Source organism: Triticum urartu, chromosome 4A (assembly GCF_056163025.1).
Source record: "Triticum urartu cultivar PI428250 chromosome 4A, HENAU_Tu73, whole genome shotgun sequence".
Lineage (NCBI taxonomy): Eukaryota > Viridiplantae > Streptophyta > Magnoliopsida > Poales > Poaceae > Triticum > Triticum urartu.
Genome location: NC_141876.1, coordinates 548,669,705 through 548,740,250, shown reverse-complemented (window position 1 = coordinate 548,740,250; position 70,546 = coordinate 548,669,705). Strand labels below are relative to the sequence as shown.

Below are 70,546 nucleotides of genomic sequence, written 5' to 3'. Positions count from 1 at the left end.
TGATCGTAGGAATTTTTTTGAAATACTGCGTTCCCCAACAATTCCTGACAACTTGGATCGACCTGATGGGATCAATATCCTCGATGGTAAGTTCTACCTAGGATATGTTGGATATGCATGCCGACCTGGTGTTCTTTCACCCTTCAATAAAACTAGGTACAATCTCAACAAGTACTAAACTAGGAACTATCCTTGGATTGCTGCCAAAATTTTCAATCTCAGACAATCTAGCCTTAAAGTTACGGTTGAGAGGGCATTTGGTGATTTGAAGAATATATTTGAGATCTTGTATCGGAAGGCATTTTACCATCTCCTCACACAAGCTAAGCTTGTTCTTGCATGTTGCATTCTCCATAACTGGATCTTAGAATGAGGTTATGATGAGTTTGTATTGGAGGAGGAGGATGTGATGACAGATGATGTTGATGACTCTGGCCATGATGTGGAGGCACAAAACAGTGAAGCTTGGAGTAACAAAATGTGGGAGTCGGCTGACGCAATGTGGTCTAACAGAGATAACACAAGGATCCAAAGAAGAAGAAGATGATGATGAAAAAGAAGCTGAAGAAGATCACGATGGTGAACTCCCCCTAGTTCAACATTGATGATTTTCCCCTGTTGAGCCATATGAAAGTTAATTCATACTACCATGTGTTAGGCAGGACGAACTGCCATTTGTTTAGGACTAAAACGATGTTAATCTGGTATTGCCTATGTACTCTATTGTGCGGTAAGGTCACCACTATGAGAAGGGGTAACCACAACATTAGTTTATGCAACAACCAAACATTATGTTTTGCACCTTCACAACCATGACCCCTAACTGCTGTCAACCAAACGACATGCATCAAACGACCTGGTAATGCAATACAAGCAACCAAACCATGTGCAAAACATGGTTTATAATCTCTATTTACTCAGCCGGACCGAGCTGAGCCACTTATGCAAATAGGCCAATATTGATGCATGTAAAATTTTGAGTCTTACTAACTTTGCTAGTTATAAGGATTAAATGCAACTTTGGTGTGGAAGTGATAATAGCAACAAAAAAAATCAGATTGTAAACGGAACTGAAAAAACGTTGACCCGGTTGAAAACAATAAGGCTAAATAGTTTGGGATCCATAGTTTCACTGGTGACATCTCTCCATAAAAGATAAAATGGTATGGCGAACAAATTACAATTGCATATCAATTAAATTACATTTTTTATGATTATGATCATACATGGCATGATTGCATATAAGCATCACGTATGGACATCTATAGATTGTTAATCCAACAACACATATGACTAATACTCCATCCCATGACCGCTACCCAATATGCAATTCAATTTCAAAGTATTAAGTAAAACATAGTATTTCATTATGTATGATGATGTGATGTAGATAGTATATTGTCTTCACCCTACGATTAAAGAACAACTACCCAACTGATCATAAAGTGACAAATTCATCACACTACAACAAACACCATAAATATTACACCATATGAAAAACAATCATGTAGGGCAGCTCATGTGATCATTGTATTGAAGAACATGTCATAGATTGTCATCCAACTCACGGACGAAGATGGTGGCAACAAGGTTGATGTAGATGGCCATCGTGATGAATTCCTTCTCCATCAGAGTACCATAAAAAGGACTCCAGATTGGATCGCGGCAGAACAGAGAGGTTCAACGAAGAAAATTTCATAAACTATTTTCAGGGTTTCCAGGTCAATACAAAAGCATAGGTGCTAAGAGACAGTGTAGGGAAAGCCTATGGGGCTCATGTGACTACCCCATGTCCGTGTGTTGTGGGAACGTGGGGTCCATGGGGGGCACTCTCATGGCTTTGGTGCTGCCTGAAAGCTTTTGGACTTGAAACTTTTATTTCTATTTTTCTTGATTTTTTGGGCTCCATAAAATTGATTATGCTGAAAAGTCTAAACAACAACTGACACTAGGCACCAGATTAATAAATTAGTCTAAAAATAATATAAATTGGTGCCCAAACTATGTCAATATGGTATACTTGTAGCATGCAGCGAGCAAAAATTATGTGTACGTCTAGGACGTGTATCATCACTACACACGAAGAAGACAGAGCATGAGAATGTTGTGGAATGGCCGAAGCATCCCGAATTGTGATTTAGGGAGTGTCAGTGACCTTCTTCCCTTGTCAATCTCCGTCGCATGTGTGATGGCGATCTTCGTTGTTCAAAGCTTTGGAGGGCAACCGGTTCTTTTCGTGACTCGACTGCCTGCTTGTGCATGCACGATCTTTACTTGCGTGGCATCTCACATCAAGACCATGCAACATATGTAGTTGCTGGAATCAAGAAAAGTGGCGTCGAGAACACAAAGATGACTTTGATTTGGTGGTGTTTCTCGAGTACCCAGTTCCAAGCTCCATGATGAAGCCCCTAGGTCTAACCATAATTGGTTATACCTAAAAATTGCTATGTTTTTGCACCATTACCTTGCTGAAGGCATCGGTTAGATTTGCTTGGACTTGAAAACCTAAGATCTTGCCTTCGGTGGTTGGATCCAATAACGACGGTGTTTGAGCGTCGTTCCTTTCCTGAAAACGTTGTTGTTGGAGAACCTTCCTCATTGTTGTTGTGATGTAAAAGGTGGTAGGTGCGGATATGATTGTTGCTGTAGTTTATTGATCGTTATTTTGATGGCTTCGGATTCCCCCCCCCCCCCTCCTCCCCCCCTCTCTTCATCTATGCATAACTTTGGTCTTGCATGACTTTGCTCTTTATCAACGTGTTTTATGTGTATCAATGTTCACTCTGTGTATCCCAGAAGTTTTACAGAGACTGGATGTATACTCATTGTCATGCTTCATTTTATCTCAATTAATTATAAAAAAATATGATTTTTTTAATTACTGCGTGGGATACGTTAGTGGATGGATCACCAGGAGGAAATCCAGAGGAGAGCTCGATTCTGGCATTGGCACCGGTGCATTGCGGGAAGCAAGGCATCCCTCCAGGCTCGAGGACTGCCACGTGGTGCGCGACCATATCGTGGGAAGAGGGGCGGCGATCGACGTCCCATGGATGCCGTGTGCCGCGGCCGGTGGCCGACGACGGACGCGCGCGAAGAGAGGAAAACCGCGACGGAGAAGAGCCCGCTTGTCAAGGCAAGGAAAGGTATCAGTATCGCCGACCGACCGAGCGTCCGCAACGTACCAGTCCCGATCGATCCATCGATCGCTTGCTTCTCCTGCGCAGGCGTGCCCGGCCCTTCCCGCCAAGCAATTCCTCCCCCCTCGCCGCACTCCACCCCACCCACGCGCACCCCAGCACGCATATATATTGCACGCACAGCCCATCGATTTACATCATCAGCTTCAGCCATCGACCCTCCTCATCCGCACTCGCCTTACGAGACTCCTTCAGAGCAGCTCGCGCCACCTTTCGTCAGCCAGCTAGCCATGGCCGCCGCACGGACCTACGCCGACTTCGTGCCGTCCCACGACCTCGTCGAGGACGCCGCCAAGCAGACCCTCGTCGTCAACCTCCCCGGTACGCCCGCACGCATGCACGCATCCCTCTGCTTCCGTTCTTACCCCCATGGTGTATTTCCACTGACCGACGCGTGTGTGATCGATTCCTACGTGCAGGGTTCAAGAAGGAGCACCTGAGGGTCCAGATCGACAACTACGGCCGGCTGAGGGTCAGCGGCGAGCGGCAGCTCGAGGGCGGCCAGTGGAGCCGGTTCCGCAAGGAGTTCCAGGTCCCCGAGGGCTGCGACGCCGGCGGCATCCGCGCCAGGTTCGAGAAGGACGGCGTCCTCCACGTCATCATGCCCAGGCTCACGCCCCTCCAGGACGACCCAACGGCCGCGGCAGACCACGAGGCGGAAGCTGCGCGGCACGCCGCTGCCGCAGAAGAGAAGAAGCGCCACGAGGAGATGGAGGAGGAGGACGCGAGGAGGCGTCGTGCGGGTGACGAGGACGACTACGCCAGCGACGAAGGCGAGGGCGCACACCACCAGGCGGCGTCTGCCGGTGGGCAGGCGTACGGCTTCGCCCGGGACCGCAGCAGGAGCGGGATGGTGAGGGCGCTCCTCCTCGCCGTGGCGGTGGCCTTGGTCGGCGCTGCTGGCCTGTATGCTCGCTACAGGTGGATGGACCCGTCGGCTGAGACTGCGCCGGCAGATGGTGCCCTCTCTGACTATTGATCACCAACACCATAAGCATTCGTTCACACCGCTGAAGATAAGATCATTCGGGGGAAAAACAAGTGGCCAAGATACGGGACTACAAGAGCTGCCTGAAATACTACGTGTAAATACGATCTCACTACTGTAATTAACTTATACACATTCAATTGGTGGTTCTACTTGTACATATATTGTCAAAACATGAAAAGACTGGCCTTGAAGTACATGCTGAAAATGTGTTTCTCCGAGTGTACTTTGTACAACGCATCCGGTTCAAAAATATATTTTTTATAACTAGCTTGACGCGAGATGCAAGGTTTTTTTTAGGGGACGCGAGATGCAAGATTTGTTTTTTTAAGTGGCAGATGCATATTTTCTTTAAATGCTTTAAATGCACATATTTCAAGAACTTAATTTTCTTGATTTTCTTTTAAATCTTCACTGTGAATTTGAAAAAGGAACTAAAGTAGTGCAATTTTTTGTTAGCGTTACTTAAAAAAACCTTGATAGTGTTCAAATGTAATGTACGTGACATTTAAACAAAATGTTCATTTGCTTAAAAAATATGTTTGACATTTAAAGAAAATATAATATAAAAAAATCCGCATAATTTTAAAAAGGTTCAGTACAATTAAAAAAATATATGTGACATTTTAAAAGAATGTTCACACTTTTCAAAAATATGTTGCTGATATTTCTGAAAAATGTTTATACATGTAAAAATATGTTTCTGAGTTTAAAAAAAATTCATGCCATTCAGAAAAATGTTCAACATGTATTTGCAAAATATTTAACATGTATTAAAAAATGTTTAAAACATTGATTTAAATGTAAATCTTACGTTTCAAAAATGTTCAACATGTATCAAAAAGATGTTCCACAAGTATAAGAGAAATGTACAATGTGTATTAAGAAATAGACGTGTGTTGAAAAAAATTGTAAAATGAGGTATGGTTGGACCCTGTTGGTCCGTTGATGGGGAGCAAGGAGTTTGTCAACCCAATGTGCTTAGAGGCTACAATTTTGTTATCTCGCTCTAGTGGCTCCTTTCAAACCAACGATGTGCTTTCTACTACACATACGATTCTCAATGCAGGGAGCTGATTGATTTCAACACGGAACACATGATGGGAGCCTTTGGCATGCCTACCGTTGATGTTGTATCTTAGATTGAGGTGAGCAGTGTTGCTGAAGTGACACGTGTTGATGCTCCTCCGTTATCTACGGAGGAATTTCTTAGCAAGGTTACTAGGACTGTCCCCTGCCCTCTGCTTAGGACCCCCAATGTCTTTGCACGGGGAGAAGGACAGTGCCTCTTGCTCTAGGCGACATAGCAGGAGTCTGAAAAAGAAGAATTCGTGTGCAACATCCCGCCGGCCAGACGCGCGGAGCATAGGTTGTTGGAGGCTTTTGGTGAGTTGTCAGAGGTGAGCAAAGTGAAGAGCGTAGAGCAAAAGATGAAAGCCTATCTAGACATGTACAAAAACCGCTTTCGCCGCAAGTGATCGCTGCGTTGAATACTTTGGCAGGCATCACCGGGAAGTTGTCTGGACCTTACAAGAAATTTCATGCATGATAATGTCAGCTAATGATGCTTCTGGTCAAAGGCGGAGGCAAACCTTGATCTGGATGAGATCCGTTGAGTGAGTGATGGTCTATTCGGTTGCACTTGAGCCACACCTACTTTTGGGCCTTGGCGCTCTTGTGTCCGGCTTAGACGATGTCTCTTTGAACTTGTGTAGTTGTGTCCTGTCCTTATCTCAAGCTCTAGTGTTTTTTTCTTCATTTTCCGGGTTTTCACTTAATTTTCTCTAATTAATGTTAGGTTTTCGGATTTGGTTTCATTGTAAACTGGAACATCTCTCTTCTTGGTAATGAATTGCAGAAACCCCTTGCCCTTGCACAAGGCTCTTAAAAATAAAAAATAAAGAAAACTGGTGAAGAAATGCAGAAAAACCAAAGAAAAAAACCGACAAAACAAACAAAAGAAACAAACTGAAAACCGAAAATAAAGAACCAAATGGAAAACAGAAAAAAAATAGAGGAAAACACAAACTCAAGATGCTGAACAAAAAAAAATGGCATACTTGCGAAAGAAAAGGTTTGCCAGCATAGTCATGATTCAGAACTAATTATGTCGATGCTATGGACATAAAAGTTCTAGCTCCAAATGCGGATACATATAATCTTGACCAGCTGAGCACAACTTGTGGTTGAATGATTAGGAGACAGTGATATCCCCAACTTCATCAGGGTTTAAATCCTAAACTTCACGTTGGTGATCGTATTATTCCTGCCTTTATTTCAGGATTTCGGCGATATTCGTTTAATGGGAGAAGACCTTCTCGTTGACTGCGAGACGTCTTTGGTGATTTCGTAAAATCTCAAAATGATATGCCGACTCAGTCTTTTGGAGGTGTTTATACGGATAGGGTGTGTGTGCGCGCGTGCGTTCAGAGGGATGACTGTATGCTCGTGTATGTGAACGACTTCAATTGTATTGTGTTAAAAAAACTACAAATTCCATGAATGCACCTGTGGCAGAAAACCCAGGCGAAGATACAACGCCGGAAGTCCACGACACAAGGTAAACCGACTATCTCGATCGATTGCTTGCTTCTCTGACGCATGCAAGCGTGCCCCTTTCCGCGAAGCAATGCCTCCCCCCTCGCTTGACTCCACCCACCCACGCACGATTAATCCCCAGCTCGTATATATTGCACGCAGAACACATCGATTTACTCCATCAGCTTCATCAAATCCATCCTCACGAGCAGCTCGCACCACCTTTGTGATCACCTTCTTCGCCCGTTCACCGTCCGAGCTCTGCAAGCGGCGCCGTCAGCTAGCCATGGCCGCCGCACGGACGTACGTCGACTTCGTGCCGTCGCACGACCTCGTCGAGGACAGAGGGAAGCATACCCTCGTCGTCAACCTCCCAGGTGCGAATGCGTTCAGCTGCTTCTGTTCTTTGAGCCACATGGGCTGAATTTCCACTGACCGACGCGACGCCTGTTCTGATGCGGGTGTGCAACGCAGGGTTCAAGAAGGAGCACCTGAGGGTGCAGATCGACAACTACGGCCGGCTGAGGGTCAGCGGCGAGCGGCAGCTCGAGGGCGGCCAGTGGAGCCGGTTCCGCAAGGAGTTCCAGGTCCCCGAGGGCTGCGACGCCGGCGGCATCCGCGCCAGGTTCGAGAAGGACGGCGTCCTCAACGTCACCATGCCCAGGCTCACGCCCCTCGAGGACGACCCAAAGGCCGCGGCGGACGCTGCCGCCGACGCAGAAGCTGCGCGGCTCGCCGCCGCCGACGCAGAAGAGAAGAAGCGCCGGGATGAGATGGAGGAGGACGCGAGAAAGCGTCATGCGGGTGACGAGGAAGAACACGCCAGCGGCGAAGGCGAAGACGCACACCACCAGGCCGTCCAGGCGGCGTCTGCCGGCCGGCAGGCGTACGGCTTCGCCAGGGACCGGAGCAGGAGCGGGATGGTGCGGGCACTCCTCCTCGCCGTGGCGGTGGCCTTGGTCGGCGCTGCTGGCCTGTATGCTCGCTACAGGTGGATGGATCCGTCGGCTGAGAGTGAGACGGCGCCGGCAGATGGTGCTATCGTCAGCCTCTTTGACTACTGATCACAAACACCATCCAGAATCCAGATAAGATCATTCGAGAAAAACAGTGGCGAAGATACGAGACTACAAGAGCCGTCGTCTGAAATACTTGTGAATATAGTGTATATGATCTCAGTACTGTAACTTACACAATCAATCGGTGCTTGTACATATGGGCATAGTACTATCTTGTCAAAACAAGAAAAGGATCAGATCTGCCTGGAATTACGTGCTGAAAATGTGTTTGTTCTGTGCACGGAAGAATTTGAAAACAATCTACGAATAACGATTAGTAACTGATCTGTGCACGGAAGAATTTGAAAACAATCTACGAATAAGGATTCAATCCGGTAGTGGTAGGGTTAGGATAATTTAGGGTTTGTCTCCATTTATGCTTCTTCGTAACATTGGGAGGCGTGTGAAAGATGGTGTGTCCCAAGATTTGATTCTTCGGGTCTTGCATTTTCTTTTTCGTGTTTGTTTCATTCGTGTTGTTGTACGGAACATATAGGTTGTACGTCTTGGTCTTTCGGCTACAGTTCTGATTGGACAATCTTGCACTCGTAGGGGGGCTGGATATGAAAAAATTTAGAAGTCCTCTCAGACATCTTTTTCTTTGTGGCGACAATTTGCTACCCAGATTGCAGTTATTGTAAAATGACACTCGATTGATAAAATTGTAGATGCTTCAATTTGAATTTGTATTGAGAGAAAAATTACACCTACGGAATAGGTTATTGGGTTAGTGGGTTGCATGCATAGATTAAAATCATGGGAGAATGAGTTTAGAGGGAGAAACACTGGCAACGAAATTATAGGAAATCGGCGTGATCTCGCTCGATTTTAGGAGGGAGGCAAATCGCACGGCAGATTCTAAACCATGATAGCGCCGCTATAGCTGCCATTTCGACAACGATTTTAATCTATAGTTACATGCCAATCCTACTTGCGGAGAAAAGGTCCATACCCTAGAGAAAGGAATCAATGAGAGGACATATACAAATGTGTGTAAAAACCCACGGAGCGCAGATCCCATAGAAATAAAATATTTGAAAAACATCACCGGTAGGAAAAGGGCCTATAGTCCCGGTTCAAGGATCGGTACTAATGCCCTGACCCTTTAGTCCCGGTTCAATCCAGAACCGGGACTAAAGGCCCTCCATGTGGCCGGTCCACCTTTAGTACCGGTTGGTAACCGGTATTAAAGGAAATTTCTGAATTATTTTAACCTCTAATCTCTAATCACCCCTCATCACTGATCAATTTAATCTCTAATCACCCCTCATCATTCCAAATCATCTAACTTCCCGGACGGTCACCCATCCTCCCACTCCCCCAGCCTGAGCACGCTTAACTTCCGGGTTCTATTCTCCCTCGTTTCCAAGTCCGCACTCGTTGTTTTCCTGACAATAGTAAGATGTCAATCCTATTAACCCTCAGGAGTTTAGCTTGAGCATGAAGTCACACATTTCACTGTTTGAGTTTGAAACTATTGTTCTAAAAAACAATAATTTTTTAGTAACACTAATATTTCTTGAATAAGTAGTTTGACCATTGTTTGACCAGATTTGACCAAAATTCAAAAAAGCTGAAATAATTATTTAATAACACTAATATTCTTGAATAATTATTTAGTAACACTAATACTTCTTGAATAAGTAGTTTGACCATAGTTTGACCAGATTTAATGAAAATTTAAAAAAACTGAAATTTGAGCATAACTTTTTTTCCTTTTGGAATTTGAGGATTCTACAAATTTGCAAACAGGCCGTAGGCGGTCTCCATCGGATGTAACTTTTCGAGTAGATGATTTTTCATATAAAAAAACTTTTTAATCCGAGTTCGTATGCAAAAGTTATGCCCATTTTACAAATTCCAGAGAGATTTTGTAAATAAAGTCGAAATTCATATTTGTAAATTTTCCCAACAACTAGACCACATATCAAATGGGAAACTTATTTTATTTTATTTTTTTGACATTTCCATCATTTTCTTTTGTTTTTTCTAAAATTGAAAAGGCAGTCCACGGGGGGGGGGGTTTGAGAATGGGATCTTTAGTACCAGTTCGTGCCATGAACCGGTACTAATGTCTGAAAGCCCATTAGTCCCGGTTGGTGGCACCAACCGGGACTAGAGGTCTAACCTTTAGTACCGGTTGGTGCCACCAACCGGGACTAATGGGCATCGCACCCTTTAGTCCCGGTTCGTGGCACGAACCGGGACTAAAGGGCCCAGGTGAACCGGGACTAATGCATTAGTCTCGGTTGGTGGCACCAACCGGGACTAGAGGTCTAACCTTTAGTGCCGGTTGGTGCCACCAACCGGGACTAATGGGCATCGCACCCTTTAGTCCCGGTTCGTGGCACGAACCGGGACTAAAGGGCCCAGGTGAACCGGGACTAATGCCTTAGTCGCACGAACCGGAATAAATGCACCCATTGGTCCCGGTTTTGGACTGAACCGGGACTAATGGGCTTACCCGGCCTGGACCAAAGCCCCCTTTTCTACTAGTGCATACTGTTATGACATAAAAAAAACATGTGTTCTAGGCTCACGATTTCGGTAAAAACCAAGAAGTAATCTCTCGGCAGGAATACATCTCAACAATTAAAACACATACATGCATAGATCAAATAAGCATGCATGGTTTTGTGGAATTATACAAAAACCGTGTTATAAGCATTTGCATGTATGTCATGATTGGCTCGTGGACACTTAACAAAGTATGGCTAACGGAAATTAGTGTCGGAAAATGGGAGTTTGAGGGGTATGAGGCATATGTATCTTTATTAAAAACTCACTTCTAATGCAGCATCCTCGTTAAGCTACATCACTCTAGTAAGAACAACCATTGGACTATATTGAGGATCAATCAAGGCCCCTACATACTTGCAATTGTGGCCCATGATATTGCACGCCCTTTGATTAGAAGACACATCCCTTACTAAAAGTATGCATTTTCATGAAAACCACGTCACATGGTGAAAATATGTCTCTTCGTGGAAAGACACACACTTAGTCAAATGATATCTACTTTTTTAGTTGAAATATGGATCTCTTCTTGGGAAGACGTAATTGAAAAGAATGAAAATAGTACAATAATTATGAAAATACATGTAAAAAAATCCCTATTTTTCCGAAAGTCGTGACCTTTGAATTTGCCTTAACCGCGCTAGAAGGATGTATCAAAATTTCACTTTTGAATTTATTTATGCACCTCGACAGTATTTGAACTTTCCAACTCCATTCTTAAAATTAATGCAAATTTTACGATAAACACACCAAAAACATCCAAAATATTCACAGGAAAGCACAGACTATATACTGGTAATCCATTATTTTGTTAGGGGTGAGGTAGTTGAGGAGGAAGAGGAAATGGCTTAAGGAGGGTTAATGACTTAGCCAATTACCGACAGGTCCACCCACCAGTAGGTCACTTCACAAAACACGGTGCATTGATCAAGTCAAAATGGTGGACCAAATCTCAAATTGAAGCCCCGAGTAAGCTTAGTGAATTAAAGGACGATTTCTGAAAATCTGGTTGACAAACTCATAGTCTCATACATGCATCTTACAAATGTATGTAAATTTTCAGGAAATGTGACACGCTGGATCCAGAAATAAATTAAATTACGTGTAGCCCTGCCGGTAGCGGCGGAAGAGCTCGTCCGTCCTGGCGGTGCGGAACGCGTAGCAGCCCATGGCGTAGACCGCAAGGAGGGCGACGACGGTCACGGCGAGGACGACGTCCGCGCGGCGCCACTCCCGGCGGAGGTTCTGCAGCAGCCCGGCCTTGCATGAGTCGCAGGAGTAGCAGAGCCGGTCCTGGTCGTTGCTCCAGGCGGCGCAGTCGGGGTCGGCGGCGCCGTCGATCGGGCTGATCCAGTTGGTCGCGCTGACGAAGGTGTAGCCGCACCTCGTCGGCGGCTTGCAGCAGCCGGACTGCATCGGGGTGAGCCAGGCGGCGAAGAAGTCCTGCGGCGCGGCGTACGTCTGGTTGAGCTCGGAGCAGACGGGCGCGGTGGCGGCCAGGCACGTCTTGATCTCGTCCCACCTCCCCGGCTCGTCGGCGACGCGGCGGCGCAGCCAGCCGGAGTAGTCGGCGAGGTCGTACTCGAGGAAGGCGCGGCTGGGCACGGGGCGGCCGGAGGTGCCGGTGGTGGCGACGAAGACGAAGACGGCGAGGCAGGCGAGCGCGGCGACGAGGAGCAGCATGAGGACCATGTAGGCGAGGAGGAGCCAGGGCAGGCGCCAGAAGGCGCCGACGAAGCCCGCAAGGCCGACGGCGAGGACGGCGACGCCGAGGCCGATGAGCGGCCACTGGAGGATCTGGACGCAGGCGTTGTCGGCCTGCGTGGAGAGCCAGATGCCGGCCGCGATCACCGGGATGGACAGCAGGGCCGCCACCGCGTTGATGGCCGCGGCGCCCATGTAGTTGAGCGCCATTTCGCCGGGGCAGACGACGACCTAGCTAGCCGGCCTCTCGCCTGATCTCGCTATATGGGGCTTAGCTCTTGCACCGCCGGCCGGCCAAAGCTGTGATGCGATACGTGCCGGTGCCGGTGGTAGCAAGTCCTTCCTTCCTTCCAACGACTATGGCTTAGATTAAATTTCTTTCTGCTGCTTTTTTTCGCTTTAAGTAAAAGTAACAAAAAAAAGGAGGATGGCAGCGCACCATGCATCAGATAGCTTGTACTCCTAGATGGAATGTATGCGCGTGCATGGAGCATATATGCACGCTGCACTTCATAGCTGGGTATTCTTTGCTTCATTGGCAGTTCATTCCCTCCCGTACGTCCATCCTGCTGGGGCCTGGAGGGAGGGGTGTCTCTTCGCAGCGCCAGCGCTGGCGCTCGAGTGGATGCCTGCGCGCCGCGGCCTATTAAGGATTCCTCGCCCTCACAGTTATCTCGCCCCGTTTGCTCGTTTCCAGGGGGGCAAAATTGATTCAGTGGTTTATAAATTAAAAGTTAAAACATGTAAAAAAATCATAAACTCGAAAATAAATATAGTTTTAAGAGATTCATGAATTTCAAAAAAGTTCATGAATTTGGAAAAATGTGTTCATGGGTTTGAAAAGGTTCATGAATTTGATTTTTTTTAAATCAGGAATTTGAAAATTTGGGGAATTTTAAAAAAGTTCCTATATTTGAAAAAGTTTATGAATTTCTAAAAAGCATGAATTTGAAAAGGTCCATGAATTTGAAAAGTGTTCATGGATTGAAAAATATTCACGGTTAGAAAAAGAAGAACAATAAAGCAAAAAATGAAATGGCCGAAAAAATACCTAGACCCCCCAAAAATAGAAACAAAAAAGGAAAAATGACAGGGAGCTTCCCAAAACTAGTTGGGAGCTTCACAGGAAATGTGCTCTCAATGTGCCGGCCCATAGAAACTAACAAATGAAAGAGGGTGTGCTATGTCTGATTTGCACCGATTTGCTAGAATTTGGCGCCTTAAGAGCCAAATAGCAAATTCCCCTATTTGCCTTAAAAAAAGCAAATTCCCCTTTCATGTGTTGGGATATAAGAATCAATTCATTCTTTATTGGCTAAAACCAGCATCGCAACGAAAAAATAATTTGAGTCGGGCTGGCTAACCTGACAACCCGACAAGGTTCAGGAACAAGTAAAAAAACGATCATATCTACCAAATGGGTCACTCCATTGCCCTATGCCACCTGGCCCTATATTCTTTGCACCGTAAGTGGAATATAGGGTTCACCGATGAAAAGCAGGGGATGACACATTAAATACTAAGGTCTAATTCTCATTTGCGTTGGTCGCGCATCGATACGAGATTTCAATTAACAGTTAAGGTCTTGCTGGGTTACATGGAACGGTACTTTTTTAAGTCTCGGCTTATTCATGGAAGTGGAACTTTAATTGACTTGAAAGTGCAACTTGTACTTTGAAAAATACAGCTTATACTTGTAACTGAACTAGAATCATTCTTTTTAAAATTGACGAGGACATAATACAATCCTAGTTGATATTGCTATGTTGGGTAGCGTTGGCACAAGAAGTACCTATCCTATGAGAATTCATATCCAAATTCGTTTCCATATCTCAACGCATCGAAGCTAACTTTGTTGCAAATAGTAACATGGACAAACATACATGTGAAACGACTATTCACCATAGAATATACGTTTTTTGTGTGTCCCTTGACATGCTTAATGCTCGGAGTTAAGAATGTGTATGTAGCATTCTAGATTATATTCCAATGTTTATGCATAGTGTTTTTAGAATGTTTGTTGCGCATTAGCAGCACTAGAACTTCAGTTCCCATGACTTGTCTCCCGTTTTACTACTGACAAAGGTAGTAAATTCTCTTGCAATTGTTCTATCATCATATCATAAATATAAAATATGTAAAAGCGTTCAAGTTAACACATAAATAGGAAAAAGATGGTTGTAAGTAATCTAGACGGTCTCCAAACTGAACAAAGTACTTACTTTTAGCTATATAGCGAGGCCAACCATGGCCTTCCTTGTACTTATAGTGTTGTTTCCATTTGTGGAAGGCTGAGTCCTCATTGTCGAGCAACTTCTCATTTGTTAAAAAAATACCCCAAGCTATTATGGTAATTTTGATGGATGAAAAGTATTTCTAGTTTTTTGTTTCATCCTTGAGCAATTAATGCAGTTAGGCACCTTTGTAGAAAAAAAAGCATACGATTTTGCTGAGGATTTGGATTCTTCGGAAACGTTCGTACATAGATTGATCCGCATGACTGGAATCTGAAGGAAAAATTCTGAAAGATTTTTTGCACCCTATTTTGGAGGAAAATATTTGTCCATTCCAACCTTGTCGTCAAATTGCTAGTTTTGTCTGTTTTATGAAACATTCTTTGACCCAAATTACCATGTATTTCTAATCCTATTGGAGTCGGAAGGATATGTCCCTCCAACCTCATGATCTTCCTATTTCAGCATTAGAATAGTATCAACACTTATTTGAGAAAAGGCGGTGATTGTTCAGCCTTAAATGCCCTCAAAAGTGAACTAAGACCACATTTGTTTGAATTTTGGTATGTTAATATAGTATAAACCCATTTTTTAGGGTCTAACCCAACATTTATAAACACCTTTGTGGATATAATATGAGCTCATGTTTGTAGATGCTTCTTGTCAGAATCACAGTTCTGAATCTGATTGGAATCCATATGATAGGATCGCAAATTTTAGGGTAATCACTGTTAGGATCCTAAATTTATTAATTGGAATTGTGTAATCAACTAGACAGTTTGGATAGTGAAGTTCTAAAATTACAAATCTCACAACTACTCCATGATGAAATTAATTAGGGCATTACAATTCTTGCAGTGAAGGAGATTCCAAGTACTTAGCCAATTGGCACCGATAGGAGATTTCAGTTAGATACTCTTCGAGAGATTTCCATTAAATCTTAAACCATGACGAACATTTGGGCAAGCATGATATGCATGAGTTAGTGCCAGATCAACTTTTTCCATATATCTTTTGCAATAAAGGAGTACTAGACCAGCTAATAGGAAGGTTGTGTTACATCATAATGCCATGAAACCATGCATCTTTTGAACAATATGTATCTATCATTTGAAAATTCATATCCAAATTAAAGTTGTTTACTCCCTGATGCAAAAAACATAAATTTTGTTGTTAACATAGCATGCTCAGAGATAAATGGCGAAACTATTATTCACTATGTTGTTATAGTGAAAGCAATGAGTGATTAGGGGTTACCCGTAGTAACCCCGATGCAAATGATATTAGCAAGGGTGTGCAAAGAGGCCATATAGTGAAGGTCGTTGTACGCCAATAAGATTGACACTTTTATGTTTTTTGAATAGGTTCAAGTTGTCTCGAAGGAGCGCGACCTAGTAATATGTTAGGAAGGAGACCAGGGAGGATCTGGCACTGGCATGACTCGTATGTGAATCCCCAACACCCTCTCCAAACTTCCCTTCCTCAATGACGATCCAAGTCATATGTGCCTCCTCGGACTTGACCCTAGGCTCCCTGAACACATCTTGGAGCTCTAGTGTCTTCTTTTGATCTCATTCAAGTGAGTGTATGGTGTACATGCCTCGGGGGAGTGGGGGGGGGGGGTTGTTTATAGGTTAGGGGTTACTTAAAAATGACCAAGACTACCCATGATGGTGGTAGGTGGGAAGGGTACATAGGTAAAACTTGGTCCACTAGTCCACGATGGACTAGCCAAAAGGAGATGGTTCATGGTCCACGGTGGGCCACCTCTCTCGCCCCCGCCGTAATGGACTTTGGCTATATGTGCCTATTGAGGGATTGTGACCTTTTTTTTACTTGCCTCTTCAGTCAACTTTATCTCTTTACTAGTAAAAGCGCACGTGCAACACACATTAATATTTAGGCAATATATTAATTGCACGCGAATATTAGGTATGCTATTAATTGTGTGTTAATTATATGATTAATGCAATATTTGGTATGATATTAATTACACGTTAAACACGTTGAACGCTTGTCATTGGAGCAGTTTATGTCATTGTATTGACTTAGTTTGATGACCGAGATCAGTTGGATCTGTTCCTTTGGGTCTTTTTATATTGGTATAGATATAGATTTCTTGTTTTGCTTTGACTTGTTGACCATGCAAACTTGCTTGGAATTTTGTTGACTTGCATAGAATTTTGTTGACTTGGCACGTAGGACTAGATGGGACCCCGGATATAATTATGTATTCCTAAACTACAATACATAACCTTTTTTATGTCTCTTGACATGATGTATTATATCTCCTCAATGCAATTAATCAAGGCATACTTGTCTTGACTCATAAGTTTCTTATCGCGAAGAATATGTTCCAAGTGCTTACCAATTCATATAAAAAGAGTTGGAAGAAAATGGTGTGCTTTACTTTTTTTAGAAATATCCATCCCAAACATCTTTGCAATGTGGGATGAGAAGCTAATAAACAAGATTAGTTAGTGAAAGGAAATTTGGATCCGCGACTCATTTGGCCGGATCTTATTTCACCATTCCTTGAATGGTCGAGGTATATAGTGGTACTCATGGAACATGATTCCATTGGTCCACTATCAACGCGAGTGTCCCCACACTCGGTGCCAGCTATTGAGGGTGTTTCTCAAAGTACCTAACAACAATACAATTTTCACATGGATATCTGTTTAGTGGTGGGACATAACTTTAGGTTACCAGATGGACACATGGCGCATGTTTTAACTAGGTTTGAGCCTTCGCTAGTCAAGTAATCACCATACTCCTGCTTATATAGGATTACATCAAGATGATGGTACAATGGAGGAGAAAATAGTGCTCCCGACGAGTTAGATGTCAACTCGCGTGAGTTCTATGTGGATGGTCTGGGTGGAGTACCCCGATTGGATCTACTAATGATCAAGTCTAGGTCTTTGTGAGATGTTCAGTATGACTCTTGTCTTGAGCAGGCGCATTTATATAAGGGTGTATGTAGGTGCCCATCATCCCTTCATCTTAATATTCTTGTCTTGCCCGTCATGGAGTCCTCTTTTGGTACTAGCCGGACTGTTCCTGAAGGAACCAGGGGTGACATGTTTGAGGAAGCGGTTGCACAGGCATGTCCCTTCGTCCAACATTACACACATGGAGGAAAATATGTCACAAAATACATATGTGCGCCAGAAGAATATAGTGAAACCACTAACCCTCGCACAAGGACCAACTGGTAAGTTGGAAATATTTTTCCCATGGAAATAATCATAATAACTTCATGGGTATTTTGGTTGAGATACATGAAGTTGCTTGACAATGCGGAGCCAACCTTCCATTGATGGAAGTAATACGGCAAGCATGATGTAGGCCATGGTTGGCCTTGCCATACAAGAATCACGTTGACTCGGCCTCGGCTAATTGTTTAGGTTAGGGTTTTTTAGTCGGCGGCGTTTGGGCGGATCGCAGTGTTTTTTTTTTTTTGAGTTGGTCTTCTGGGCTTTGATCCTCTTCGGGTCCGTCCATCTGGACAAAGTCGACGAAGTTCTAATGTATATTTATGTTGTCTTCTTTGGATAACAAGGTTGGGGTTTCTCGTCATGCATGCGTGATGGCGAGATCTGGGGTCAATCGCTTCAAAAAAGATTCAATGTCGGCAACTGCGGCTCTAGGCAGTTGGCCATTAGGGGCACGTATATGAAGACTTTCTGATTGTCATCGGCAAGGCCAGTCCGGCTTTATTAGGGAAGCGATAACAACGGCGCGTCAATGGCTCGGTCTAGCGGCGATCGTCAACGTTCTATGACCCATGGACTTCGACATAATTCTGTATCGCTGTCCACCTTCATGGGATGTGCTTCATATAAGAAATTTTTTGCTTCAGACCTGGGCGGGATCCTTTTTAGTACATGGAGCGCATGCATTTCTCTCATATTTTAATTCATGGTCCCTTTGTAAAAGAATGAGAACCGAGGGGAAGAAGCCCCCTGTCTTATTTTTATAGGAGAATGAGGAGACTCGAACCCAGGCCGGCGACAACAACCTTTGTGCTGTCCGCCACTCCATCGGAGAGCTCCTCATTCATGGTCCCTTTGTGAACCTGCAACCGTGCTACTCATTTTCGAAAGCACTTGGCAAAGACTCTATTTGTCGATTTCCCATTGGAAAACACTTGACAAACACTATGACACATAAAGAAACATTTTCCCGTAGTAAATCATTGAACATGTGGGGTTGCATATTTTTATAGTTTAGTCTTCGTTCTTTAGTGTATTGCCACTCGACCGAGGATGAACAGTTAAAATAAACGAATTAAAGAAATAATCATACGTATAGAAGAGATGTTACATTTACAGCGACACCTCGCTTACAATACTAATAGTGTCCATATATGTCTGGAAATGAGTTGATAATACTAGTAGTATTTGTTCTAGTAGTCGAATTGGCGCCAGGTGGAGAAGGTTTGCCCGAATTGCCACCAGGCCGGCACGACGTCTTGGAAGACGAGGTATTGGCCGCCAGTGGAGGTTATGGCGAAGCTGAGCGCCTGCCCAACGAGCCCCGAGAGGCAGTGCCAATTCGCACCCCAGTTCCTGGACATGGGGATCCACGCGGTGTTGGTCCCTTTCACTGACATGCTCTTGATCGACCCGCTCCCGCCAATGTTGGCCACGAGCACCAGCTCGAAGTAGTTGAAGCCATTGATGGTGAACCGCACGCCGCCCTGCCTCCAGCACTTGACCTGCTGGTAGAAGACTGGGATGATGCCGGCACGGTAGATGCCGATGTTCTCCCAGGCGGGCTGCGACATGTCGAAGTGGTGGCGGGGAGGATTGCACCACCCGCCATTGTCGCTGGGAAGATCCCAGTTGGGAGGGCAGAAGTTGGTGGCGGACACGGTGATGGACGTGCCGGGCTTGCACATATCCGACTTGCTGGTGTCGCAGATGATGACGTAGCACTGTCCGCACGATGCACCGTCATTGAACAGCGCCGTGCTCAGCGCCACGTTGTTGATCCCGTACCCTGCAACGTACAGATTCTCGTACCCACACGCGCCACCTGGATATTGCACATGCAAACACATTCAGACACGCACACACGCATTGCATTGTATGCGTACCATAAAATGTAATATTGGGAAAATTGATGGTGCCGGAGCAAGCGGGATTAAATCTTGATTAGCTAGCTTACCCATTGTGTCGGAGCCGTCGGCGCCGCCGTAGAAGGTGGCGGTGGCCGGGATCCAGTTGGAATTGGCCGGCGCGAAGCAGAACGCGAGAACGGCGGCGAACAGCTGCAGGAAGCGCATCCCAGCTGCCATCTTTCTGCTCGAGGGAGAGTCCCAGAAACAGGGAGAAATGAATAGATGATTGAGCTTCTCTCGCACCTCGCTAGCTTGCTAGATAATGTGGCGAGTAGAGTGGATGGAGGTGAGGAATGATTGCGACTATACTGGTGCTTAAATAGGAATGTAGCTAGCATATGAGATCGAGAGGAATGATTGTCGTGTTAATGAACTACCATATGAGATCGCGGTTCTAACGATCGTATGGATGCAACCTCCACAGAGTGGACTTGCGCGCTCTAATCATTGACCGTAGGTCTGAATATCTCATCGATAGAGCTTTTCTTAATTAAATACATTCAAAATGATAGGCTAACTGAAGACTAATTTGAGACTGTACCAGAGTTTGGCTGGTCTATACTATAAGTCTATAGCAGTACTAGCAGCTAAAACTGGCTCGCTTTGTTCGGTGCGCATAAATGTTTCTGCAAGAGGCTTGTTTGAAAAGGGTTGACGTACGTTTTGTGGTGTTTTATGTTTTCTTCTTGGCTAATTAGAAATGATCACACCCGCAAAAAAAAATGATCAGGAACCAGAAATTAAGGCGTCCAGTGAGAAAACTTGTTTTTACAAACTGATTGAGAGAAGATGCAACCGTTCAGTTAAGGTATCAGTAGTATTTTGGACCAGAGAATATATATGCAACCGTTCAGTTTTCTTTGCTACTATCCACATTCAGGCAGTACAATTTTCAATTGGACAAGGACAAGTAGCTGAAAGCCAAAGCCGGATTTTTTTACTTAACACTAAAACAAGTAATTCAGGAAGGAGGGAGCATAATTGTTCTTTAGGTAGTGATGGATGTCCCGCTAGCCACCGCTAACTAAAACTGTCTCTAACTGCAAGCCCAACTCCCTCCAGATCCTTTCTCTCTCTAAAAAAAAGACTTGCAGCGCGGCAACTGAATGTCGCCTTCTAAAATAACTATTGGCGATCAAGCTAACCATTGAAGTAGTCAAATAATGTGCATGCATTGCATCCTCTTGTTTTGCTTCTTGTTCGAGGCCAAACGACTAAACCAACATTATTACTTTTTTTAAAGAATATATTAATATCAAGAATATACCAATTACACCCAGTCTCTGCACCAACAAGATGCGTAAAAATATCTAGGATACACACAGCCAAAAGAGAAAAAAAGAAAAAGAAAAAAAGACCCTGCCACGGTGATCAATCACCTGCAGTAGCAGCACTCTAATCACCACCAAGACAACACCCGGACTAAAAAGAAGGTTCTCCAAAAGCAACGCCTTCAGAAAGGAAACACTGCCCAAGCATTGTCGTTGCCCGATCAAAGATCGTAGGTTTTCACCCTGGAGAACGACCATCTTCCCAAAACGATGCCTTCAACAAGGTCACTGCCAGGCACAACCAAAAAAAGCCGGACCTTGGGTTTTCACCCTAGAAATTACGACTCGGTGCTCAATGGAGCATCGCCAACAAAGAAGTCCTCCAATGCTGCCGCCCCCACTTGCGAAGGCTACTACTACAAGTCAAGTACCACCAGGCTCACAAGACTTGTGCCCAGTCTGGACGGGAACATACCCCGCAAGCCAAGTCTGAACAATTATCTGTGAAGCAAAGTCTTCATCACATCCAAGACCCCGCCGTCGCCACTTGCAGGTCCTCCAATCAAGCCATGTCATTCTCCGCATGTGTCGATCCCTTGGAAATCTTGGCCCAGACATGTCCCAAGGTGTCAACAATAATAGAGCTTCGCGATACCTGGCAAAGCTGGTTATGCTGATGTTGCGAGTGCACACGACCGACCCCTATGCAATTAGGGTGTCCAAAGAGCGCCATATACACAAGTCAATGGTTCCCTTCAAAGAAGAAGTCCGGAACTCGCCGATGGCTAGATCAAAGAGAACTGATCACAGGTAGAACAGTGACTTCAAGCAAAAATCACCAGGGCACTGCCTGTCTGATTATTTTGCGACTCCGACGGAAGGAGGAGGCCGCCGCCGCCCCGGCGCCGAAGTGATGCGGGAAGACCAGCAGACCGTCAATGCCATGCATAGAATGGTGCGAGATCGGGTTTGCGAGGCGCATGTGGGACTAGATCGATTATTATTGACTTGGTAGCCTAATTGATTTAGAGAAAACATGCATGATTATTTGATAATATACATCTCTCTTCGATAGTTGTATTATGTATGCGGGTTATTCTTTTCGGTTATGCTGTTTGAATTACACTCGAATTGCAGCATAAAAAACATGATAAACACACCAAGCCATCAATGTGTATGCAAGTAGACAATATTTTCTTAACACTTAATAATATTTCTGGGTCAATCCTGGTGTTCAGTTTTGGCATTGATGTGTCTCTAGGGGTTTTAGGTATTCTGGGAAAGAATGGGGAGCAAAATCCAAGGCTCACATCATTGACATGGTGCTTGCACCACTCTGGACAGAACTGTCATTCACCTTATAGAGGGGTCAAATGGATGAACTCCGGGCTAAGATGATTTCTGGTGGTGTCCTATGATTCATAGAAGATCACCAATAAGTATCAAGCATCATGGCCAAGCCTAGATTTATGAAACCATTTTTGGAACGCCTAGGACATGAAGTTCAATATTATTCAAGGAAAAATAGTGAACTATGGTACCTCATCTTTTGCATATTTGGTATACACATAACCATGAGATACCAAGTGAATTTTCTTTGATTTTTCTAAGCAGAAAAAGGGGTTTAAATTGAGAATTTATTTTAAAATAAAAAGAAATGTTTTCTCAACTATCGTGGGCTAGGGCAAAATATATGTGAAGTATCTTGGGCAAGAGAAAATTTACCTTGTTTGACTTGAACACATTTGAGAAAAGGAAAAGGTTGCAACATTTCGTGAAGATAACCTACATAAGAAAACTAAATGGAAATAAATTCCATCTTATGCTATGGGCATGTTCCTCTTTGGGTGGCAGGATGCATAGCCAATTTGACAAAGTTAGATCGTGTTTTTTCTAGAAGCTTACACAATCAAGAAAAACTATTACATGGTTTGTTGGGAGAACATTTGTAATACGAAAGCCCGCGGAGGACTTGGCATCATCAATTCAAAGAAAATGAACCTCGCCCTTTTAATCAAGTGGATTTGGAATATTTCTCAAAATGAATCTAGTCTATGGACTCAACTCATAAATGCTAGATACTTCCCAAATTCATCTTTTTTCACCTTCGAAGAAATAGGGCTCTCATTTCTGGAACGGGATCCAAAAATGCAAAGAGATTTTCAACATAGTTGCTCAGTTCTCTATTGGCAACAGGTCCGACACCAAGTTCTGCCTCACTAAATGGCTTCATGATACACATCTTTACACCAAATACCTAGAGCTATTCACGATTGCTTCTAACCTAGATACCCTCGTTAAGGATGTGCTACGATACAACCAGATCAACCTAGCCTTCCTTAGAAATCTTAGCGATGTGGAGAGAGCATCATGGGACACCTTGCTCCTTAACCTTAGTCAGGTCCAGCTTTCGAACGATCGGGTTGCTATCTGTTGGGGCCTTGAAGCATTGGGTTGCTTCTCGGTCAAATCTACATAGGCTAAACTTATTCATGGTCTCTAGATCCGTTACACCCAGGCTCTTTGGGCCATTGCAGCCCCTCTCAAAATTTGCATGTTTCTCTGGCAAGCAGCCAAGGATCGTCTCCCCTCGGTCATCAACCTCAAAAATGAGATGGAGCTGGCAATGGTTCGTGTGCTCTTTGTGGGGCCCCAGAAGACATGGATCATATTTTGTTCCAATGCATCCTAGCAAAATTATTATGGAGTTGTGTTAGGGAAGGTTTCTCTACACTTGGGACACTCGTTCATCTAGGAGATTCTTCTCCTCCTTGCCGGTATCACGGGTAAATTGCGTAGGATTCTATGGCATGCGTTTGCGGTACTTATGTGGGCTCTTTGGACTAGCTGTTAACTAACTATTCGAAATCACCCCACTGACTACATATTCGAGTGGTCCTTATTTTTCCAGTAGTGGACACCTCTGGGAAAGAGAAAGGATAATGCGGTGGCTCGAGCGGTGAAGAGAGCTTAAGAATGTCCACTTCGTCAACAGAAACAACCTTGCTTGATCCCTTCAAGAATTGGAATTCCCTTTAGTATTCTAGGTCTCTATCTTTGAGATGGCATGTAACTTAGTCTATCTTATGATTGGATTGTAACCCTTGAACTATGCTATGTATGCTGGCCTTGTTGGCTTTATTAATTTAAATTTCGGCGCTCCCTGCGCCTTTTATATAAAAGACCTTGAAAACAACATCCTAAGCCGGCGATCAAACAATGCGCATAGATTTCGGTATCGCACCATAGTTGAAGGGCTTAGTCGTATGAACCATAAAGAGCGGAAGCCAATGAATATCCTTCACAAGATCCTCTAAATAACCTGAGAAACCAAGCTCAACTTCTTCTTCCCATGCAGCTTGCGGCCCGCGAGCTTGTCCTTGATTTCATCGTCATGATGCCATGAGGACTCACCTCCCTCACTAAAACCTGCCATCGACGGATTAGTTGTTAGTTCCTTCTCTCACTTTGCCATGATGACTTCGAACAATCCCTCAGATCAAACACAGACATATTGCACATTGAAGAACTCACAAGCGCGAAGGATCACATCGATTGAGGATGAGATTTCCATGGTTATTATTGGTACTCTGCGCGCGCCTCTAGAAGATGTGGTGGAAGCCTATGAAACTGTAGACCGATTGTGGTCTTCATCTTTTTTTTTGACAGGTTCGAATGTCTACTACTTTTTAATAACGGTGGTTGTGTGCATCACAATTATGCAATAGGCCGAGGTTAACCCCTTTTCAGGAAGAATGTGTATTTAATATGTCTTAACATGTTTAATGCTCATAGTGTAGATGCTGAGGCAAAAAATATAGTTGTCATGGCAATGGTCCTATACATAGATGAAAATGATCGACACTTTGTTATAATGTTGATGTCGTTGTCTACCAAATGCACGATACGGTCAGAAGGTGATGGCGACTGAAGTTCACCATAGTTCATCAACATATAGACTTGACAATTAAATTCAAAAGTTGGTACTTTTAGTTACTCCAAGAAAGAACTGAATAATACACCGTACAGTTTCTTTGGTCCTAAAAGAATAAAGTGGTGAATCTAGCTTAAATTGTTACTGCCAATGTTTTTATCATTCAATACTTCGAGTAGGACCGGTTATCTTTGGATCTTAAAACAGTCTGTCCGGCCTTATAGCTACATGGCCTCTTCCTTTCACATGATAGGAGAAGCATATGAATATTTCCAAAAGGTTGATGTTAATAGTAGTTTTCTCATTACATTTAACACAAAGGAATCTTAACAAAAGAATTCGTACACGAATTGTGATCATAAAATTAAAGCAAAGCACATAGGAAACTTTGTAAGGTGTACACGCATTCAAGTATTCTTTAATAATCCCATTGAATCAAAGGGGCCTTCAAGTAAAGAGTTTTGCTTCGGTACACCCCCTGCCCCTAAAAGTTTACACGAATTATAAAGTTACTAAAGAGGTTATCGCCATATTAGCTTGTAGATCAAACATATTAAATAGATTGAGTTGGATACAAATAACTATATTACTCGTTTTGCTTGAAGGGGCAACTTATAATCTCCACCTTTAAGTTGCACTTTTCGCGCGCGCGCGCGGGGGGGGGGGGGGGGGGGGGGAAGCAAAGTTCTAACTGAAAAGAATAACCTGCATATATAATACAACGATCGAAGAGAGATGTATATTAATCAAGTGATCATTCATGTTTTCTATAAATCAACTAGGCTACCAAGTACTCCCTCCGTATCAAAATATTTAGACCAAAAAGTGTCTTATATTGTGATACAACGGGAGTAATAATTAACGTTTGTGTAGTAGATTGACCTTGAACAAGAAGCAAAGAAGAGTATGCAATGCATGTTGGATCCGTACGTGGTAGTTACTCACGCATGCGGACTCGAGGGAGCTTTTGGATATTGGGTGCAATCGGTGGGAGACGGTAGCACGAGTTATCTACAACCGGTTTGAATGGCGATCTAATAATAGAATATGTGTTTAGTCATCTTGGCCTATTTTTCGCCGGTTGTGGCAGTTCTTTTTTTACTGATTTGTTTCATGCTCCTTCCGTGAGCTTTTTGGAACTTGGGACTTTGTTTTGAAACTTCAGATCAATAAAATGTTCGCATGTATTATTTTGATGCAGAGGCCCGGGGAAATCCTCCTTTTCAGAAAAATGTTGACTACTTCAATGGTTTCCTCGATCTCCGGTAGTTAGTTTAGAAGGCCGTACTTCAAGGATTTGGAGGGAGTTGGGCTTGCAGTTAGATACAGTTTTAGTTAGTGTTGGCTAGCGGGAATTCCAGCACTACCGAAAGAACAGTTTTTAATGTAAAAGTACTCCGGCTTTCGCTTTCAGCTACTTGCCTATCCAGTTGAAAATTGTACGTTTCAAATGTAGGTAGCAAAGAAAATTGAACGGTTGCATATTCTCTTCTCTGGTGTAAAATACGACTGATGCCTTAATTGAACGGTTGCATCTTCTCTCAATGGTATAGGAAGAAGTTCTCTCCCGATGCCTTAATTGAACGGTTGCTGATCATTTCTAATTGTATAAAAGCGAGCTAGCTTTAGCTGCTACAAGCTATAGACTTAGTAGACTAGACTCTGGAAGCATGTCAAATTAGTTGTATTCAGTTAACCTATCATTTTGAATGTAGTTAATTAAGGAACGACATACCGATCAGACTTGCGTTCAATGATTAGAGCGCCCAAGTCTATCGGTGGAGGTTGCGTCCATACGATCGTTGGAACCGCGATCTCATATGTTAGTTAATTAAGATGACAATCATTCCTCTCGATCTCATACGCTAGCTAGATCCTATTTAAGCACCACCATTGTGGCAATCATTCCTCAGCTCCAAATCCACTCTCGATCGCCACAATATCTACCAAAATAAGCTAGCTGCGAGAGAAGCTCAATCATCTCTCCATGTTTCTCGGACTCTCGAGCAGACAGATGGCAGCTGGGATGCGCTTCCTGCAGCTGTTCGCCGCTGTTCTCGCGTTCTACTTCGCGCCGGCCAATTCCGATTGGATCCCGGCCACCGCCACCTTCTACGGCGGCGCCGACGGCTCCGACACAATGGGTAAGCTAGCTAATCAAGACTAAATTATGTCTTGCTCCGGCACCATCAACTTTTCCAATATTAAAATTACGGTACGCATGCAATGCGTTGCGTGTGTGCGTGTCTGAATGTGTTTGCATGTGCAATATCCAGGTGGCGCGTGTGGGTACGAGAACCTCTACGTTGCAGGGTATGGGATCAACAATGTGGCGCTGAGCACGGCGCTGTTCAATGATGGTGCATCGTGCGGGCAATGCTACGTCATCATCTGCGACACCAGCAAGTCGGATATGTGCAAGCCCGGCACGTCCATCACCGTGTCCGCCAGCAACTTCTGCCCTCCCAACTGGGATCTCCCCAGCGACAACGGCGGGTGGTGCAACCCTCCTCGACACCACTTCGACATGTCACAGCCCTCCTGGGAGAACATCGGCATCTACCGTGCCGGCATCATCCCCGTCTTCTACCAGCAGGTCAAGTGCTGGAGGCAGGGCGGCGTGCGGTTCACCATCAACGGCTTCAACTACTTCGAGCTGGTGCTCGTGGCCAACATTGGCGGGAGCGGGTCGATCAAGAGCATGTCGGTGAAAGGGACCAACACCGCGTGGATCCCCATGTCCAGGAACTGGGGTGCCAACTGGCACTGCCTCTCGGGGCTAGTCGGGCAGGCGCTCAGCTTCGCCATCACCTCCACCGGCGGCCAGTACCTCGTCTTTCAGGATGTCGTGCCGGCCTGGTGGCAGTTCGGGCAAACCTTCTCCACCTGGCACCAATTCGACTACTAGACAAACACTAGAATGCACACTACTAGTATTGTCGATGTGGTGTTGATGTACATGTAATTTCTCATCTATACGTATGATTGTTTCTTTGATTCATTTTGTTTAACTGTTCTGTCCCGATCGTGTGGCAAAACACTAAAGAGTGAAGACTAAACTTTAAAAATATGCAACCTCACATGTTCAAGGATTCACTACGGTAATATGCTTCTTTGTTATGTGTCGGGGTGTTTGTGAAGCGCTTTCCAGCGGGCACTCGAGAAATAGATCTTTGTCGGGTGCTTTCGAAAATACACCCGGCAAAAACTAAGCAACTGCAGAGAATTCAGAGATAGTGCTTATATAGGAAGAACATACAGGAACCTGCAACATCCTTGGCTGGATGGGATTTGGTTTGCAGACCCAAAAAACAAGGGAGGTTTTGGTATTCTCTATATTGGGGTTCAAAATGAGGCTATGCTTTTAAAGCATGCACATAGATTCTACAACAAACATGATATTTCTTGGGTGCATCTGATATGGAATTGCTACTATCATGGTAGAGTACCACATGCTACTTCTTTGTGTGGCACCTCTTGGTGGAAAGATATTGCAAGCCTTTTTTGACAAGTTTGGGGCCATTTCTTTGGTAGAACTCAACCAAGGGTACTCTGTCCTTTTTTGGTCTGACCAATAGAGGATAGATGGCTTAGTTGTATCTTCGCAGTAGAGGATTAAGATATTGTTCTCTTATGCAACAGGCATGTTAGTTTCAGCCAAGGAGGTTTTAAGCAGTGATGATTTTATACAATCCTTCATTCTACCTCGTTTTTCCCAAGCCTATCAGGAATTTGGGGTTTTGAAGTATCTCACCTCTTCACCCTCAAGAGAAGATTGTAAGCAGGATGTTTGGTTGATCTCCAAGGGAGATGTGCCTTATAAAATTATCCATGGCCCCTAGATCCATTAGGCCAAGGCTCTTTGGGCCACTGTCGTCCCTCTCAAAATTTGCATTTTCCTCTGACAAGTGACCAAAGATCGTCTCCACTCGGCCATTTTCCTCTGACAAGTGACCAAAGGAGGTTTAGCAGTGATGATTTTATACAATCCTTCAATCTACCTCGTTTTTCCCAAGCCTATCAGGAATTTGGGGTTTTGAAGTATCTCATCTCTTCACCCTCAAGAGAAGATTGTAAGCAGGATGTTTGCTTGATCTCCAAGGGAGATGTGCCTTATAAAAGAAAAGATTTATTATGACATAATTCATAATCCTATTGTATCAAATCCTATATTAAATTGGATCTGGAAGAGTTGTTGTAAAATGAAAATCAAAGTGTTTGTCTGGATTTGATTACGGGCAGGTTGAATACAAAGGACATGCTTTAGAGGAGGCACTCGAATGTAGCTGATGGGACATCTTGTGTCATTTTCCTCACTGGTGTTAGGGAGGACATGGATCATCACTTATTCTATGTAATTTCTATGTCAGGGAATGGAACTATCTGCGGATTTGCTGGCAAGTGCGGGATGTTATGAGGCAACTTTTGTGCATGATAAAAAGGATTTCAATAAATCATTCTTTGCGGAAGTGGTATTCTTGGCTTATTGGAATATTTGGGTATCTAGAAATGTCAGGATCTTGAGAAATGATAGACCAACATTTTTTTGGTGGGGAAGTTGTTTTGTGCATGAAGTCTCGCTCCCTATTGACCATAGGATTAAGCCTAGTCATAGGGATTGTCTCATGAGAAGGGTTCCTTACCTCTTTTTTTCCTTTTATTGTGGCTTTAGCCCCTTTGCATATTGTGGGGGGGGGGGGGGGGGGGGGGGGCAACAGTTCACCTTCAAAAAGAAAATATGACACAAGGTAAACTCAAGGCTTGCCTAGTGTTACACTCAGCAAAGACACGTCTTCTCGAGAAACAAGTTTCTCATATAAACATGCTTCTCGAGATAGACTGGTTAATTGATAATCGGTTTGACTAAAATTACATCCCAACTAATCGGTTTGGCTAAAATGTAGTTTCTCATATAAACATGTTTTTCTTGAATTTTCTGAATGCACCTAATTATGAGAACAAAACTAGAGAACCTAAATGGACACCTTATGGTAAAAGGCAACTTGTTGTGGCAGAAGGCAAGTAATAGTATAATCCTACTTCTAGCAGGTTGCCTCTTATGAATTGTATGTGCGGGAATACATTTTCAAGCCAATGTTTCTGCTGTTCTCAAGAATTCTTTTATGCAATTTTTAGAGTTTGTACTGCTATTTTTAAATGAAAATTAGGCTGGCGGAATGTAGCGTCGGTTACTTCACATTTGACTTTGAAACTTTTTCTTCGCTCAACATACACCGTCACATGTTCCATGTCAGAATTATGCATTTTTCAGAGTTCATTTGCTATATTTATTTCATTTCATTTATTTCTAAGCATTTAGTGAATATGGAATTCAAACATTAATTGCAGGTGCATAAAAAGTTAGCAAAATTGGGTTGAAAATCCTATTTGTATTCTTGAATCCATGTTTATGTCTTATCCAAGAAAACAAAATGAATTCCAATTGTCAAGGTGCCAAAACTCGATCCCGAACATGGCTTGTAGGTTATTTAATTTTTAAAAATGCAAACGAAGTCAGGAAGACGTGAAACTTGGCATGGTGTATCATATGTCATATCAATATGTTGTGGTAAACTATTGAGAAGGTTTCTCAAAAGTTGTGGCGTGCACTACTTGAAATGCGGACCATCTTCGAGAAGGAATTTTGGTTTCCATACGGAAAGAGGCAGGTTTAAAGGCAAAGTGTCGATTGATGCATCATTTAAACTTGATTTTTTTTTCTATGCTCAACATACAACATCACATGTTTCATGTCAGAATTTCACATTTTTCAGGGTTCATTTGTTATATTTAAGTCATTTAGTGGACTTCTAGGCATTTAGTAAATCTAATTCAAATTTGAACTACAAGTGCATGAAAAGTTTCCAAAACTGGGTTGAAAAATCCTCTTTGTGTTCTAGACTTTATGTTTAGGCATTATACAAGAAAAAAGTGGGATTCCAAACATCAGGATGACAAGATTTGACCCCTGACATGGAGCGTATTGGTTGTTTCAATCAAAAAATGCAAATGAAGTCTAAAAAGATGAAACCTTGCATGGTGACATTATATGATCCATACATGTCGTGCTAAAAAATAGAAGGTTTTTGTAAAAATTATGACGTACATTGCTTAGACCGAACCATCTTCGTTGAAGGATCGTGATATAATCAAAATTCTATCTACAAGTTCATGATATAATGGACAAAATGGGTAGAAAAAAAATCAAATTTAGGTTATTAAGTGTATTTGTAGGCATATTTGTGCATACCAGTATAATTTTAATTGCATGATAAATTTTAATTAAAGATGATGAAAAAAATGTTTCGTTGAGCTCAAACTTCGCTGTTTTGCTTTGAATCTTCATTGTTTGAAAACTACACATCCAAAACTATATAATAAAAATATATTCATTATTTGAAAAAACTACACATATAAAAAATAAATGTTCATCTATTGATTTTATATTAAACTATTCTTACTCCCTCTAAATATATAGTTATAGTGCAAACATGTCAGTATTGATGAAAACACTAACCTTCTTTAAAAAATTGAACTGTGACAGGTGAACCATGACCAGGGCCACGTGAAGCTGACTTACTAAAATGTAAGCTGATTCAATTCCCCATTAGCTACCTCAACCTCCTCATAGCCGACAAAATCATCTTCACCTCTGATTGGGATCACCCGTTAAGTGGAAAAGTGTGTTGATTTGTGGCAAGGTAAACTCATATCATCTAGGGCGAGGCTGGCCCTTACGAACGTGTGCATCTAGGCCATTCCATCTTATGACAAGGGCTTGTTCGTTCCTCTTGGATGATAGGACACACATCCGATTCGACAAATTTAGATTGTGTTTCTTCTCAAAGTTGACCCTATCAAGCAAAAATATCACATGGTCGTTGCGAGGACATTTTTAAGCCAAGAGCACATGGAGGACTTGGCATCACAAAATTCAAAGAAAATGAACCTCGCCCTTTTAACCAAGTGGATTTGGATGATTTCTCAAAACGACTTTAGTCTATTGGCTTGGTTCTTAAAGGTTAAATACTACCCAAATTCATCTTTTTTCACTTCGAGAAAAAAAAAGGCTCTCAATCATAGAATGAGATCCAGAAATGCAAAGATATTTTTAACTTCGGTGACCAGTTCTCTATTGGAAACATGGCTGACACCAAATTACGGCTCACCAAAATGGCTTCATGATACGTCGCTTTATGCCAAATACCTAGATCTACTCATGGCTACTTCTGGCCCCTATATCCTTGTCAAGAATGTGCTATGACACAACCAGATTAACTTAGGCTTCCTTAGAATCCTAGCGACACAGAGACGGTATCATGGGACACCTTGATCCTCAACCTTGGTCAGGTCCAGCTTTCAAACGATGGGATATTATCCACTGGGACCTTGTGAATTGGCTACTTCACGGTCAAATCTACATACACTAAAATTATCCATGGCCCTAGATCCATTAGGCTAAGGCTCTTTGGGCCACTGTCGTCCCTCTCAAAATTTGCATTTTCCTCTGACAAGTGACCAAAGATCGTCTCCACTCGGCCATCAACCTCAAAACTGACATGGACCTGAGAATGGTTCAAGTGCTCTTTGTGGGCCCCTAGAAGATGTGGATCATATTCTGTTCCAATGCCCGCCAGCCAAATTATGAAGGAGTTATGTTTGGGAATGTTTCAGCTGCACTTGGGACCCTCATTCATTCTAGTAGATTCTTCTCCTCCTCCTCGATACCTGGGGTAAAATACTAAGGATTGTGTGGCATACGGGCCATGCGTGGGCTCTTTGGACTAGCCGCAACAAACTGCCTACTGAGAGAAAGATATCGAGTCGGCCCGCTCACTACATATTCAATTTGCTGAATATTAGTTGGGCTACAGGCCCACTTAACAATTTCAGAAAACCTCTAAGGGCCCATGCTGTCAATTGAGTGGTGGGGAAGTTTAGTCCTACATGGCTAGTTGAGAGAGATGTACACCAACTTATAAGGTGAGCTCTTCTCCCACTAGTATGAGTTGGTGTGAAGGAAGGAGAGGTGTTCCACACGCGCGCTCCTCCTCCGCCGCCCGCCACGCCATGCCACGCCACGCGCCACGCGCCACGCCACGGGTTGCGGGAATGAGCGGTCAAAATTGGAGAGTCCATTGCAGACACAAAATGAATGTGAGACGTCATATTCATTGCGGAAATTAAAATGTTCATAATAAGTATGTTTTTATTGTGGAGATGGAAAGGTCTGTAATTAAATGGTTTTATTGCTGGGCCGTTCTCCTACCCGACTGGCTATATATATGAGGCATCGCAGTTCAGCTCCATGCGCTCAGGGCCGGTTCTGAGGGGGGGCGGGAGGGGCGGCCGCCCCGGGCCCCCGAGTAAGAAGGGGCCCCCGATGGCTTGCTTTCCATATATACGTGATATTAGCCCATGTGTAGACAGATTCTAAAGAAACGGGAAAAAGGTAACAAATCGCAATCTTCTCGGCTTGCCGTACGAGGCGCAATCTTCTGCTTCTACTCCGCTTCCCCACTTGGCAACTAATCCGCCCCAAGGTCTACTGCTCCCCCGCCCGTATCTTCTATTCGTGATTTTTCTGCTGCTATCCGTGATTAGTGGAACTTCCTCTTTTCAGATTTCCTGTCGAAGAAGAAATTAACCCCAAGTACAAATTTTTCAGATTTCAATCAAACTCCTCTTCAACGCAGATCCCTCTTTTTCTGTAGTCTTTACAGGTCGTTCATTCGTTTTATGAAGATGAAGATCCATCCTTTTCGAAAAATGAAGATGAAGATCATCACCGTACATATCTCTTTCTCACACTCCGATTTCTTCTGTTGTTTGGGATTAGAAAAGAGGAGCTCAGATTTTTGGTCGTGACTAATAAGAAGCAGCAAAATCTTGCAATTTTTAATCTTCTACCCTCCATGTACCTTGTTCCGAGCCTTTGTTAGCAATTTTTTATTTTATTAACAGGGTTTTTAATTTATTGTTTCATTTGTATGTGTGGCAATTATCAAGATGTTATTTAGAATGTATCCATCTGGTAATGAGTAAATAAAATAAAGTTGCATATGAGTTGATTGATTTTCAGAAAGGAGATATTGACATTTTTAAACAACTGATGCAAGTACTTCTACTAGAAATTCTGAAAAATGCCTTTTGTTACTGTTGAAGAACAACCCAGTGAGAATAGGATGATAATACTAGAGTAGGCACAAACCTAATAGAAAAATATAATTGCCAATTGAGAAAAGCAACCAATTTTTCTGTGAATGCTTATGACCTTTATTTGTTGGATAGTCAACATGACAAGGCAACACAAATTATAGCGCATCGAGAATTTAGTTGCAATTGAAATAGAGAAAAATGTGGCCTTAGGGCCCCTTTAAGCCGTCTTGCCCCGGGCCCCCGAAATCTCAGGAACGGCCCTGCATGCGCTTCACACCTCCATTGCTCCCTGGTCGTTCCTTTCACTACTGCTGCCCTCGGTGATCCCATCCCGTCTACCGCGTACATGGCTGACGGGAGAGCAGGCCTCCGAAACCCCGCTTCTCCAGATCCTGTACGGGAGAGAGGCGATTAGGTTTTTGGGGAGCGTCTCCTACGCGACTGCTCGCCTTGGTTCAACTACTTCATCTACGTCGACTACTTCTGCGTCACCTTCATCTTCACCATGAGCACTGACTCCGATCGTGCGGCTGCCGAGAAGGCTGCTGCGGACAAGAGGATCGCAGACGAGGCCGACGTCTCCGCTGTTGCTACGGCCGACTGGTCTACTGGAGGGTATAACACATTTACACCGCTCCTGTTTACTTTCATGTGTGCAGTACTAATGGTTTGCATAGATGTTTCTACTATCTGCCTAGTACGTGTGTACATCATCAAAATTCAGTATGTCATTAGCACTGCCTATGTCATTGTTCATGATTTATTATTGGATTAAATTAATCAAACAATTGCTTAATTTCTCAACACAAGTGTCCTTATCTTTCAGCAGTGGAGACCTATGGGAAAGAGAAAAGGTGGCGAGGTAGCTCGAGCGGTACAGATCCACCTTAATGATGTTCACTTCGTCAATAGAAACATGCCTCATTGGTATCTTCGTTGGGTGTCCCATTTGTCTATGTTATATTCTAGGTCCATGTATCTTTGACATGGCTTGTAACTTACATCGATCTTATGCTCGGATTGTAACCCTTTAACTATATTATGTATATTGGCCTTGTTGGCTTTATTAATTGAAAGTCGGGTACTCCGCCTTTTATCTAAAAAAACCTTGAAGACAACATCCAGAGCTAGGGACCAAGCACTGCACATCGATTTCAATAGCGCAGGATGGCGGAAGGGCTTAGTCATATGAAACCTAAAGAGTGTAAGCCAACGACTATGATTTACCAGATCTAACTCACCCAAAAAGTCGAGCTCGACCTCTTCTTCCCCATGCGGCTTGAGGCCCGCGAGGATTTCTTCGATTTCAGCGTCGTGATGCGATGAGGACTCCCTCATACCAAACACAGATGGATTGCATGCTGGAGAACTCTCAGCCGTGAAGGATCGCAATGATCGAGGATGAGATTTCCATGGTTATGATGGGTACTCCTGCATGTGCTGCCAAAAGATTTTATGGAACCCTATGAAACTCTAGACAGGTTGTGGTCTGCATCTTTATTTTTTGTTTTGACTGGTTTACATGTTTGCTACTTTTTAATAATGATTGTTGTGTGCATCACAATTATGCAGTTGGCCAAGGTTAACCCCTTTTCTGAAATGATGTGGTTTTAATATATCTTACATGTTTAATACTTAGAGTGCAGACGTCAAGGCAAAAGTATTGTTGACAAGGCAGAGGTGCTGTACATACATGAAAATGATCGACAACTTGGTTATAATGTAGATATCGTTGTCTAATCAACAGGTCCGTGATACAGTTTGAAGGTGATGGTGACTGAAGTTCATCAACGCATATACTTGACTGTCGAATTAAAAAGTTGGTACTTTTAATTTACTTCATGAAATAACTGGATGATACACAGTACCATTTTCATTGGTCCTAAAAGAATAAAATGGTAAGTCTAACTTGAGTTGTTACTGGAAATGTTTTGATCATTCAATATGCTTCGAGCAGGACAGATTATCTTTGGATCTTAAAACAATTTGCCCAACCTTATAGCTACATGGCCTCTTCATTTCACTTCATAGGACACAAATTCTAGAAAATTGGATAATATAAGAATTTGCAACAAATAATTATTGATGGTGCCACATAAAAGCATATGAATATTTCCAAAACATTGAAGTTAATTGAAGTTTTCTCATTAAATTTGACACAAAGGAATCTTAACAAAATAATTCATGCATGAATTGTGATAGCACAAATATAGCAAAACAGATAGCAGAACATTTATGAGGATTACACGCATTCAAATATTCTTTAATAATCCCATTGAATCAAAGGGGCCTTCAAGTAATTTGCAAAGTTTGGTCAACCCGAAAACCCTAGAACACTAATTGGTTTTCTCCACAAATAAGTGATCAACTTTATGGTTTTTTTAAGTTAGCATGGACATTGGATGCATGAAGCAAAATTAATGGTATTCATATAACAAAACCAGCCTGAAGAGTTTCACGTAAGAAATTATGTTGCAGACACAACTGTCGTATAGTTGCATGATTGTAATTGATCATATGGCTCATTCAGTTGACAGGGATTAAGTAAATAATATATGCTTGCATACACATTGATGCCTTGGTATGCTTATCATGTTTCTTATGCTGCACTCCGAGTGTAATTCAAACAGGCTAACTGATAAGAATAACCCGCATATATAATACAGCTATTGAGGAAAGATGTACATTAATCAAGTAATCATGCATGTTTTCTCTAAGTAAATTAGGCTACCAAGTAATAATGCTGGTTTAGTCGTCTGGCCTCCACAAGAAGCAAAGAAGAGGACGCAATGCATGCATATTGTTTGACTACTTCAATGGTTTGCTCGATATATGGTAGTTAGTTTAGAATGCGACAGTCGGTTGTGGAGCTGCAAGGATTTGGAGAGAGTTGGGCTTGCAGTTAGAGACAGTTTTAGTTAGTGTTGGCTAGCAGGAATTCCAGCACTACCTAAAGAATAGTTTTTAATGTAAAAATACTCCGGCTTTCGCTTTCAGCTACTTGCCTATCCAGTTGAAAATTGTACATTCCGAATGTAGGTAGCAAAGAAAATTGGACGGTTGCATATTATCTGGTGCGAAATACGACTGATGCCTTAATTGAACGGTTGCATCTTCTCTCAATCAGTGTATAGGAAGAAGTTTTCTCCTGATACGTTGATTGAACAGTTGCTAATCATCTCTAATTCCACAAAAGCGAGCTAGCTTTTGCTGCCACTACAAGCTATAGACTTAGTAGACTAGACTCTGGAAGCATGTTAAATTAGTTGTATTCAGTTAACCTATCATTTTGAATGTAGTTAATTAAGAAACGACATACCGATCAGACTTGCGTTCAATGATTAGAGCGCGCAAGTCCATCGGTGGAGGTTGCATCCATACGATCGTTGGAACCGCGATCTCATATGTTAGTTAATTATAAGACGACAATCATTCCTCTCGATCTCATATGCTAGCTAGATCCTATTTAGAGAGAATTCCTTATTTAACACTACCCTAAAATATGATGCCCTATTTGACACTGGAAAAATATTTCTTCCCTATCTAACTTCAACTTTAAATTTTGTTCCCAATATAACACTTTCATCCATTTTCTGAGGTAACAGTGTTAAATGGCACATGAAATGACATTTTTGCCCTCAAACATCTATTTGATCTTTTTTTTGCGGGGTATCTATCTGATCATTAGCTGGGGGTGCGCCCTTTCCTTTCTCTTGTATCTCTCTGGGTCCGCCCTCTCCTTTCCCTTGTATATCTTCTGATGTTTGTGCGTGAGTTCTTCCTGGATGCTATGTGCGTGTATGATGGGTGCGTGAGTTCCCCTTGTGATGCCTGCGTATGAGTGGGTCAGACGCATCGCAGCAGTCCGGATATTCTGGATCGTTGATGCCTTTCCTTGCCCCCACGACCAAGTTGATCGGTTCCTAGTCAACACGCCTGGAAATAAAAAAATTCTTTAACCATACATACACAGGTGTATGAGTATTCAGGTATGTATGTGTGCTTGCATGTACGCGCGTGGATATTCAAGTATGTATACGTGTGTGTTCGGCCGCCGCAGATATTCAGGTATGTACAAACGATAAGTATCGGATGGCCATGATCATGTCATCACCGTGTACTTGCTCACAATGCATCCATGGATGGGTACGTGAAGGAGAACCCACATGCATGAATGAGTCACTAACTAATGTGCCAGTACACGTGTGTGTGCTTGCCGTTGTTATTGTTTTTTTCTTCTTTTTCTACAACGCCAAGTATAAGTATTTTGATATAGCTCCGTACAAAACCACTTCAAAGAAAAAAAACACACAGAGGCATGGGAAAGAGGAGTAAAAAATATCATATATTAGTTACAGGGGTAATATTGTCATTTCATGTGCACGTTAACACTGTTAGCTCACAAAACGGATGGAAGTGTTATATTGGGAACAAAGTTTAGAGTCCGGGTTAGATAGGGAAGAAATATTTTATCAGTGTTAAATAGGGAAGATGATTTTAAAGTAGTGTTATATAAGGAATTCTTTCTCCTATTTAAGCACCACCATTGACGCAATCATTCCTCACCTCCAAATCCACCCTCGATCACCACAATATCTACCAAGCTAGCTAGCTGCGAGAGAAGCTCAATCATCTCTCCATGTTTCTGGGACTCTCGAGCAGAAAGATGGCAGTTGGGATGCGCTTCCTACAGCTGTTCGCCGCCGTTCTCGCGTTCTGCTTCGTGCCGGCCAATTCCGACTGGATCCCGGCCACCGCCACCTTCTACGGCGGCGCCGACGGCTCCGACACAATGGGTAAGCTAGCTTATCAAGACTTAATTCCGGCTTGCTCCGGCACCATCAATTTTCCCAATATTACAATTTACGGTATGCATGCAATGCATTGCGTGTGTGCGTGTCTGAATGTGTTTGCATGTGCAATATCTAGGTGGCGCGTGTGGGTACGAGAACCTATATGTTGCAGGGTACGGGATCAACAACGTGGCGCTGAGCACGGCGTTGTTCAATGACGGTGCATCATGCGGGCAATGCTACGCCATCATCTGCGACACCAGCAAGACGGATATGTGCAAGCCCGGCACGTCCATCACCGTGTCCGCCACCAACTTCTGCCCTCCCAACTGGGATCTCCCCAGCGACAACAGCGGGTGGTGCAACCCTCCTCGACACCACTTCGACATGTCACAGCCCTCCTGGGAGAACATCGGCATCTACCGTGCCGGCATCATCCCCGTCTTCTACCAGCAGGTCAAGTGTTGGAAGCAGGGCGGCGTTCGGTTCACCATCAACGGCTTCAACTACTTTGAACTGGTGCTCGTGGCCAACATCGCCGGGAGCGGGTCAATTAAGAGCATGTCGGTGAAAGGGACCAACACCGCGTGGATCCCGATGTCCAGGAACTGGGGCGCCAACTGGCACTGCCTCTCGGGACTGGTGGGGCAGGCGCTCAGCTTCGCTATCACCTCGACCGGAGGCCAGTACCTTGTCTTCCAGGATGTCGTGCCGGCCTGGTGGCAGTTTGGCCAAACCTTCACCACCTGGCGCCAGTTCGACTACTAGAACAAATACTACTAGTATTATCAAATCATTTCTGGACATACAGACTACCACTATTATTATCGACGAGGTGTCGTTGTACATGTAATTTCTCATCTACACGTATGATTGTTTCTTTGATTTATTTTCATTAACTGTTCGGTTCCTCAATCTACTGTAAATTGTAGCCTCACCTATTCAAAGATTATTTGGTGTCAAACTACTAGAGGAGACCAATGTTTAATATGAACCCTCAAACCACCGATGGTTTGTCTTGAAAGCAATCATCAGACCTTTACAAACTTTACCGGGAAACAGCACACGCAAGGATACTTCCAGGAAAGACTCCTGCCACCTAAGATTCCCAAAACTCCAAGGGTAACAAGTTTGGTATAGCATAAGTAGGGGGATCACGATTTATTTTTTGGTGGAACTGTAGATCTAGGGTTCCTCTTTGAATCCTCAAACTTTTATTGGAGGAATCAATGGGGAATGGGATTTTTTTTCAGTTCAACAATGGAGGGGTGCGGCTCAAATTTCGAGGATTGAGTCTAGAGGTAGAGGAAGGGTGGCTTATATATAACCCCCTTTAAATCCTTTTAATTGTTATCCCCACTTGCAGTGCACTCTGGAGGTCAGGGGTCCGGAGCCCTAGAGATCCATCCTATCCATAACCAAAACCTGAGGGTCGGTATCCTGGAGATCCCTATTTAGAGAAGGTGTCATTGGGTACCCCGGAGATCCAGGGGTCAGGGGTGGAGTACGGGGTGTCCAAAGGCGATGTCAACTGGAACCAGAGATCTGGAGGCCTTGGACCCTTGGAGTTCCGAGGTATACAGAGAGGATGCCAGTGTTGGGTTTGAGATGGGCTTTTCTAACATGGCTTTGTGTATGGGTTTTGATGAAAATGGTGTATCATGATCCCCAAACTTATACAAGACCTAAACCCCGCTTAATAGTTGGGCCTTCCTACGATTCCAGAACCAAATTCTCTTACCTTTTGCAATAGTGGACACCTTTTTACCCGGATGTGGGGTCTTTTTCACCTCCATCCTTTTCATCAATTGTGACTAAACACATGAGAATCACTCAATTAAAGTGTTAGTCCCTTTTTTGCACAAAAAGTGTTAGTCCATCTAATCATATGACATGAATACTAAAACACACTTAAGTGGATCGATGCATTTTCACTTAAGGGGCTAGATGAACATTAAAACACACTGAAACTAGACAAAATTTAACCAAAGTCAGAAAATGTAACAAGGGTCACAAGCGGTGACAGGTGGTGGATGCATGCATGTAGCACGGTGCGAGGAGCGAGAAAGCGTCCTGGGGTGAAGAGGAAGAACAGACAGCATCGTTGTGACAAGGGAAAGGTGGTGGCGGCGTCTACTAATGGGCAGGTGTACGAATTTGTCTGGGACTGGAGCGGTGGTGCGGGCACTGCTCCTCTCTGTGGCGATGTTGTATGCTCGATATAGACTGATGGATCCGTCTGCTAAGACGGCAACGACAAATGATGATTGAACACCAAAAGCTAGCATGGGTGTGTTTGGTTGCATATATCTTTTTTGCCTCCTTATATATGTGACTGAATTGTGCCTAGATGGGTGAATACAGGCTAAAAACCATGTTTTACACATAGTTTATGTGTCTGCATCCTCCTCAACCTATCTAAGACGAAACGCATGGCTGGTGTTTGGTTCCAGGCATGTTATGTGACCCAGCCAAAGGCTATGTCGGTGGACATACTACAATGGTCGATGGATGAGGCCGAGTCGGTGAGAATGCACACAACCAACCAACCAACCACGCCCCACATGATCTCAGTCCCTGGTGGAGATACGTGGCCTGAATAACGTGCAAATATGATCTCAGTCCCTGCAACTTACACATCCGATCGGTGGTTGTACATACGCTATATCTAGTACCCTGCTGCTGTCAAAACAAGGAAAAGATAAGACTTTGCCTCGAAACAGGTGTGAGAATGTGACTGCTCTGAGAACGCAAGTACCTGAAACAATCCACAAACCAGGCATACACCACGTGTACTTTGCAATCCACGCAGAAGAAACATCATACACCAGCCTCCTCCAACAATTCAGATACAGATACAGCATCCCCATATGCAACAGCTGTGCGCCTATCGAATTCCTTGCGCCACGATGAAGATTTAGCACAGGTATCTAACATTAACAACTAGCCAGAGTCATCGAATTCTAGCCGGAGTGTGATGTAACAATTCTTTGTACAACAATCAACACTGAGAGGCATGACAGCAAGAAACTATTTGCCCCGGCGTGCATGTGTTTTGGTACACCGAATGCCTGAACGTTTGCGTACCCATTTGCATTCGAGTTTTTCTTCAGACGTACTGCTCTTCTCCATCACAACCACTAAGATCAAAACCACAAGACATTGCAGGTGACAGATCAATTTTGTAAAGTGTACATGATGTCAGCCTCTCTTCTTGTACTATCTGATAGCTCCAAGAAGATTTGCTCCTCCAAGCTTAGCACCAGTTAAATCCTGTTACCAAAGCAGACATAGTTTAATTTTTAAGATGGAGATAAACAAAAGAAGGCAAGATTCTTCAGGATTTCTAATCCTATATAACAAAAAAATGAAACAGGAATATATAACAAATTATTGCTCTTTGTATTTGCAAAATAATTGGAGTAGATAAATTGGTCAAATTATGCATGAAGTGAAAAATTCACTATCCAGGTAAAGCAAATAGCAAACAGGACAACATACAGTTTCACGCAAATCAACTTCTCTCAAGTAGGCTCGCTGAAGATTTGCCCCTTGCAAGTTTGCACCCGACAACTTAGCCCCCTGCAAACCAGACTAGCTTAGCATAGGGGTATGAATGACATGGTGAGGACAAGTATGCGAATACATTGTCAAGTAAGACACCAGAAAAAAATGTTTGACTTCGCTAATGTCTTTTCATTTATGCATGCTTCATCAAACAGAATAAGTAAACAACATGGCTTACGTAACATATCGAACAGTCAATATTCTGGACAAAGATGATGGGTACTGACTCCATGTTATGATAGTTTACTGAGGTTAGTACATTTTAACTTCTGTGAATGTTAGATGCTTACAGAGAACTAAAGAAAGCCCTGATAAATACTCCCTCTGTAAACAAATATAAGATGTAACGTCTTATATTAGTTTACAGAGGGAGTAGATGTTTGTGAGAACTGAACGCTGGCTTGGATAGCTAGAGCTCGCGGGTGTAAGCTTGCCCAGCCACATTCGATCCACAGGGAGGTCACTTTCTACCTAAAAAATAGATGTTTGTATATGTTGACATTATGACACTACTTAGTACGGAAGAACATTTAAGATGATAGCACACTTTATTTTAGCTGGAAGCTTCAAACTCTTCAGTTCCAAACATGAGTAAAGACAGACTACAAATCCATAAAATTAAAATTCAAGCTTTACGATGAACAGGCATGTATGATATAGTGTGTAACATACTAAGATTTGCTACAATAGTTTGACAACAAGATATTGTGCCACACTAGATATGAACCAGATAATCAGCAGACTGTAGCGGTGAGGTTCGTTTTAATAAATTTCTATGATGAAGTTATTTTACCTTGAGATTGGCCCCTTCAAGGTTAGCTCCATTCAAATCGGCACCCGTAAGATTAGCATTCTGAAAGTTCATTGGAATTCACAATAAGACACACAAGAAATGAAATAATCAACACCTAAACTTTGACGTTTTCTAATTACTAAAAAGAATATTTATAGAAATCTTCTATGTGTGACTGTCTAGAGAAGAACGACATGGACCTGTGGGGACAAAAAGATAGAAATTTGTCCTGTATGAAGTTCAAATTTCGGGCACCCATAGTTTTGATGCTTTTTGAGTTGCTAAAAGTAACTCCACAGGAAGCTTCTACGTGTGACTATCTAGGGAAGAACAACATGGAACTATGAATACAAATAGATAAAACATATGTCCTGCATGCAGCTAATACTTTGGGCATGTGCTGGACTCTGTTTACATATTTCGGATGCTACACACGTTGCAGAGGTGGAAAATAGATATACATAAGTGCCACTAGTGGCAGAATTAGCATCTAAGAAGTATGCTTTGCGTCATTGTTTATAAGGCGGTAAGATAAGCACCAACCACCCTGACGCCTAAGTGCCTAAAGCAGACATAATCGTAAGGCGCTGCCAGGGCGTCTTGCCGCCTAAGCGATTAAGGTGGGACGCCTTATAAACAATGCTATGCGTATGGTGTTGTTCATTATGATTATTTTGTATGCTGAACAGCGACTTCATATATCACTATGTCAGCAGGGACTTTCAGCAGCAAAACACAAAACAGGGAATGTTTATGAAGAAATACACTACTCACAACAATTTGCAAACCTGTAAATGGGCTGAACGGACATCTGTCTCAATGAAGCTACATCCCGTTAAGCATGCATCTGCAAAATTAGTCTAGCAAATCAATCACTTCATACTTGGTTTTGTGAACCATAGCAACTTATAAGAATCTTTTCAAGTATATGATTAAATCTACTTTTGCACCCCGCAAAGGGAAAGAGAGGGCAAAGGACAGCTTAAGGGCATCTCCAACGCTGACCCCCAAACCGCACACCGCATCCGTCCGCGGACAGGGGGACCAGTCCACGGACAAGGATGCGGGAGCCGGCCATCCAAAGCTAGCCGCATACATCCGCCACCCAGTTTTTTTTAAGTCCGCACGCTCAAACTAGCCGCAAATCTAGTTCCAGTTTAGATAAAAAAAATGTTCAAATGCAGCAGTAGTTCTAATTTAAATATTACAATCCAACAAAGTATTCAAATTGTAATGGTTCAAACTTGAATTTAACTAGCACGTATGTACTAGTTGTCCCCTTTGACCTCCCAAAGATCCTCAATCAAATCTTCCTTCAGTTGCTCATGAGTTGCTCGATAAAGAATTTGTTGATGCATTTGAACAAACTCATCAAATGTGGCCGGATTCTGGTCCGAAAGTTCGATAGGATCACCCATGTTCCCAAATTCAAGAGCTATGGCAGCATCCTCACCCTCATCCTCCACAATCATGTTGTGCATGATCACACAACATGTCATCACCTCCCACAAGGTCTCCGGATCCCATTGTTTTGCAGGTCCACGAACAACTGCAAAACGTGCTTGCAGAACTCCAAATGCCCTCTCAACATCCTTTCTAGCTGCTTCTTGTTTTGGGGCAAGGGGGAGACGGAATCGTCGAGTTCCAGCAAGGGTGTGGCGGGAGGTCAGGGTGGTGAAGCGGTGGCGGATGCAAGAAAGGAAACGGATGCAGAGAAAGATGGGAGGATGGAGGCGCAGGTCCAGGAGGGGTTCTGGGTGGGCCGGGAGTGTCGGAGTCCTACGTGGCTTTGAAGATGCCCTAAGATGGTAAGTTACAAAGAACTGCCCTAGTGATACAGTGGTCACAAAAGCAAGAAAATGTTTAAACAGGAGAAGCTTCAGATTTACTTTAGCAATATACAGTGTGTATAAACAAAAAAAATACAAAATAAGCTGCGATCAAGTTAAATACATGATTTGGGGTAGGGTGAGGTGATTGTATACCTTGCAGGTTTGCGCTTTGAACGTTTGCTCTGTCTAGGACAGCGTCTTGAAGATTTGCTCCAGTAAGCTCACACCTGTTATTATCCAAAAATGAGCACTTACAAACAGCGTATACAAACAAAAATCAGCATATAAGGAGGGAAATGGATATTAACCAGTTTCTTAGGCACCCATACAAAAAGAAAAAGATAGAAAATATCATCTTAGATAATATCGACGAGACCAGAAGAAGATCGACGGTGTATCTTACTCATGTAAATTTGCCTGTTCAAATGAAGAATGTGCAGCTTCCACCAGCTGCAAAAAAACATGCAGTGCAACGCGTTAATGATACAGTATTTCGTATTACATACAAGAATATCTTGGAAAGTTCCATTAGCTAGTGAAACTGGATTGAACTACTTCAAAAGAAGATAACTGACAGCGCAGAATCTTGGTGTGAGTGATAATGTGATATACCCTAAATTTTGCTTTATGAAGATTAGCACATGAAAAGTTGGTTCTCTCGATGCACGCATAACTGAAGTCCACCTCTGATAAGTCCTGCAAAGTACCAAAAAATGCATTTAAAATAGTGCAATTAGTAAACAAGGAAAAAGGAAAATTGCTTGTTTGACTTTATCATCTATGTAAGATAAGCTGACTAAGTACAGGAATTGCAGCTGTAAACGGTAATGGCAATAGAGAACAACAAGCAGAGAGTCTCCCTAGAATCTTACAAGTTTAGATAGATCAAGGCCGGATAGATTCAGGCCACGAAATCTGATTTTCTGGGCTTGAATGCACTTGATCACATCTTTGCGTGTCAATTCAGCCTCACACGAATTCTCAGTCTTTTTGGAAGCCAATTTCTCATTAATGTAATCAGCCAAACCCTAAACAAACCATCAGTATGTGACTACAGCTGATTCCCAAGCTAGAACCCAATAAATGAATGAAAGGTACAATGGAGAGTTTCTGAATCAATTACGAGCAACTGGTAGTACTCCGCCTCTCGCAGGAGTTGGTGGTGTTCGGACTCCGAGAGCGCCGGGATGGCACCGTCCCTTAGCCAATTGAGGATGTGCCTGAAATGCTTCCCATCCCTGTCCACGAACACCGCCCCCTGCACCCACACTCAGCCTCTGAGCCTACAGCAGCCGGAAAATCGCAACGAGAGAGGCAGGGAGCGCCGTCGAGGGACCGTACCGTGGTGGGGTGGTGCGGGAGCGTGTGCCTGCCGCTGAACATGGCGGCGAGCATGGAGTCGGGCTCCCGCTGCGTGAGCGTCTCGGCGGTGGTCGCGTACTTCGTCCCCCCTGCGCCACAGACAACACCGCAGTGATAAGCCTCGAATTCGCGGCCGCGTGGGCCAGACGGGAGCGAGGAATAAGGGACGGACCGATGTTGAGGAGGACCGGCGCGGCGGAGGAGGAGGACTCCGGCGACTGCATCGGCGCCTCGGCTCGGCGGCTCAGGGTGGAGAGCGGCCGGGGGTTTTGCCCGTGGCGACGAGGTAGGTAGGTGAGGAGAGCGGAGCGGAGAAGGATCTGGAATTCTGGATTCAGGTGGGGAGGCCGGCCGGGTCGACTGTTCCACTTGCTTCGCCGCTCCCTAGCTTAGCCCACACACTATTGTGTTCGCTGGTCGCTCTCTATTTTTTTTTCATTGTTTTTATTTTACTGATGTTAAATTGCTTTCTTTATAACTTCCTTCTTTGTAATATGAACTGATTTTGTAAATGTTCAAATTTATGGTTTGGTACAATTTTCTCCTTCCATTTTTAATTATAAAAATAGTACTAACCAATGCATGAATAGCCTTGAAAGTATATGAAATTACAAGCAAATCACTCATGAAACCAGCATTGCCCTCCTTCTGCAAGCATCGGCGGCGCGTCGCGAGCAGAGTTCGACTATAGATCCCCATATTACCGAAGCAACCTTGTTGAAATTCAAGAGTTGAGGAAGCAGTGTTGGAGAAGGCGTTGATGTATTTCAAAAGACGTCTTTGACCACCATATGGACTAATTGATGACCTGAAAAAGCTAGCACCAGGGAGGGGCCAGAAGATAATCTCAAAGTTTGGGCGGACATAATGGAGGGATACAAACCTCGCAAGTCCCCTGACAGAGCCGCATCTGGCTAAACTTTATCGGACGAAGAAGGAACCAGAGAACAAAATCACGTCACGATGTCATCCTCTTGTTAAAACGCCATGCCGTGACAAAACCCTAATCATGACGGATTGAACGATTACAGATCAACACCATCCTCGACTTTGTCAACGTTGCTCCAAGGAGGCCGTTGACTTGGGAAAAGTCAATGAGCCATTAGTCTCGAGCTGTCGTTGCACCAACTCCACTAGTGATAAAGAACAAGCATACCCTTAAAATCACATAACCAACATGCCATCTCAGGGGAGGAGACCCCCCCCTCCCAGCGCGGGCAATATCGGCGGAACGAGGGAAACTACAGTCACCCCCTTTTCTCCTTTATAGTAGAAAAATCGACGCTCGTTTGTAGATTTCCGTTTAACCACCAATTTCCCACAAATTAATTGAAATCAAGTAAAATTTTGGGGAAACTCGACAAGATTGAATTACATTTGGATTTCGCTCAGATAGTTTGTCACCACATAGTTTTGAAAAAAAAGTGAATATATGATGCCTTGTATGATTGGAATTGTTGAATCTCATTGAAAACGAGAACCCAATGTTTAATTTGGCATTTTTAGATCAGTTTGGATCTTTAATGTAGCTTTTTTAGAACACGATAGCTTTGCCGATGTCTACATATCAATTGGGGTTTTGGGCTAGATTTTACCAAAGATGTGATCCTGCTTTGGGCTCATGCAATTTTACTCTACCTCTTGGGCCATTTTTCCGTAACGTGTTTATCCCATGGGTTGTGTACATGACCTATTCCTTTCACTAGTTCTTCCTGGTCTCCGTTCATATATTTATATCCTCTTCTCAGAAAAAAAATCCGGTCAATACAAATTTTCAAAAAAAAAAGAAAAAACCGTCGGTCCATAGCAAGCAGCATCGGTATACCAGGCCATCTGTCGGGCTGGGCCGGGCCTACCAAAGCCTGAGGCAGAAAACCTAGGCCCGAGCCCGGCCCGGCCCGGCCGTCGGTCCTGGTTTTTGGGCCCAAGCCCGACCCGAAAGTGATAAAGCCCGCCGAGCCTCGGGCCATGGGCCGGGCCTCTTCAGTAAATCGTGAAAATGGCGGGCCCAGGCCCGCCCTGGGTGCAGCGTCGGATCAGGCTTTTCTGAGCCGGGTCGGGTCAGGCCGTTCGGGGCGAGCTGCCCATGGCCAGGACTAAGGGTCGGTGATGAATGATTAGGGCATCTCCAACACTGACCCCCAAACTGAACACTGTATTTGTTCACGGACACTGATGCGGATCTGGCCATCCAACCATGCCCGCATACATTTTAAACCAGATCTCAACAAAACCGGACGAAATCATGCAACCACGACGAAATTCGGCAAAGTTCCGACATAATTTATAGAAAATAGCTTGCAACACTCAAAGTATAATTATAACAATAGCACAATTCATCCATGTAAATATCTCTAGTACAACAATTGTTCAAATTCAACGTGATAATCGGATGTTCAACATGTTTTCCGGAATCATCTATTTCAAATTGAATGGTACTAGAGCCAGAACCGGCACATGTTATCCCACACAAACTGCTCCTTGAGTTTCATCCAACAATGTATGTCCGTAAATGGCCTGCCCTCGGTCTTGCAATACATCGTGGCAGCGTGCACAGGCTATACAACATGTACATCAAACATTGAGTGAGCTAGGTGATACCGGGTTGCTGCAAGAATCTGTCGCAATACATTTCAATGAGATTTGATTGTGTGAACTATAAATATTTAGATTAATAACATGTGAACCAAAATTAAAGATACATAGACTTATTACGCTTGAATATGTATAATTGTAAAATATTTATTGAATATAAGTAGAACAAAAAAATGAAAATTATTTTCCCATGGATGGTTGCATGTTGAGGTGAGACTTATCCCATCCATAATTGTATAATGATGTGGCATGCTTGCATGTTGAGATAAATAACTTAGCGGGGTTCACTCTTTTAGGTATATAGGATAAGTGAATTAACCGACGTGTAGATTAATCAAGAAGCAGCACTCACGATCTGCATGGTTGACGAGTCCAATGCCCACCTTGTTTGCACTTGGTGAATCACACCACAAAACTTCATGACAGAGTTACAGATGGTGTACCACTGATGCGTTAGCGTATTCATGTTGATATGCATGTTGTAGGGCACGAAGTTTTTTCGCTCATGAAACGAAGCATGCAAGTTTTGCCAAAAGGCTGGGTCCTTGTTCATGCCTACAAAGTCCTCAAAAATGGCCAAACACGCATCGCACAACAACTCATCACGAACACCGAGTACCCGCCATCGTGCTTCTCTGGAAAACAACAAGAAGTTCAAAAAAATGGCATTTGACAGAACACCTGCTGGTCGTGGTGTCTGCCATGGACGATGTCGACAGGGATGAGGAGGTTACCTGGCTGTAGAGGGATTCCTGGGTGGACAACAATGTAGTCCAAGGTGGGCAGTTGCGTGGGTGAGGTCTGCGGGCATCCGAGGATGCCTGGGCGGTGGGCGGAGAGGTACATCGGCGACATCGAACAACGAGGGTGTGGATGAAAGGAAGGAGCAAGTAGGATGGAGGGGGCCAGGGGGATTTCAGTGGGGTGGGGTTGTCGGGGTCCTACGTGGTTGGTGTCTGGACTACCGCGAAGCCCCCCCTCCCTCCAAGTTTGTCTCCGGTTTGTCGGAAAAAAGACATCCGGATCAGCGAGCGGATGGATACAAGACCATGTTGGGTGGCAAAATACGTCCGGACCATGCAATCCAGACTGATACCGGCAGTTTAAGGATCCGCATTGGAGATGTCCTTATTGTTGGGGAACGTAGCAGAAATTTAAAATTTTCTACGCATCACCAAGATCAATCTATGGAGTAATCTAGCAACCAGGGGAAGGAGAGTGCATCTACATACCCTTGTAGATCGCTAAGCGGAAGCGTTCAAGAGAACGGGGTTGATGGAGTCGTACTCGTCGTGATCCAAATCACCGATGATCCTAGTGCCGAACGGACGGCACCTCCGTGTTCAACACACGTACAGTCCGGTGACGTCTCCTACGCCTTGATCCAGCAAGGGGAGAAGGAGAGGTTGGGGAAGACTCCATCCAGCAGCAGCACGACGGCGTGGTGGTGGTGGAGGAGCGTGGTACTCCAGCAGGGTTTCGCCAAGCACCGCAAGAGACGAGGAGGGAGAGGGGTAGGGCTGCGCCAAGAAGGAGATTGAATCGTATGTTGGGCAGCCCCAAAACCTCAAGTATATATATAGGAGGAGGGGAGGGGCTGCGCCCCCACCTAGGGTTCCCTCCCTAGGGGTGGCGGCAGCCCCCAGATCCCATCTGGGAGGCGGCCAAGGGGGAGAGAGGGGGGCGCACCACTAGGTGGGCCTTAGGCCCATCTGAGCCTAGGGCTTGCCCCCTTCCACTCTCCCTTGCGCCTTGGCCTTGGTGGGGGGGCGCACCAGCCCACCTGGGGCTGGTTCCCTCCCACACTTGGCCCATGCAGCCCTCCGGGGCTGGTGGCCCCACTTGGTGGACCACCGGGACCCTCCCGGTGGTCCCGGTACATTACCGATAAAACCCGAAACTTTTCCGGCGACCAAAACAGGACTTCCCATATATAAATCTTTACCTCCGGACCATTCCGGAACTCCTCGTGACGTCCGGGATCTCATCCGGGACTCCGAACAACATTCTGTAACCACGTATATCTATTCCCTATAACCCTAGCGTCATCAAACCTTAAGTGTGTAGACCCTACGGGTTCGGGAACCATGCAGACATGACCGAGATAACTCTCCGGTCAATAACCAACAGCAAGATCTGGATACCCATGTTGGCTCCCACATGTTCCACGATGATCTCATCGGATGAACCACGATGTCAAGGACTTAATCAATCCCGTATACAATTTCCTTTGTCTAGCGGTACGATACTTGCCCGAGATTCGATCGTCGGTATCCCGATACCTTGTTCAATCTCGTTATTGGCAAGTCTCTTTACTCGTTCCATAACACATCATCCCGTGATCAACTCCTTGGTCACATTGTGCATATTATGATGATGTCCTACCGAGTGGGCCCAGAGATACCTCTCCGTTTACACGGAGTGACAAATCCCAGTCTCGATTCGTGACAACCCAACAGACACTTTCGGAGATACCTGTAGTGTACCTTTATAGCCACCCAGTTACGTTGTGACGTTTGGCACACCCAAAGTATTCCTACGGTATCCGGGAGTTGCACAATCTCATGGTCTAAGGAAATGATACTTGGCATTTGAAAAGCTTTAGCATACGAAGTACACGATCTTTGTGCTAGGCTTAGGATTGGGTCTTGTCCATCACATCATTCTTCTAATGATGTGATCCCGTTATCAACGACATCCAATGTCCATGGTCAGGAAACCGTAACCATCTATTGATCAACGAGCCAGTCAACTAGAGGCTTACTAGGGACATGGTGTTGTCTATGTATCCACACATGTATCTGAGTTTCCTATCAATACAATTCTAGCATGGATAATAAACGATTATCATGAACAAGGAAATATAATAATAACCAATTTATTATTGCCTCTAGGGCATATTTCTAACAGTCTCCCACTTGCACTAGAGTCAATAATTCAATTCACATCGATATGTGATTAACACTCAAGGTCACATCCCCATGTGACTAACACCCAAAGAGTTCTGGGTTTGATCATGTTATGCTTGTGAGAGAGGTTTCAGTCAATGGATCTGCAGCATTCAGATCCGTATGTACTTCGCAAATTTCTATGTCATCTTGTAGATGCAACTACTACGCTACATTTGGAGCCATTTCAAATAACTATTCTACTTGGAGCTATTCTAAATTGTTGCTCCGTTATACGTATCCGGTATCTCTACTCAGAGCTATCCGGATAGGTGTTAAGCTTGCATCGACGTAACTCTTTACGTCGAACTCTTTATCACCTCCATAACCGAGAAACATATCCTTATTCCTCTAAGGATAATTTAGACCGCTATCTGGTGATCTACTCCTAGATTACCTTTGTACCCTCTTGCCAGATATGTGGCAAGGCACACATCAGGTGCGGTACTCAGCATGGCATATCGTATAGAGGCTATGACAAAAGCATAGGGGACGACCTTCGTCCTTCCTCTTTCTTCTGCCGTGGTCGAGCTTTAAGTCTTAAATTTATACCTTACAACTCAGGCAAGAACTCCTTCTTTGACTGATCCATTTTGAACACCTTCAAGATCATGTCAAGGTATGTGCTCATTTGAAAGTACCATTAAGCGTTTTGATCTATCCTTATAGATCTTGATGCTCAATGTTCAAGTAGCTTAATCCAGGCTTTCATTGAAAAACACTTTCCAAATAACCCTATATGCTTTCCAGAAATTCTACGTCATTTCTGATCAACAACATATACTCATCAGAAATTCTATAGTGCTCCCACTCACTTCTTTGGAAATACAAGTTTCTCATAAACTTTGTATACACCCAAAACTTTGATCATCTCATCAAAGCATACATTCCAACTCCGAGATGCTTACTCCAGTCCTTAGAAGGATTGCTGGAGCTTTGCATACTTGTTAGCATCTTTCAGGATTGACAAAACCTTCCGGTTGTATCACATACAAGCTTTCCTCAAGAAAATCGTCGAGGAAGCAATGTTTTGACATCCTATCTGCAAGATTTCATAAATAATGCAGTAATCACTAATACAATTCCAACAGACTCTTAGCATCGCTACGAGTGAGAAAGTCTCATCGTAGTCAACTCCTTGAACTTGTCGGAAAACATCTTAACGACAGGTCGAGCTTTCTTAATGGTGATACTTACCATCATTGTCCGTCTTCCTTTTAAAATCCATATGTACCTAACAGCCTTACGACCATCAAGTAGTTCTTCCAAAGTCTACACTTTGTTTTCATATATGGATCCTCTCTCGGATTATATGGCCTCGAGCCATTTTGGAATCCAGGCCCACCATCGCTTCTCCATAGCTCGTAGATTCATTGTTGTCTAGCAACATGACTTCCAAGACAGGATTACGTACCACTCTGAAGTAGTATGCATCCTTGTCATCCCACGAGGTTTGGTAGTGACTTGATCTGAAGTTTCATGATCACTATCATAAGCTTCCACTTCAATTGATGTAGGTGCCATAGGAACAACTCCCTGTGCCCTGCCACACACTAGTTGAAGAGACAGTTCAATAACCTCATCAAGTATCCACCATCCTCCAACTCAATTCTTTCGAGAGAAATTTTTCCTCGAGAAAGGACCCGATTCTAGAAACAATCCCTTATTGCTTTCGGATCTGAGACAGGAGGTATACCCAACTGTTTTGGGTGTCCTATGAAGATGCATTTATCCGCTTTGGGTTCTAGCTTATCAGCCTGAAACTTTTTCACATAAGCGTTGCAGCCCCAAACTTTTAAGAAATGACAACTTAGATTTCTCTAAACCATAGTTCATACGGTGTCATCTCATCGGAATTACGTGGTGCCCTATTTAAAGTGAATGTGGTTGTCTCTAATGCGTAACCCATAAACTATCGTGGTAATTCGATAAGAGACATCATGGTATGCATCATATCCAATAGGGTGCAGTTATGATGTTCGGACACACCATCACACTATGGTGTTCCAGGCTGTATTAGTTGTGAAACGATTTCCACAATGTCTTAATTCTGTGCCAAACTCGTAATTTAGATATTCATCTCTATGATCATATCATAGATATTTTATCCTCTTGTCACGACGATCTTTCAACTTCACCCTGAAATTACTTGAACCTTTCAATAATTCAGACTCGTGATTCATCAAGTAAATATACTCAACATCTACTCAAATCATCTGTGAAGTAAGAACATAACGATATCCACTACACGCCTCAGCACTCATTGGACTACACACATCAAAATGTATTACTTCCAACAAGTTGCTTTCTAGTTCCATTTTACTGAAAACGAGGCTTTCAGTCATCTTGCCCATGTGGTATGATTTGCATGTCTCAAGTGATTCAAAATCAAGTGAGTCCAAACGGTCCATTTGCATGGAGTTTCTTCATGCATATACACCAATAGACATGGTTCGCATGTCTGAAATTTTTCAAAAACGAGTGAGCCCAAAGATCCATCAACATGGAGCTTCTTCATGCGTTTTATACCGATATGACTTACGTGGCAGTGCCACAAGTAGGTGGTACTATCTTATATCTTTTGGTATGAACATGTGTATTACTACGATAGAGATTCAATAAACCATTCATTTTAGGTGCAAGACCATTGAAGGTATTATTCAAATAAACAGAGTAACCATTATTCTCCTTAAATGAATAACCGTATTGCGATAGACATAATCCAATCATGTCTATACTCAACGCAAACACCAATCTCGATGATAGAGGGAGCGTGCGATGCTTGATCACATCAAGCTTGGGAAAAACTTCCAACACATATCGCCAGCTCACCTTTAGCTAGTCTCTGTTTACTCCGCAGCCTTTTATTTCGAGTTTACTAACACTTAGCAACCGAACCGGTATCTAATACCATGGTGCTACTAGGAGTACTAGTAAAGTACACATTAACACAATGTATATCCAATATACTTCTATCGACCTTGCCAGCCTTCTCATCTACCAAGTATCTGGGGTAATTCTGCTCCAGTGGCTGTTCCCCTTATTACAGAAGCACTTAGTCTCGGGTTTGGATTCAACCTTGGGTTTCTTCACTAGAGCAGCAACTGATTTGCCGTTTCATGAAGTATCCCTTCTTGCCCTTGCCCTTCTTGAAACTAGTGGTTTCACCAACCATCAACAATTGATGCTCCTTCTTGATTTCTACTTTTGTGATGTCAAACATCGCGAATATCTCAAGGATCATCATATATGTCCCTGATATATTATAGTTCATCACGAAGCTCTAGCAGCTTGGTGGTAATGACCTCGGAGAAACATCACTATCTCATCTGGAAGATCAACTCCCACTCGATTCAAATGATTGTTGTACTCAGACAATCTGAGCACAAGCTCAACAATTGAGCTTTTCTCCCTTAGTTTGCAGGCTAAGAAAATCGTCGGAGGTCTTATACCTCTTGACGTGGGCACGAGCCTGAAATCCCAATTTCAGCCCTCGAAACATCTCATATGTTTCGCGACATTTCAAAACGTCTTCGGTGCCTCAACTCTAAACCGTTTAACTGAACTATCACGTAGTTATCAAAATGTGTATGTCAGATGTTCGCAACATCCACAGACGACGTTCGAGGTTCAGCACACTGAGCGGTGCATTAAGGACATAAGCCTTCTATGAAGCAATGAGGACAATCCTCAGTTTACGGACCTAGTCCGCATAATTGCTACTATCAACTTTCAACTAAATTTTCTCTAGGAACATATCTAAACAGTAGAACTGAAGCGCGAGCTACGACATAATTTGCGAAGACCTTTTGACTATGTTCAGGATAATTAAGTTCATCTTATGAACTCTCACTCAGATAGACATCCCTCTAGTCATCTAAGTGATTACATGATCCGAGTCAACTAGGCCGTGTCCGATCATCACGTGAGACGGACTAGTTAACATCGGTGAACATCTTCATGTTGATCGTATCTTCTATACGACTCATGTTCGACCTTTCGGTCTTCTGTGTTCCGCGGCCATGTCTGTACATGCTAGGCTTGTCAAGTCAACCTAAGTGTTTGCATGTGTAAATCTGTCTTACACCCGTTGTATGTGAACGTTGGAATCTATCACACCCGATCATCACGTGGTGCTTCGAAACAACGAACTGTCGCAACGGTGCACAGTTAGGGGGAACACTTTCTTGAAATTATTACGAGGGATCATCTTATTTACTACCGTTGTTCTAAGCAAATAAGATGCATAAACATGATAAACATCACATGCAATCAAAAAATGACATGATATGGCCAATATCATTTTGCTCCTTTTGATCTCCATCTTCGGGGCTCCATGATCATCATCTTCACCGGCATGACACCATGATCTCCATCATCATGATCTCCATCATCGTGTCTCCATGAAGTTGTCTCGCCAACTTATTACTTCTACTACTATGGCTACCGGTTAGCAATAAAGTAAAGTAATTACATGGCATTGTCCAATGACACGTAGGTCATACAATAAATAAAGACAACTCCTATGGCTCCTGCCGGTTGTCATGCTCATCGACATGCAAGTCGTGATTCCTATTACAAGAACATGATCAATCTCATACATCACATATCATTCATCAAATTCTTCTTGGCCATATCACATCACATAGCATACCCTGCAAAAACAAGTTAGACGTCCTCTAATTGTTGTTTGCATGTTTTTACGTGGCTGCTATGGGTTTCTAGCAAGAACGTTTCTTACCTACGCAAAAACCACAACGTGATATGCCAATTGCTATTTACCCTTCATAAGGACCCTTCTCATCGAATCCGATCCGACTAAAGTGGGAGAGACAGACACCCGCCAGCCACCTAATGCAACTAGTGCATGTCAGTCGGTGGAACCGGTCTCACGTAAGCATACGTATAAGGTTGGTCCGGGCCGCTTCATCCCAGGATGTCGCCGAATCAAGATTGGACTAGTAACGGTAAGCATATTGAACAAAATCAACGCCCACAACTACTTTGTGTTCTACTCGTGCATAGAAACTACGCATAGACCTAGCTCATGATGCCACTGTTGGGGAACGTAGCAGAAATTCAAAATTTTCTACGCATCACCAAGATCAATCTATGGAGTAATCTAGCAATGAGGGGAAGGAGAGTGCATCTACATACCCTTGTAGATCGCTAAGCGGAAGCGTTCAAGAGAACGGGGTTGATGGAGTCGTACTCATCATGATCCAAATCACCGATGATCCTAGTGCCGAACGGACGGCACCTCCGTGTTCAACACACGTACAGCCCGGTGACGTCTCCTACGCCTTGATCCAGCAAGGGGCGAAGGAGAGGTTGGGGAAGACTCCATCCAGCAGCAGCACGACGGCGTGATGGTGGTGGAGGAGCGTGGTACTCCAGCAGGGCTTCGCCAAGCACCGCAAGAGACGAGGAGGGAGAGGGGTAGGGCTGCGCCAAGAAGGAGATTGAATCGTATGTTGGGCAGCCCCAAAACCTCAAGTATATATATAGGGGGAGGGAAGGGGCTGCGCCCCCACCTAGGGTTCCCTCCCTAGGGGTGGCGGCAGCCCCCAGATCCCATCTAGGAGGCGGCCAAGGGGGGAGAGAGGGGGGCGCACCACTAGGTGGGCCTTAGGCCCATCTAAGCCTAGGGTTTGCCCCCTTCCACTCTTCCTTGCGCCTTGGGCCTTGGTTGGGGGGCGCACCAGCCCACCTGGGGCTGGTCCCCTCCCACACTTGGCCCATGCAGCCCTCCGGGGCTGGTGGCCCCACTTGGTGGACCACCGGGACCCTCCCGGTGGTCCCGGTACATTACCGATAAAACCCGAAACTTTTCCGGCGACCAAAACAGGACTTCCCATATATAAATCTTTACCTCCGGACCATTCCAAAACTCCTCGTGACATCCGGGATCTCATCCGGGACTCCTAACAACATTCGGTAACCACGTATATCTATTCCCTATAACCCTAGCGTCATCGAACCTTAAGTGTGTAGACCCTACGGGTTCGGAAACCATGCAGACATGACCGAGATAACTCTCCGGTCAATAACCAACAGCGGGATCTGGATACCCATGTTGGCTCCCACATGTTCCACGATGATCTCATCGGATGAACCACGATGTCAAGGACTTAATCAATCCCGTATACAATTCCCTTTGTCTAGCGGTACGATACTTGCCCGAGATTCGATCGTCGGTATCCCGATACCTTGTTCAATCTTGTTACTGGCAAGTCTCTTTACTCGTTCCGTAACACATCATCCCGTGATCAACTCCTTGGTCACATTGTGCACATTATGATGATGTCCTACCGAGTGGGCCCAGAGATACCTCTCCGTTTACACGGAATGACAAATCCCAGTCTCGATTCGTGACAACCCAACAGACACTTTCGGAGATACCTGTAGTGTACCTTTATAGCCACCCAGTTACGTTGTGATGTTTGGCACACCCAAAGTATTCCTACGGTATCCGGGAGTTGCACAATCTCATGGTCTAAGGAAATGATACTTGACATTTGAAAAGCTTTAGCATACGAACTACACGATCTTTGTGCTAGGCTTAGGATTGGGTCTTGTCCATCACATCATTCTCCTAATGATGTGATCCCGTTATCAACGACATCCAATGTCCATGGTCAGGAAACCGTAACCATCTATTGATCAACGAGCCAGTCAACTAGAGGCTTACTAGGGACATGGTGTTGTCTATGTATCCACACATGTATCTGAGTTTCCTATCAATACAATTCTAGCATGGATAATAAACGATTATCATGAACAAGGAAATATAATAATAACCAATTTATTATTGCCTCTAGGGCATATTTCCAACACTTATATCCTCCCCAAGCATACTAGTCACATGTCTTCTTGCTACCAATCATTTATGTTAGCAGAACTAATGGTTACATAATGAGTCTAAATCCAACCTCCTCCCCCCCAACTCACATGTTTTTCAAGAAGAAAGTATGCATATGTGTTAGAATATATGCTCATACATTTTTTTAGAAATGTTATGTAATTATCAAAAAAAATACAAGCAAAAAGGAGAAATAAATTACAAAAAAGAGAAAGGTAAAGGGAAAATAGAAGAGTCTAAAAAAGGGGAAATAGAACAGGAAAGAAAAAGGAATGGTAAAAATAATAAACGATGGAATTTCATGTGTTTACCCGAAGAATCGACACGACTACCATATTGGGTCGGCCCACTCATGGAACTTCAAAGAACCTCTTCTGACACGTTGCACATCACTATCACTATAAGTACCATCACTATAAGTACTATGTGACAAGTACTACTCCATCCAATTCATATTAATTGTTGCTCAAATGGATGTGTCTAGCACTGAAATACATGTACATATATCCATTTGTGTGATAATTAATATGGATCAAAGGGAGTACTCCCTCCATCACAATTTAAAGGGCGTATCTCCAAAACCAATTTTTTTCACAATTAGAGGGAAATAGAGCGTAGGTCATTAATTAGCCCACTGAAATTACTCCTTCCGCTTGCCTTCCTGGTGCACATGCATGGTGTGAACTGAAACTTTAGGTGGAGGTGTGAATCGGTTTTTGTTTGCATGCATGGCTGTGCGAGGCCTTTTATTGGATGGGGAGGTTACTATGCGTCTGTTTGGCGATTAATTAGGCACATATCCTTAACTACCGCAGCTCCAGCGCATCATTTATTCCTGCCAATCGCTAGCGACCTTGGGCCCAGAGAGATGTGAGGTACGCCCTTTAAACTGTGATGGAGGGAGTACCTTATTTTGGTACACGAGTACCTCAAAGGTATTTGATTTGAATCTTGCCCTACTTTTAACTTGAATTACCATGATAAAAGAGGTGCAACTTTTCCACAAAGAGGGTGCAAATTTTATATAATGTTTTTTGTGGTTTTCCCTTTTGCTTCTTTTTAGAGGCAAAACTACTCCTTAAACTTGGTATATTATAGATAAATTATAATTCAACATTGCTTTTTTTTATTTTAGATTTTTATCTTTGTCATGGTTTATCTCTACTAAAAGGTTGTGGAATTAGTTGTGACCTTTTTCGCTAGTTGGTGATGGGCCGCATGTTCATCTCACATTACCCCTAATTCCATAGTTGCATACTGAGTCAGCCCAATAACCATCCATGTTTATCAAAAGCAAAATACAAACTAGAAATGAAAAACACCGACATTTGGATGCAAACCCGATGATCGGACCAAAAAAGTCCGAGAATACAAAAAAAGGACGCCAATAGGAAGCTGACGTTCCCTAATGGAGGACCCTGGTGCGAAAAAGTTTCCTCATGGAGAATCATTCGAGCAAACGTTCCTAAAAAACCACACAAGGGACGTTTAGGAATTGGCATGCTATAACAGAAAGATTTGTCGTGCTATAACAGAGAAATATGCCATGCTAATAAGAGGAGATAATTGTCAACAGGGATTCGCCATGCTGTAGCGGAGAAAATTGCCTTGCATTTCAGGGCTTTGCCATGTTGCAGCAGAGGTAATTGTGAGGCTAAGAAAAGTAAAAAAGTTGCCCATACATGAATTTCCATGCTACAGCAGGGCGAATTACCATGCTCCACAGAGAATTTGCCATACATGCTCCAGTAACTGTCATGCTATACACCAAGATCGTTTGCTGGGGGTGGTGTATGGGAGGGAACGTATGTGTCATTCCCACAAAAGGAAGTGCCACTGCTTTGAGACTCGTGTGCGGGATCGAATGCACCAGAGGGTGTTCTCTCAAAAAAAATTGTTCCCAAGGAACGTCAACTCCTTAACATTTCCGGAAACAAAAGCCAGCAAATTGTTCGATAGCTCCTTAGTCCATATGGTACATCATACATCGCACCTGAAAAACTTGTACCTCCTCCGTGTTCATCTGATATTTCTTTGCTATACAAGTCAGTACAAACTCCTCCGCTCTATCATGTGTTATGTCTCTCTGATCTCGCCGGGACTGATCGACAGGTCATGTGTTACCTAGGCACGGCACCCTGTTTTTGGATAAGCATACATGCAATCGGTGGAAATCGTTTGTCGACCAGGGTAAAATTGAAGTAATAATGTGAGAAAAAGGGTGGATTGAGCGTTACAAGGACCAGCAATCAGAACAATTTAAGTCAGAGAAAGTAACGAAAGGAAACTTCCATGGTCTACGTCAGGTTGTTTGTGAGCCTCTCGGAGCATTACGAGACCGTGTACCAGCCAGCTAACCGCCATCACCCTCTAAAACAACATGCCATGCATGGTACTGGAATGTGGAAACGTCAAGGACTGGAATCCTTATCGTGCATTACTACATTGCACCTGAAAACTTGTACCTCCGTGTTTCTCCTTTCAATGTTTATTGTTCGGCTATACATGTCAGTACGAATTCCTCGGCTGTACCTCAGGAAAGGTGTCTGTCATGTCATCAGACCCATCATTTTGCAGACGCTATAAGCTAGAACCGGTACTCAGAAGTCTGAATCAGACAGAGAATATTCTTCCAAGTCGCTCCAATAACTAAATTACGACTGATGAGCGCCTGCCGTTGACTGTAGGGACTGACTTTCTTGTGTACCCTCGTGGGCATGCTAACTCCATTAGTCCATTTTTCCAATTGGCGCGTGCTAGCTCCAAGCTATTCTTCACTAATGCGATACTGGCACAGTTGATACTGGTACAGTAGTACGTGCCATTTTTTCCTCTTGGGACAACGCTTTCCTTTTCAGTTGGTACCGAACGTACGTACTCTTGTCGACACAAGTTGCTCGCTGCGAAGGGCCCGCTGCAACAGTGGCAGTGACTTCGTCTCGTCGATTCGAACATGAGGAGACACGCTGAGAAAATCAGTGGTATCCCCAGCCTGGTAAGTACTCCCTCCGTTCCAAATTACTTGTCTTCGCTTTATGTAGATACGGAGGTATCTAGCACTAAAATAAGTCTAGATACATCCGTATCTAAACAAATCCAAGATAAGTAATTTGGAACGAAGGGAGTATTAAACTTGAAATCAGCACTTGTATTTTTTTAATTTTTTTTAGGCAATGTGCATTCAGTGTGAGGAGATATTTCTATCGATTACGAAGATGTTTGTGATGACTTTGTTGATTTTAAAATGATGTACCAACTTAGTCCCTCGAAAGTGCTCATAAAGATAGGATGTGCGCATGTTCATCAATATGAATGAGTGTATGTATGTATGTATGTGTATAAGCGTATGTGTATGTATTGTGTTAAAAAAATATGACCTTTTTGGCTAGTTGACGATGAGCGGCATGTTCATCTCACAGTACCAATGCTGAAGCTGGACGCGTTTGGTTCCCTACGTTGCAGCTGGCTCGTATCTACCATGCAATATTTGAGTTGTTTGGTATCCTGCATGGGCCCTTCAGCCTGGTCCGATGGATGCAAAAAGGGCCCTCTCAGCCAGACTGAGGGAAACGCAGGAATTGAGGGTAGCATCCATGCAGGCTCGCCCATTCTTTTTTTCTTATCCCTTCCATCTCGTCAACGCATGGAGCAAGCACCATAGCCAGGGCATCTCCTTCCCACAGCCCGCCGCCGTCGCCGTCACCCTCGTCAAGCGCCGCGGCCGCCGCCCATAGCCTGTCGCCGTCCCCGGATCCCTCGTCAAGCGTCGCCGCCGTCCCCGGATCCCTCGTCTAGCGCCGACGTCGTCCTCGGATCCCTTGTCTAGCGCCGCCGCCGTCCCCGGATCCCCCGTCAAGCGTCGCCGCCGTCCCCGGATCCATTGTCTAGCGACGGCGTCGTCCTCGGATCCCTTGTCTAGCGCCGCCGCCGTCCCCGGATCCCTCGTCAAGCGCCGTCATCACCCTCCAAGGGTCGCATCTAGGGCATGTCGCCGCTGCCCATAGCCCGTCGCCACCTGGATCCCTCGTCAAGCGCCGCTGCCGTCCCTGGATCCCGTCGCTCCTCACTGTTTGCGTGATCCCTGTTCAATGACATTCAGCACCTCATACAGGCATATCATACAAGCTCACCATACACCCATCTCAACTCACCCTTGCATCATCTCAACCAGGCCACACTCGCCCATGATCTGTCATGCAATGCAGCGTGAAGCTACACAGGGAACCAAACACGGCCTATGTGTATAAGGGGGTGGACGTTGCGCCCCTAGCATTGCTAAGAAGTGTGAAGCTATGTGTATGTGCATATTTTGTCTGTTGCACCTCATTTTTTTGCGAGAAAATTTTTGATCTATTCATGTTCAATTATAACAGTACAACGAATACTAGAAATAATAAAAATTATATCCAAATACATAGACCACATAGTGACGACTACAAGTACTGAAGCGAGCCGAAGGCGCGCCACCGTTATCGCCACTCCATCGCCGGAGTCGGGCACAACTTGTTGTAGTAGACAGTCGGGAAGTCGTCGTGCTAAGGCCCCGTAGGACCAAGGCACCAGAACAGCAACCGCCGCAGATGAAGAATAATGTATATCAGAAGGATCCAATCCGAAGGCACACGAACGTAGACGAACAACGACGAGATCCGAGCAAACCCAGCAAAGATAGATCTGCCGGAGACACACCTCCACACGCCCACCAACGGTGCAAGACGCACCGCTGGAACGGGGGCTAGACGTGGAGACATTTATTCCATCTTCAGAAAGTCGCTGCCGTCTCGTCTTTCTGAGCAGGACACACCCCCTAATAAAACTGAAAAAAGCGACTAAAAACGGAGCACTCCCGCCGGCCCTTGCCAAGATCCACCGCGCCTCCATGGCCCTAGGGCCACCGAAGAGGAGGCGAACCTGAGGCGGCGCCGACGGCAGGCAGAAACCCTAATTTTTTTGGATGGGAACCTGATGATCTTGGACATAAAAGACTTGAGAATTTAAAATGATAACCAGGCAATAGTTTGTGAGCTCGAGATCATATGCATCCTTGCTACAATAAATCTGAAAAAAATGCTAAAATTTTCAAAAAAGAACCCCATTTTTGTGGTAACAAACACTAATGTGTGTTTCGCATGCGTGCAAATTTTAAAATGGGTCTCGGCAAAAGAAAACTTGATGATGACTGCTTTTGGAAGCATTTCGAAGCATCGATTTTTTTTATTTTTTATTTGCCTAGAGTTGCATGAAACTGCATTTTCCAGTTAGTGCGTGCTAGCTCCAAGCTAGTTTTTTTCTTCCGACGGAGCTCCAAGCTAGTCTTGTCTTGACTAATGAGATACCATTTTTTTCCTCTCGGGACAACACTTTCCTTCTCAGTTGGTACCAAACGTACACATTAATTCGCAGAAGGGACCGCTCTTGTCGACGCAACTTGCCACTGCGACAGTCGCAGTGGCAGTTGCAGTGCCTCCCTCGTTCTATCAGTCTCGTCAGTTCGTATGTGAGGAGAAAAATCTATGATTCCTGTGAATGCGATTACGAAAACTCAGTGCCAAATCGACCATTCAGCCCATATTTTTTCTATAAAAAAGGTAATACCTTAATATCAAACTGATAACAATTGCACAGGAAATTCGCAGGGGCACGCACCTGCCAAAGCCTTGCCTAGCCGCTCAATTGCTTCGCGATTCGCAAACTAGTTGAATCCGTACAAGGGCACAATATGTTTTAAGTTTCAATAGTTCAAACTTTTTTAATTAAAACTTACAATTTTCTTGCTCACTCTAACCAAGTTTCATAGATAAAATTTAAAGAATCTTTTTGTCGGTCCTAGACACAAAAATCAGGATTATATCAGTCGCTTGTAATGTTTCAAGTGTTGAATTTTTTTTATGAAAATACCAGATCTATTATAAAGATTCATCGCAAGTACAAAACCACTCTAAACATAATAAAAATTACATCGAGGTTCATGGACAACCGAACAACCATTGCCGCTGCTAGAACCTGTCGCCGACGCGCCGCTCCCATACCGGAGCCGGCTTGACCTTGACGATGACAACCTGGAAGTCTTCATGCACATGACCCTAAGGACCAACATTCAGGAGCCGCAATCGTCGTCATTGAATACTTGAATCGATCTAAAGAACCTGGCATCAAATTTCACTGTTGCGTATGCACTATGAGAAACCCTAACCTCGTCGCTTCGAGGAGCTGGCAGGAATCTACGTTGGAGCACTGTCTAATCCGTCCCCGATAAATGAACTTGAGGAGGATCGAAACCCGAAAGACTGACTCGAAGAAAAAGCATCACCCTTGTGAGAACCAAAACCCTACCTATCTAAGCCAAGGCACCAGGAATACCCTCCCCGCCACCGACCGCCAGAGCGGCAGGCAGAGCGGAAGAGAATCCACGGGCTCGCCGGTGAAGATCGAAGGGAAGAAGACTTTCCCTAGTCGCCTTCCGAGAGGAGGGAAAAAAGCTTCTGTACTTTCAAGAGTTGAAACTTCATATTTATTTTCAAAATTTGTCAAAACATATTCAAAATGGATCTTAATAAAAGCTCTCATCATGAGAAATACGAATATGAAAACATAACTTAATTTAGACTTTTGATTCAAAAGATATAAAAATAAAAAATAAGAAGCCAAAATAAAAGCACGCGCGAGGGACTTGGTGCCCTGAGACCGTGCCACAAATCCTCGTCCACAATTGCCCCCAGCCTCTACAGTGACAGAGATATTCGGAGCTAGTCGGGACATTGATCCATATGTTTCCATTCGAAATTCGATGACTGGTGCTCCAAAGGCAACACCCAAAACGAAGCTCACAGGATTCCCCACACCAATTTGTCTCGAACAAGCAGGGACGAAGCCAGAAAATAGAGATAGGGGGGGGGGGGACAAGAACTAAAAACATCAAAATCTTTGGATACATAGTCACATAACTTAGTAAATATTGGAAGAAAAAATAGTCAATGTACGTCTGTTGCTCCACAATAAGAATAAAAATTACATATCTATTAATTTGAAGTCGGATTTACGAGCACCAGTATCAAATATCTCAATAATATCATCGGAGCTAAACTTGGCTGCTATTTCCTTCTCAATATAGACTATAGTGCAATGACGAAGAAAATCATCTCCCAATTTACTTCGGAGACGTGTCTTGACAAGTTTCATTGCGGAAAAGGCTCGCTCTGCTGTTGCAGTTGACACCGGAAGAGTTATTACTAATCGTAACAACCTCTCAACCATAGGATAATCAGAAGACTTGCCAGTTTTAATTATTCCTTTTGTCATATCAGCAAATGATTTGCAATTTTTGATCTCTGGATGGTTCAATGTATCAAGCTGGAAATGTGGTAATTCACACTCCAACCGATCTCTTTCTTGACTAGAAAAATCAGCAGGATAGAATTTTTCCACTAGAGTGCATATCTTTGACTTGTTGAAGGCATCATGTCTAGGGTCCAATGATGAACAAAGATCTAGAAGCTCCGTAACTTGAGAACTGAATCGATCATTCAACTCTATCACTTGTTGATCTATTGCAACATTAAATACATCTACTTTGTAATGATGGATAACGGTGGTGTTGTCATGCTTATTTCTTGATTTTGTTACATCAACATACATATAATTGCAATATATATGAAAAAACATGAATTAGTTGCATGATTTAGACAATAATGAGTAAGTTGGCATGTGACTAAATCTCTACATTGGAATTTAATGAACATAGAGATAGGGAAAGAGACATACCTTTGATCCATGTCCGGGATATCAATCTCATGTTTCACACAAAATGATTTGACATCTTCAAAAAGACTTTCCCATCCATCTTCTCTCAGTTCAGCAAGCAACGACTTTGTGTTAGAAACACAATCCAATGCATTAGCAATATCCAAACTTTTATTTTGCAGTTTAACACACAAGATATCCATGATTTTCATAATTCTTTCCATTAGGTGCAGAATGAAGACAAAATCAAATGTGTTTAATATCTTCAGGGCACCTGCAGCGTCTCCTCTTGAATTCCTTGTAGCTGAGCGATTAGTTGCTACACTTCTTAGAACTGAAATAGTTGCAGCAAACATCTTGAGCAAACTTTTGATTGACTTATAGTGTGAACTCCATCTCGTGTCCCCGGCCCTTTGTAAAGATCCTATTTGATTAGCCCCTCTTCCAGTGTCAAGCTCTCCCAATTCAATCTCTCTAGCAATTTTAGCTGCCTGGTTTTCTAGTAACTCATTACATTTGGGAGATGCACTAACTGTATTCACAACAAAATTTGCATGTTGGAAAAAATTGTGAACCTCATTTACCTTCCTTGAAGCGGCAACCAAAGCCAATTGGAGTTGATGAGCTAGACAATGGATATAATAAGCATAAGGACACTCTTGGAGAATTAGAGCCTTTATCCCATTCCGCTCCCCTCTCATATTGCTTGCTCCATCGTACCCTTGGCCTCTAATATCTTGCACATTCAACCCATTAGCAACTAGGACAGCAATGATGTTATTCTTGAGAGTCAAAGCACAAGTGTCACTAACATGAACAAGATCAAGGAAACGCTCCTTTATCAACCCTTCTATGTTCACAAACCGAACAACTACTGCCATCTGCTCTTTTTTAGACTCATCCCGACATTCATCAACCAGTATTGCAAACTTGCTATTACCCATTTCTTCTTTAATTGAGGTTTGCACTTTCCGTGAAATTATGCTAGCAATTTCCTTCTGAATAGTTGAGGAGGTGTACTTTGCATTTCTAGGAGCATTCTGTACAACTTCTTGTACATCCTTATTATAAGAAGCCAAAAGCTTAATCATTTCCTTGAAATTACCTTGATTCTTGGAATCCTCAGATTCATCGTTTCCTCTAAATGGACATGCTTGGAACATTAACCACCTGATGCAATCAATAGAGAATAATTATTAGATATAATGTATTAAGAAAATTGTCTTAAATTAAATATGTGTTGCTTACCTCATGGCATCAATAGAAGTCTTAAGCCTCAGTCTTGCATCAAGAACCATTTGCTTAGTTTGCCTTTTCATCACCTTGTCAATATGAGTTGGATTGTTTTTCAGATTTTCATAACACCGAACTGCAAAGTTATGAGCAGAGCTGGGAGTAGTGCCCATATGTTTGAGAAAAGCACATTCTTTTCCATTGTTAACCTTCTTCCACTTATCAAATCCTTTGACAGTGAATGTGTCCGAACCACACTTCCCAACTGGCTTCTTCGAAAAGAGAAAACAAGGCAAACAATAGGCACATTTTGTACCAGTCGAATATTCCAACCACCAAAAATTTGTGTACCAATCTTTTTGGAATCGCCGACGAACAACACTTCTCTCATTATATTCATAATTATCCAATTCGGGCTGATAGACCCCCTCACATATATAAAAACGCCTAGCATCATCTTGCTTTTCTGGAGGGAGTTGCCAAATTTAAGGGCGCCTCCCTGGGTCTCGATCATATTTTGTGGTTATGACTGTAGCTTCTTCTGTAACTTCTGGCACTGGAACATCTTGAGCATCACCTTCAGCACGACTAGGGTTGTTCTCTTCGCTAGGTTGCACATCATTTGTATTAGCACCATCACCATGTTCACATGGCTGAGAGCTTGAACCAATTGGCTTGAAAAAAGTATGGATTGATTCTGATTGAGCCCTCTTCCTCTTCATGTCTACAGAGCACAATTGGACAATAAATAAAATTCTAATTAGCTTTTAATGTCTATATTCTTACAATTGCATTCCAAGACAAGACAGAAATCAATCTAATGCTGGTGCTGCAAAAAAAACTGACCTTTTTTTCTTGTTTGGTCGCTCATCAGGTGTGGCCAACCGGAATACGCTGGGCGCAAGGGAAGTCTCAGGGACAGTCGGACGGAGGCCTTCCCTTCTGAACGGAACGGATGGAGAGATTAGATAGAGGATAGACTATGGAGGCGGCCGGCGGCAACGAGCAAGTTTTTCGGATCGCAAGAACGAGCGGATTGAAAACGAAGCAGAAGACCTGGTACACGCCGCTGCGGCGCTGCGTAGGTCATGCGTATTTCTTCCAACTCCTTGTCTTCCATCCACGGATCATGGTGGGCTGGGCTGTGTTTCATTTTCCCTTTTGCTGATATATTTGGGCCTTTGGTGATGTGTGTACGTACATGACTCTGGGCTGGGCCTCTGCCTATGAGAGCATGGGGGGGGGGAGAGACAACTAGAAATTGTGTGCGTAAGAAGGAAAATATCCCTCGTAACTAATCTCTATCAAGGGATAACCAGATCGTTGGGGGGGGGGTCTAGCCCCCCTGCCCCCCCCCCTTAAAATCGTCCCTGCCTCTCATATTGCTTGCTCCATCGTACCCTTGGCCTCTAATATCTTGCACATTCAACCCATTAGCAACTAGGATAGCAATGATGTTATTCTTGAGAGTCAAAGCACAAGTGTCACTAACATGAACAAGATCAAGGAAACGCTCCCTTATCAACCCTTCTATGTTCACAAACCGAACAACTACTGCTATCTGCTCTTTTTTAGACTCATCCCGACATTCATCAACCAGTATTGCAAACTTGCTATTACCCATTTCTTCTTTAATTGAGGTTTGCACTTTCCGTGAAATTATGCTAGCAATTTCCTTCTGAATAGTTGAGGAGGTGTACTTTGCATTTCTAGGAGCATTCTGTACAACTTCTTGTACATCCTTATTATAAGAAGCCAAAAGCTTAATCATTTCCTTGAAATTACCTTGATTCTTGGAATCCTCAGATTCATCATTTCCTCTAAATGGACATGCTTGGAACATTAACCACCTGATGCAATCAATAGAGAATAATTATTAGATATAATGTATTAAGAAAATTGTCTTAAATTAAATATGTGTTGCTTACCTCATGGCATCAATAGAAGTCTTAAGCCTCAGTCTTGCATCAAGAACCATTTGCTTAGTTTGCCTTTTCATCACCTTGTCAATATGAGTTGGATTGTTTTTCAGATTTTCATAACACCGAACTGCAAAGTTATGAGCAGAGCTGGGACTAATGCCCATATGTTTGAGAAAAGCACATTCTTTTCCATTGTTAACCTTCTTCCACTTATCAAATCCTTTGACAGTGAATGTGTCCGAACCACACTTCCCAACTGGCTTCTTCGAAAAGAGAAAACAAGGCAAACAATAGGCACATTTTGTATCGGTCGAATATTCCAACCACCAAAAATTTGTGTACCAATCTTTTTGGAATCGCCGACGAACATCACTTCTTTCATTATATTCATAATTATCCAATTCAGGCTGATAGGCCCCCTCACATATATAAAAACGCCTAGCATCATCTTGCTTTTTTGGAGGGAGTTGCCAAATTTGAGGGCGCCTCCCTGGGTCTCGATCATATTTTGTGATTATGACTGTAGCTTCTTCTGTAACTTCTGGCACTGGAACATCTTGAGCATCACCTTCAGCACGACTAGGGTTGTTCTCTTCGCCAGGTTGCACATCATTTGTATTAGCACCATCACCATGTTCACATGGCTGAGAGCTTGAACCAATTGGCTTGAAAAAAGTATGGATTGATTCTGATTGAGCCCTCTTCCTCTTCATGTCTACAGAACACAATTGGACAATAAATAAAATTCTAATTAGCTTTTAATGTCTATATTCTTACAATTGCATTCCAAGACAAGACAGAAATCAATCTAATGCTGGTGCTGCAAAAAAAAACTGACCTTTTTTTCTTGTTTGGTCGCTCATCAGGTGTGGCCGGCCGGAATACGCCGGGCGCAGGGGAAGTCTCAGGGACAGTCGGACGGAGGCCTTCCCTTCTGAACGGAACGGATGGAGAGATTAGATAGAGGATAGACTATGGAGGCGGCCGGCGGCAGCGAGCAAGTTTTTCGGATCGCAAGAACGAGCAGATTGAAAACGAAGCAGAAGACCCGGTACACGCCGCTGCGGCGCTGCGTAGGTCATGCGTATTTCTTCCAACTCCTTGTCTTCCATCCACGGATCATGGTGGGCTGGGCTGTGTTTCCTTTTCCCTTTTGCTGATATAT

At 43.6% G+C, this 70,546-nt stretch overlaps 8 protein-coding genes across 9 annotated transcripts; 4 read left to right on the top strand and 4 right to left on the bottom strand.

Moving 5' to 3' along the window:
* Positions 1-3,345: 3,345 nt before the first annotated feature.
* On the top strand, positions 3,346-4,390 carry LOC125554153 (uncharacterized). The gene is made up of 2 exons (XM_048717750.2): positions 3,346-3,524; positions 3,623-4,390. The coding sequence occupies exons 1-2, from the start codon at positions 3,434-3,436 to the stop codon at positions 4,180-4,182; spliced, it is 651 nt and encodes a 216-aa protein (XP_048573707.2). The 5' UTR covers positions 3,346-3,433; the 3' UTR covers positions 4,183-4,390.
* A 2,504-nt stretch (positions 4,391-6,894) lies between these two features.
* LOC125554163 (uncharacterized) lies at positions 6,895-8,028 on the top strand. Its single transcript, XM_048717760.2, has 2 exons — positions 6,895-7,106; positions 7,204-8,028. Exons 1-2 carry the CDS (start codon positions 7,016-7,018, stop codon positions 7,791-7,793), a joined length of 681 nt encoding a protein of 226 aa, XP_048573717.2. The 5' UTR covers positions 6,895-7,015; the 3' UTR covers positions 7,794-8,028.
* Positions 8,029-11,283: 3,255 nt separating this feature from the next.
* Positions 11,284-12,469, bottom strand: LOC125554155 (protein TORNADO 2). Its single transcript, XM_048717752.2, has one exon. The coding sequence runs from the start codon at positions 12,216-12,218 to the stop codon at positions 11,403-11,405; it is 816 nt and encodes a 271-aa protein (XP_048573709.2). The 5' UTR covers positions 12,219-12,469; the 3' UTR covers positions 11,284-11,402.
* Positions 12,470-18,527: 6,058 nt separating this feature from the next.
* LOC125554156 (expansin-A19) lies at positions 18,528-19,647 on the bottom strand. The gene is made up of 2 exons (XM_048717754.2): positions 19,418-19,647; positions 18,528-19,285 (listed from the first exon to the last, which is right to left on the bottom strand). The coding sequence occupies exons 1-2, from the start codon at positions 19,545-19,547 to the stop codon at positions 18,654-18,656; spliced, it is 762 nt and encodes a 253-aa protein (XP_048573711.1). The 5' UTR covers positions 19,548-19,647; the 3' UTR covers positions 18,528-18,653.
* Positions 19,648-26,502: 6,855 nt separating this feature from the next.
* Positions 26,503-27,591, top strand: LOC125554157 (expansin-A19-like). Its single transcript, XM_048717755.2, has 2 exons — positions 26,503-26,719; positions 26,852-27,591. The coding sequence occupies exons 1-2, from the start codon at positions 26,563-26,565 to the stop codon at positions 27,481-27,483; spliced, it is 789 nt and encodes a 262-aa protein (XP_048573712.2). The 5' UTR covers positions 26,503-26,562; the 3' UTR covers positions 27,484-27,591.
* Positions 27,592-38,325: 10,734 nt separating this feature from the next.
* Positions 38,326-39,379, top strand: LOC125552679 (expansin-A19-like). Its single transcript, XM_048716308.2, has 2 exons — positions 38,326-38,530; positions 38,664-39,379. Exons 1-2 carry the CDS (start codon positions 38,374-38,376, stop codon positions 39,293-39,295), a joined length of 789 nt encoding a protein of 262 aa, XP_048572265.1. The 5' UTR covers positions 38,326-38,373; the 3' UTR covers positions 39,296-39,379.
* Positions 39,380-41,273: 1,894 nt separating this feature from the next.
* Positions 41,274-46,455, bottom strand: FIP2 (potassium channel tetramerization domain-containing protein / pentapeptide repeat-containing protein). Of its 2 annotated transcripts, XM_048716309.2 has the most exons (11): positions 46,254-46,452; positions 46,061-46,170; positions 45,843-45,977; positions 45,592-45,747; positions 45,332-45,415; positions 45,123-45,169; positions 44,873-44,946; positions 43,676-43,734; positions 42,888-42,947; positions 42,029-42,109; positions 41,274-41,800 (listed from the first exon to the last, which is right to left on the bottom strand). In XM_048716309.2, exons 1-11 carry the CDS (start codon positions 46,303-46,305, stop codon positions 41,747-41,749), a joined length of 912 nt encoding a protein of 303 aa, XP_048572266.2. In that variant the 5' UTR covers positions 46,306-46,452; the 3' UTR covers positions 41,274-41,746. The 2 variants fall into 2 exon arrangements, with proteins under 2 accessions (XP_048572266.2, XP_048572267.1); XM_048716310.2 differs by lacking the exon at positions 45,592-45,747 and having other exon boundaries at positions 46,254-46,455.
* Positions 46,456-65,494: 19,039 nt separating this feature from the next.
* LOC147976540 (uncharacterized) lies at positions 65,495-67,632 on the bottom strand. The gene is made up of 3 exons (XM_087520895.1): positions 67,475-67,632; positions 66,224-67,396; positions 65,495-65,879 (listed from the first exon to the last, which is right to left on the bottom strand). Exons 1-3 carry the CDS (start codon positions 67,630-67,632, stop codon positions 65,495-65,497), a joined length of 1,716 nt encoding a protein of 571 aa, XP_087377021.1.
* Positions 67,633-70,546: the final 2,914 nt, after the last annotated feature.

Bases quoted from the DNA above. Each gene is read 5' to 3' on its own strand.
- LOC125554153 (XM_048717750.2), top strand. From the start codon at position 3,434: ATGGCCGCCGCACGGACCTACGCCGACTTCGTGCCGTCCCACGACCTC. The intron at 3,525-3,622 runs GTACGCCCGCAC...TCCTACGTGCAG, and splicing joins CCTCGTCGTCAACCTCCCCG to GGTTCAAGAAGGAGCACCTG.
- LOC125554163 (XM_048717760.2), top strand. From the start codon at position 7,016: ATGGCCGCCGCACGGACGTACGTCGACTTCGTGCCGTCGCACGACCTC. The intron at 7,107-7,203 runs GTGCGAATGCGT...TGTGCAACGCAG, and splicing joins CCTCGTCGTCAACCTCCCAG to GGTTCAAGAAGGAGCACCTG.
- LOC125554155 (XM_048717752.2), bottom strand. From the start codon at position 12,218: ATGGCGCTCAACTACATGGGCGCCGCGGCCATCAACGCGGTGGCGGCC.
- LOC125554156 (XM_048717754.2), bottom strand. From the start codon at position 19,547: ATGGCAGCTGGGATGCGCTTCCTGCAGCTGTTCGCCGCCGTTCTCGCG. The intron at 19,286-19,417 runs GTAAGCTAGCTA...TGCAATATCCAG, and splicing joins CGACGGCTCCGACACAATGG to GTGGCGCGTGTGGGTACGAG.
- LOC125554157 (XM_048717755.2), top strand. From the start codon at position 26,563: ATGTTTCTCGGACTCTCGAGCAGACAGATGGCAGCTGGGATGCGCTTC. The intron at 26,720-26,851 runs GTAAGCTAGCTA...TGCAATATCCAG, and splicing joins CGACGGCTCCGACACAATGG to GTGGCGCGTGTGGGTACGAG.
- LOC125552679 (XM_048716308.2), top strand. From the start codon at position 38,374: ATGTTTCTGGGACTCTCGAGCAGAAAGATGGCAGTTGGGATGCGCTTC. The intron at 38,531-38,663 runs GTAAGCTAGCTT...TGCAATATCTAG, and splicing joins CGACGGCTCCGACACAATGG to GTGGCGCGTGTGGGTACGAG.
- FIP2 (XM_048716309.2), bottom strand. From the start codon at position 46,305: ATGCAGTCGCCGGAGTCCTCCTCCTCCGCCGCGCCGGTCCTCCTCAAC. The intron at 45,978-46,060 runs GTACGGTCCCTC...GTGTGGGTGCAG, and splicing joins TCCCGCACCACCCCACCACG to GGGGCGGTGTTCGTGGACAG. The intron at 45,170-45,331 runs GTATATCACATT...GTTTTTTTGCAG, and splicing joins TTCATAAAGCAAAATTTAGG to CTGGTGGAAGCTGCACATTC.
- LOC147976540 (XM_087520895.1), bottom strand. From the start codon at position 67,632: ATGGGCACTACTCCCAGCTCTGCTCATAACTTTGCAGTTCGGTGTTAT. The intron at 67,397-67,474 runs GTAAGCAACACA...TGATTGCATCAG, and splicing joins ACTTCTATTGATGCCATGAG to GTGGTTAATGTTCCAAGCAT. The intron at 65,880-66,223 runs GTTCATTAAATT...TGATTTTTCTAG, and splicing joins GTCTCTTTCCCTATCTCTAT to TCAAGAAAGAGATCGGTTGG.